Genomic DNA, 61,795 nt, shown 5'->3' with positions numbered 1-61,795 from the left:
CAGTACTTTCAATTTGCCGAGGACCTTGCTGTCATAGTGATTAGCTCGCCTTAACTTCCCGATTCTCTTTAAAGGCTTTTATAGTCCTCTGATGTAAAAGTGGGAGGGTTGGGAGGTTGACAAAGCCTGCAATATCTGTAGGCTTGTTTCCTCATCACCAGCCTACCCGCTACCACCTTCCGCTCCCTTAGAAGACTTCCTAAAATCTGTTTACTTCTGAATATCTCAGGGTAAGATAAAATTGTACCTATAAATCTAAAATGTGTGCCTGTAAATCAATAGACTTGAATTGCCTCTCAGATCTATATTTTTGATGTGGTGGACAACAGTAAGTAAGGTTAGGTAATCTGCCCAGAACCAGAAATTAAACTACAAAATTTGTTGTTTGAATGGTCTTCTACTCTGATTGGCTTAGCCACAAATGCAGTTTCATTCACCGACTACTTAGTCACGCAAATCCTGGAACCCAAACAAAAAAATGTCAGCTTTTCCATAACTCAGTCCAACAGCCCCTGATACCAAGAACTGTTGCCTCTCTTCTGGACATGCACTCAAGGAAATGAATTATGAGCAATGACTGAGTAATACATTAATTTCCTGTCTGGTGCGCGTACTCGAGTGCTGGTGTGCTTGCACATCAGCAGCTACACACCACAGAAATGATAATGGTCTTCGGAGTGGCTCAGCTGGTAAAAGGGCTCCTCACAAACACAATCTGGGTCACAGTCACTAATAGTCACAGTCTCATGTCTCAGTTTGCCATTGGATCATGACTGACTGTTAATGGAGGACCAAAAATATCAAAATTGAAAAGAAACAAATAAATAAACGAGTCCATAAATGAACGAATAAATAAATAAAAATGCAAGACAAATGTAAAAAATAAATGAATAAATCAATACCATAAAATGTGTATTTCTGAATTTATTTCCAGATTCACTTATTTCTGTATATATTTATTATTTGTGTTGTTATTTATAGTGGAAAGATGTACCAGCCCTCCTGGTTTGAGGGAGAGTGCTGTATGTTGTCAATAAGCCCAGTCGGACAGGTTGTGCTGGGAAAAGGAGATGCAGTACATGGCCAAAAACATGTGGACACCCTTTCTAATTAGTGAAAGCCACACTTAAGGCATTATTCCGGAATGCCACACCGCTGTGGCATTCTTTCTGGAAGAATTTGTCTGATGCTGAAAAAAAAGACGCTTAGGCTAGGACAAGTGTCAATTTACTTATTGCCATTGCTGTAAACAGTTATGGGCTATTTTTTTGTTATTGTGTACTATAGAGCCTATTGTGTGTAGACCTACATTAAAATTGAGAAAGAAGGCCATAGTTTGCAAAGTATTAAGTGCAGTACATTTTCAGAATATCAATGGAACCATTAGCTGTAACTGTATATGTGATTATATGTCAGTGATGTCAATTCACTGTTTTTATTTACTAGCTAACAGAAAGTTTAGCGTCTGACCAAAACTAAATTTGCATGTGTGTATGTATATATAGACTACCCCCTTGCTCAGCGATGTAGAACTACACGTGCACCAGACATGCCCACATGCCACACCAAGATTAATGACTCAGTCAGCCCAGACTGCATGATGTACGTGCACTTCAGGACAACCCCAACCACCCCAAATGCACCCGCCCCCCAAAACTCCACCTCTTTCTGACTGTTTTTAGTTTTATTTAATTATTTTGATTGGAACTTACGTTACGATTGGACAAATACGTTAAACTAAGTCTTTCGAGTAAGCCATATACAAAATATCAACCTTGAGCCTGCTTTGACATGATTATTGTGGGCTTTGTAACTATAGCCTAACATTCAGGAAAGGCAGCTAAACGTGTTGCTTTATCAATTAAGCTGCACACACATTTTATCCCACATGAGGGCGCAACGTAACAGACACCAAGGGAATCCCTGAATGTGGTACACGCCTATTGAGCGTCACTACAGTCACGTTGCTCGCCCGGCTTTTGTGCTTAAATAGGGGATGAGAGACGCGGTTTGAATAAGGAAAGTAGTAGGAGACTGAGCATTTTGAGTATACACAAGAGCGTGGTTTATTTGTTTTTTTTACTAACCACAATTAATCGTTGAGTTGTAGATTCTGATCGAGAAAGAAACCGGCATCAGAAGAACTTGTTTTTGCTTGCTGATTTTCCATAGAGCTATTCTTAAAGGCAACTTGGTGCCTATTGCAGCTATTCTTTGACAGATTTAAATTAGATCAAATTAGTTCTTCCTTCTCATTTATCACCAATAAGGAATGCCAAGAGAGCTTACCCAGAACAGGATCCAAAAAATCTGGATTCCGTCTAAGGATGATAAACCAGCGGTACCTCGAAGATGTAAGTTGCGTTTGTTAACACATCTACGATACATGTAGCCGGTTACTCTGGCCATATCGTTTTTAAATTAACCAACCCGCATATTTGAATAGATTTTGTAGCCAGTGCTGGCTAAGTGAGATCGACATGGACAAGGTCTCTATTAAGAGGGGATCTAGTTAATGTTACATTTGTATTTTCGTTTATTTCTGATACAACCATGGCATACCCTTGCCTGGGACTCGCGTCATTACCATGCGGGTAGGCCTACATCATTCAGGTGCATCTGGCAAGCCAGCTCGCTCATCTGTTTCGTGGATGAATTACAGTGCTTTTTTATGTGTTTCAGTATATAAAATATTATAATTAATTCAATTATTATATATTTTAGCATGTTTAAGTTTCAAAGGAATTGTACAAATTCCCCAACGCAGTGGATATGAACCCCGTTAGTTACATATCTAACGCGTAAACGTAATTTCCACCGACTTCCTACCAAGATGACGCACACGTTAGCTACAGTGAACCGGTGCATTCCGCTCGCTCACATCCTGGTTCACTAAGGGGCTGTGATACTGAACAACGTTTACCGGCACCTAGCTAGTCCGGTGACATGCGCCATTGGTTGACTGTTTATGTCCAGTGAGTCGGTTTTATCGTTAGGCTAATGGTCGGACTGTCTGCGATGTTCGATGTTGTGCAGCGTTGTCATTTGGCAGCGAGATTTCCGCAGATGCAGGTCGAAAGCGAATAGCAGTAACTAGCGGAACGCCATCATGCAGAACACTTGGTGCATATTAAACGCATGCTTGTCGCAATCTCCTTGACATGTTACCTGTCATTTTCTTATGGTCATACCTGAAAAATAATTAACACTTCGACGAGTTTGTTTTTTGGAATGTTTCCCCCCCGAGAATTCCAAGTCTGTGTCCTAGAACTCCATTGCATTAATTTACCAGTAGTGGCTGTTACATCAACATTAGAATGTTAAATTAAGAACATTCTAATAACAGATCTTACACCTTAGAGGGTTAAAATATTTTATCTTTTGGCAAATATTTTTCCATTGTGAAATTAAATCTTCAGCTTCATTTAATGTTCTGTGTCCTATTTGCCCTTTACAGTACATTACATTGGCATGGAGAACACATTTGTGGAGAACATCAGTGTTACCTATGAAAGGATAAACACGGTCTACATGATGTTGTATTGCATTGGCTTGCATTGCCCCATATTTAGGCGTGTGTGTGTGGGCTCATTTTATTTGTATATAATAAATGCATATAGTGGCAATGTGGTGGAGCTATACAAGCTATAGGCTACTATCTGCATTCTGTGCATCTCACATACGGTTCTAGATATGGAATAGGGGGTGTATTTTAGTATGCTGAGCGGGGGTGTTTTGTACTGGTACATGTCCATGTTTTAAATTCACACATTTTCTTTATTTACACAATTTTGCAATGTCTTTTATGCCAACACCATGTCTGCGATGGTTGCATCTTACCAAATGAACTGAAATGTAGACACACCAGTGCGTGCGTTCTGACTTTGTACATTTTGTTACTTAACTGCAGATTTTGGGCCTACATTCTCTGTAATTCTTTTCTATTGACTGAAATATAGCCTATTTATTTTCGTTCGTATGATGTTACTGTCCTCAGAATCTTTAAAAAGCTTTCTTTGACCTTAACAAAAATCTGATATTTGCGCACGGCTGCCCGTACACACAAACCTGAGAGGGAAGTGGATGGTGGGAAGGAGGTCTTGTTTGAAGTTGGCTTATTTGTGGTGTTTGGTGATTCTGTAAAAAAAAAAAAAGTGGCGTTGCAGTGTGTTTGTTGCCATACAGCGACACCCTAACGGTGTGCGGCTCTGCTCTCTCCCGCTCAGGTACGGGAGGCCCCCACCTCGCCAACTCCCCCACTGTGATCGTGATGGTCGGCCTGCCAGCGCGCGGCAAGACCTACATGTCCAGGAAACTGACCCGCTACCTCAACTGGATCGGGCTGCCCACTAAAGGTAGGCCTGCCTGGAGAATCTGATTTTCCATCTGTGTTTTCTGTGCAGCTCGTAGTTTTGCTGTGGTAATTTTAGCTGTTTGTTTGCTATTATGTTTGAGCTGATAACAGAATTTGGGGTACCTTTGGAACCCCACTGAGTTCACTCTACTTTAGTGTTTTTGTGGGCACCAATATTACATGTCTTCAGGTTGTGATAAGTGTTATTTACTATCCAGGTTGAATAAAGAGTTGACACTCGCTTGTGTTTATTAATTGATTGTTTGCCTGTTTGTATTTTAGTGTTCAACGTCGGAGAGTATCGGCGGGAGGCCGTGAAGCAGTACAGCTCTTACGACTTCTTCAAACCCGACAACCAGGACGCGGTGAAAATCAGACAGTGAGTGATCGGTTTCCCTTTATTTTGGATCTCCTCATTTGAAAGGGCTGAGGTGAAGGGGCATGCTTATCAGTGCGTCTGGTTTGTTTTACCCCCACAGGCAATGTGCCTTGGCCGCTCTGAGAGACGTCAAGGCTTACCTGACAGAAGAAGGTGGCCAGATCGCTGTGAGTAAACTCTGTTTTAAATAAAGCTTTTCTCTGTAGAAATAAATTGTATCCTTTGAAAAGGAAAGCTGTAAAAATACAGTAATTAAGGGCAGTCTGTGATCATTCTTCTTTCAGTCTTCCCAGGCTAGCTGTGCAGCAATGAAGTCTGCCATAAATGGTCATTTACTATACGTGTAGTCTATATAATTGGACTTTGATGCATTTTTTTCCTCAAGATGACCAGTTTTATTTTCTTATCCTGCAGGTCTTCGATGCTACCAACACAACAAGGAACAGAAGGGACATGATCTTGAATTTCGGCAGTGAGAATGGATTCAAGGTGAGAATGCATTGCTGTAGCTGCACTTTCTGTTAAGAATTTTATGGTGGTGATTTATTTATTTTTTTGAACATTTTCAAAAAATTATGAATGCTTATGTTTCCACTCTGTTCCTGCAGGTATTTTTCATTGAGTCGGTGTGTGAAGACCCTAGCGTCATTGCGACCAACATCATGGTGAGTCAGATATCTTAATGCTGTCTTGGAACACCTTTGCTCTGCAGCCTCCAGCACTGTAATCAAAATCTGACATCAGAAAGCCAAGTCTGGCAGCAGAAAGTCCCTGCTTCGTGTTTACAGTCGCTTTGTATTGCTGTATTTTGCATGTTCTCCTTACTTCTCTGTTAAGTTGGGTTGGATGATTTAGCCATGACAGTGCTGGTGATTTACTGAGTCTGACCGATCCCGCTCTGTTCAGGGCGTCACCTTGCTCTGTGCTCTCTCTTTTGTGACAGGAAGTGAAGGTGTCCTCTCCGGACTATCAGGACTGCAACAAGGTGGACGCCTTGGAGGACTTTCAGAAGAGGATCGAATGCTACCGGCAGTCATACGAGCCTCTGGACCCTGACCAGTACGACAGGTATCTATGCGCCTGCCGGGCAGTTGCGTGTGATTCGGCTGACCAGTTTTTTTTCGGCGTTGTAGTGTTGGATTTCTGAACTCTCTGAACGGCAAGGCATTTAATCCCCCCCCTTCGTGCCGATTTCAGGAACATGTCTTTCATCAAGGTCGTCGATGTCGGCCGACGGTTCCTGGTGAACCGCATCCAGGATCACATCCAGAGCAAGATCGTGTACTACCTGATGAACATACACGTCCAGTCGCGCACCATCTACCTCTGTCGCCATGGCGAGAGCGAACACAACCTGCAGGGCCGACTGGGCGGCGACTCGGGCCTTTCGTCCCAGGGTAGAAAGGTACGGAGACATACCTTGTTACATCTGGGTGGGGCGGCGGTGGGTTGGGCAGCCAGATGGATCCTCTGAGACCGAGATGCACAAAGGCAGATGGGTTTTTAATCTTTTCTCTGCTGGTCGCCTTGCAGTTTGCCCGAGCCCTGTCCACGTTCGTGGAGGAGCAGAACCTGAAGGACCTGCGGGTCTGCACCAGTCAGCTGCGCAGGAGCATCCAGACGGCCGAGGCGCTGGGCGTGCCCTACGAGCAGTGGAAGGCTCTCAACGAGATCGATGCTGTGAGTGCCAGCTTATTTAATATGTCTGTGGTCTGTGTGTGTGTGTATGCGTGTGTGCGTGTGCGTGGTGTGTTATATCCTCTGATCGGGCAACATCTCGCTGGCTGCAGGGTGTGTGTGAGGAGATGACCTACGACGAGGTGAAGGAGAAGTTCCCGGAAGAGTTTGCTCTGAGAGACCAGGACAAATTCTACTACCGTTACCCCACGGGAGAGGTACGCGCTAATCATCTCGCTAAGTACATTTAAATACGCTCGGGAAAGACCTGATGTTCCCTCACTGGCAGTGAACCTGCAATAAGGAATGCAGTGTGACTAATGCACTGTGCCGTTGCTGATGTTACACCCTCTCCTCCTACTGGTAGGGAGGTAGGGAGTTTCTGCATGTGGCTGATGGCTTGTTCTTCATGTTCTCTCCAGAGAGCGAGAGAAAGAGGCTGAAACTGGAATAGGAGGGAACTGACTCAGCTCGTTAGTCGGGTAGCTAGGCTGAAACGAAGGCACATAGCTCTAACCAAGCCGTGCCAGTTCAGCTCTCCACACGGCTGTGAAGCTCCCAGCGGAGCTGTGGCTGCTCTGTTTTTGAGTCCGCTTATTTTTCTTTTAACATAAGTGGCCTGTATTTTTAACGAAGCTTAATTCACCAGTCACCCCCCCCCCCCCACATCATGCCAGTGCTCTAGTGTCCTAATCTTCAAACCCTGATAAAGCTGACCGTGTTCTGGGCTTGGCAGCCATTTTTGACTTTGCCACTGTCCCCCCCCCGTAGTCGTACCAGGACCTGGTCCAGCGGGTGGAGCCGGTCATCATGGAGCTAGAGCGGCGGGAGAACGTCATGGTCATCTGTCACCAGGCTGTCATGCGCTGCCTGCTGGCCTACTTCCTGGACAAGAGCGCAGGTGAGCCGCCTTCCCGACCGCCGCTGCCCCCTCTTTTCCGATCGGCCGCCACTCCCAGTTTGCATACTTTGCATGCCTGCAGTTTCAAAGGGCACGCGATTGCTAAGCACTCAGGAGAGCCTGTAGACTTAATTTCCTGTCAGCACAGCTGGAGTGCATTGCACAGTGTTTTTTTTTTTTCCCCTCCCTGACTTGGAGCTTCAGTGGAAATGACTGGAAAGCGTATTACTGACCAGATTCTGAAGCCTAGCTGTACCGTTACCGTTTTCTCATCCGTATGTGATTTCTGACGTGATCCCTGACCTGTGTTTCAGATGAGATGCCGTACCTGAAGTGCCCCCTCCACACAGTGCTGAAGCTCACCCCCGTTGCTTATGGTGAGAATCACCCGGAACGTTCCTTACGCGCCCTTTCGCTTTGCGTGGTGACTGCGCATTGCCATGGCGATCGGCATTAATACCATTTCGTTTCTGTGCGCAGGATGTAAAGTGGAGTCGATCTCACTGAACGTGGATGCTGTGAACACGCACAGGGACAGGCCTGAGGTATGCCCACCCGCCGTTTTATCTCTTGTCAGTCTCCCGGCAGCGTTGCATGTAGGGAAGGCCTGACCCTTGACCCCTTTTCCCCTGTGATCAGCAGGTCCAGAAGAGCCCCATCACGCTCATACGGCGGAACAGCATCACCCCGCTGACCAGCCCCGAGCCCTTCAAGAAGCCCCGCTTCAACCTCCTGGGCGATCGCTCCATCCCTGAGGTCGCCCCCGCCCCCCTGTCCCGCTGCTCCACCTCGCCCCTCCCCTTGGCCCACCTGGGACAGGTGAGCTCGTGCATCCTTCAGTCACTGATTTGAGTTTCTCCAAACGCCCCGTTGCTCACAACGCCTGGTCCCCCACCCTCTTCTCCTGTCATCTGCTGGCGAGTGTTTCTCACTCCTGTGTATTTCTTGCATCATCTTTCTGTTTCTGCCATTTCATCTTTGAGTAGTTCCTTCACTTCCTCTTCTACCTTTTTTTTTTGTTCCTCATCTTCTCTTTAGCTTCAGCTTGGTAGAGTTTATCTGTAAGTACATCTCGCTCATTCTTCCCTTCACTAACCCAAATGCTTTATCTCTCTTCAGAAACCAAGAGAGTAGAAAAGGTCATGCCTGTTACCTGAGTGCAGTGGGTTTATTATTATTTTACTACAAAGAGGGCATAACAGATGCTATATTAGATAGTCAATGCATAGAATATTGCATGAGTCGAATGGTGTGCTACGTTGCATTGCAGTGTCCACTGTATCTTCCGGGCAAGACCGATCCTGATGTTTCTAATCTGAGCTAGAGCATGTGGTTAAATATAAGACTCTTATTCTCGTGCTCTGCCCTCAAACAGTACTGTACAGCACATTCTTCTCTTCCGTTCTCCTCTCCCCACCCCTCCTTATCTGTGACATCATGGCTTTACTTGGCTGCCTGCCTAATTCTTTCCTCTCCCAAAAGAAAGGAGCATTGCACAAGGTCCATGAGCAATTTCACAGCCTGTCCTGTAGCTTTACCTAAATGTACAGTACCCCCCCCCCCCCCAGAGCTCTGGAGGAATCCCTTCAGCAGTTAGACCTGAAGATCAGTAACACTCATGTTCTCTCTTTCCATTCATTTTTTTTTTTACTCGCTCTGTCTGAAGGCACAGTTTTCCATTATCTCACTGTCCCCGTGCTTTCATTTCAAAGTCGGTAGATTGGGGTGCTGCACTCTGTCGCTTTTTGCTTGTTAAATCAGACTAGTTCTGACTGATAGTCCTACCCTCTGCTCTGCCAGAATTGTGAAACTGTGCTCTCCAGAGTTCAGATTTCTCGTGTGAATGGGGAGAAATGGGTTTGACCTTATATGGAAATCCTGTCTCTTTCTATTGTATTGACACAGCTGGTCACTGGGCTTGGATGCCAGGAGGCTTGAGGTTAGGTTATTCCATGTGGGAGCGTTTCGGAATTGAGTAGTGTGATATGTGACTGAGTAAGAGTGAGATGGATATGTAATGCCCACGCTGGGTCTAAATGATCTCCCCTCTGACCAGATGTTACTTCTGCTTGGAGAGGTCTGACCCTCAAAAGCAAACACCACTGGTTTGGCCTCCATGGTAAATGTTAAATCGGAAGGGACTGGCCTAATATACATTTTTTTCATTTTTTTTTTTCATCCGTTCTGTAACGTACATTATATACATTAGAAAAATTGAATCCAGAGTAACTTTTAGGAGTTTAGATCATACACAAGTTTAGGGTTTGGGGAAAAGCACAAAAGGCTCTGCTTCGCTGGGTATGGGGACGAAGGCCGAAGTTCATGATTTGAACCGCTGCTGAATTTGCCTGCTGTGTTGAGATGCTGTGCCTTGCATTTGTGTTATTCACCCCAAATTTTGGAGTGTGCGATGGTGCAGCCAGCTAACCACTGCGTGCCTGTGCCTTTTTCCTTTCCAGAACCTGAAGCGATGTGCCTCGGATCTCCACGAGCTTTTCCAGCACTACCACTGAGGCCCATCTCCACATCACCATCACCGTCACCTGACTTTGCACACAGGATGTGATGTCACAGTCGGAACATTGATTTTTCAGTTTTATTCTGGCTGGGCTTAATCTCCGGGGATCTCAGTTTGGGATGAATTGCTGCCCTGAGCATGGTGGCAAGTTTGATTGTTTTTCTACAGTCCTGTAAATGAATGTCTCGCTGTAATCTGTAAGTGCTTACGGTGCACATGCACACCTTTGTGTTCCTGTAAATATCCTCCATCATCCAAGATTCAATTTGTAAGTAGTGTAAAGTTAAAATGAATGGGAGTGGAAAGGGAGTTTTTATTATAAAAAAAAAAAAAAAAGTGAAACTGGTTGTGTTTTTCTTTTTATTTTTAAATTTATTTATTTTTTGTAATGGAAGTTGAAGTCTCACTCTGATTAATTGAAATGTTATAGCCTTCACGATCTATGTAAACATTTGATCTTGCGTGGTCTCTCACAGAACAGCATTTTCAAAGGTGTAACAGTTATTTCTGATATTTCTTCTTCAGTTGTCCAGAGGTTCTTTCATTTCACACAGGATAGGACAGCGATTTGCCTCATTTGTTATAATTATTTTGCAGCATTTCACCATATTTTTTTAGGCAACTTATTCCTGTCCTGGTTAGAGGTGCTTTAGTGTCATCATGATGTTAGAGGAAGTGTTACTGTGGCAAACAAGTGCAATGCCGAACCAGTTGAGACTGGTTTGTCTAAATGTCTAAATCTCCCCTTCACCAAGGTTTTTGCTTCCTCTTCTGTGAGAGCTGGATGATGTGAAATCATACACAGATCTTAAAAGCTTGCAGATTCATTGATTCAGAAGCCGATAGCATGCAAGCTTCACACAGTTTTTTTTTTCTCGACTGCGAAGTTAAATTTGCATGCATTTTGTTGCACAGTATCAAGCAAACATTGGCCCTAAATGCACAAGTTATTTAGAGAATGAAGTAAAGTAGTTTTTAATTTTTATATTTATTTGAAAAGATTGTACTCCTGTTTCTTTTTTACTGGATATTTCAGTTTAGTTTTGTCATGAATGTTGTTGAGATTTATTCTCTGCCTTGTAACTGGTGAAGGATTTCTGAGCAGTTAAATAAGAACTTATTCAGTCCCCTTTGTGGTTTGGGGAATTTATTATAAATTATTTTGTGATATGCAAGTTCTCTGAAACATTTTCGGTGCACATGCATATTCGTCAACATGTTTCAAATGGCAATGAAACATTTCAACCTGTCTTCTGCACTGTGTAATTGATTATCAGAGTTAACAAGTCTTAATAGGGTGAACCACCTTAATGCTTGTAACTTGAAAAACCACAAAAAAAAGAAAAACATACATGTTTATTCAGTGTTCTCATTATTATTATTGTCGTAGGATGATGAATGTGTTTGGATTAATCTTGTAATGATATGTATGTTTGGAAGGTATGGAAATGTACTACCCACAGTGCCTGCTCCATTTCTTGCACGGTCAGCGAGTCTTTAATGAGATTTCACACTTGGAATGGGAGACAGCACTTCTCTGATCTTGGAATATCACTGATCCTTATTCTAGTAGACTGCTCTGGCAGTCTGTCACTACCTTGTCTTCACTTTTAATTACTAATTTTACAGTTAATTTAATTCTATTGTTATTTTTACTTTTCTTAAAGTGCTGTCAAAGCTTAGTATCATGGGTATAGACTACGGATCACTTTAATTTGCTGTAATGTGTACAGAACCAGTTATGTTTTTGTATAATCAGAATGTGTTGACAAAATGATACAACCCATGTATGAGTGAATGTTAACAAGAATATGCTTATATTCAAAATTGCATAAATTTAAATTCACTAAGAAATCATTTGGTCACATGATTTGAAGGACATTTTATCACCTAGTTTTTTTCAAGTAAACTGACAAGAAAAATATTTTGTTTTGTTGTATTTATTTGCTGCTAGTACTTGAATAATGGCTTGAATTATTTTGCATATATTTTTTATTTATTATTCTTTGTAGAAACTATTTGTGTAAAGATTTGTAAAAGCTTTTCATCATCAGCCAGCAGATACTGGTCAAATGTACCAAAGTAATAACTTTCTATTTGCTACACTTAAAGTAGAGGTTGCTCTTAACAAATGTTGCACCTTCATTTTGAAATATGTACCCTATTGCAAACTTTGTATTTGGCTCTCCAGGGAAAAGCTGTATTGGAGTGGATTTCACACCAAGACAACCTTATTTAATATGTGAACTATTAAGACCCTTTCTGTAGAATTGTGACATCCTGTTTCATCTTTTTTTTTTTTTTTTTTTTTTTTTTTTTTTTTTACTGTCTGTATTTTTGTGTGAATTGCACACATTTGACTAACAAAGAATGCCTTTTCAACATGTATGTCCTTTGATTTTTCTGGACCAATAAATTATCTGAAAGAGAAACATCTGGTCTTTATTTTTTTACATTTTACATTTGTGATATCACTTACTGTAAATGCTATCGGTACAGTTGTGATTGAAAATGCTTTTAATGTAGTTGTTTCGACTGGTTGAACAATATGCTCAGCTTAGCATCATCTTCCAGTGTAGCTGCACTTTACTGTGCAGTTTGCTTACAATCAAAGGTGCTTCATGGGAGACGTGGACTGCAGGGAAAGGGACTATGTGACTTCTGTCAGGTCTCGGGGGTGGTGGGGGAGGGGGGGTGTGTGTGTCACAGCCCTGTTCTGACACCTCGGGTCGTGCCTGCACAAGCCAATCAGTTTAGCCACAGCACTGGATCACGCTGGCCCACTTCCACCAGTAATTCAATTCAGCAGTAATCCTACTGACTGCATTCTAGTGCTGGAGAACACTTTTGAGAGATGTCTTTCTTTAATGGATTGCTGCGGATCGCTGCCGAACAGAAAAAAGGACCTAAAACCTAAAATTTAAAAAGCAAGCCTTATAGAAAGCCTGAATCCAAGACCCTACTGGAAAATCCATTCTTAGCTTCCTGGCGGTTAGGCAAAAACCAAGAAATAACAATATTCACAGCACAGAGCAGAGCTCTGTCGGTTTTTATTTTTGTCTTCAGGTTTCCACTGTTGCGTTTCAGTGACACGGGAAAAGGAACATGTTAGAGTCAATGCAGAACTTCAGCAATGATTACAGAGATAGGCAAAATGCAGAACTGAATATTTCCAGGGTTGCTAAAGCGAACAGCAAAGACAAGCTTCGCACACACTGAATATGCTTTGCACACCATTTTGTCATCCAAACGGTTAAGGGCCAAACTGTCAAAGGGCCAAACTGTCAAAGGCCTAGTCTCATTATCTCACCATGAGGTAAATATCCTGAAATGGGACTGTGCCTGCCCCGCTGAATTAGAGACTTAGGATTTGGTGCCTACGTGCCAGCACTGGCTGACTGCGCAGTCTGAATCACAGGACGGCGTGTCGTCAGTGACAACCACTGTAACTGTCAGTGTGCCTATGTGACTGCTGCCATGTACACCTCACCTAAGTGCTTCCCTATGGGGGTCACATGACCACAGCAGCCCAGCCCCAGCTTAGTCTCGTCATTGCTTGGGAAATGCCACAGCAGCTTAAAAAGTCCAGGGGGCTGGAAGAGAAACTGGATTCTCTGAAAGTTTTAACTCGTTTTTTCCTAAGTACTTTTGAACAAGCATTGTCCTCTGATGGTGTCTCTTTTTTAAAATGGTTTCTTGTAGAAGCTGCGAAAGGTTGCATCACGCTCCAGTGGTTTCAGTTTTATCGTAAGCAAGCAGCCTTCTTGTAAATTGACATAAACAACAGACATTCTATGGTTACTGAAAAACTTGAGAAGTTGTCATGGAGAAATACTTCCGCAGATGATAATAAATACAACACAGTAAACCAGTTTCAGATGTAATGAGTCTTCTACATCTGCATCTAGCTGGTTGATCCTGTGGTCTAATGGTTGGTCCATTGGAAATAGAACCTGAATACTGATGAAAGATTTGAAAATTAGCTCTCTATCACTCTTTCTATCCATCCTGTTAAATCCAGGCCAAAACTGAATTTTCAGTCAAAAGATTCCACATTCCTTTGTGTGACCACATGTCCTTCCCTTAATAGTTTTCTTCCTGTTGCTCATGTGACTTACTCCACAGAGGGCCCCCGGAACCCGACTCAGCCAGGAACTGGCTTTCAGCCAATCAGACGCTCACAGGATATCCTCTCCAGGGCCTGGTGTATGGCTCACCTCAAGGTACTCTCTCGAGTCCAGCCATATAAACACAAGAGGCCTTGAGATGAGATCATCGTCATGCCAACGCTGATAACCAAACGCACCCACCGAGCCCTCCACCTCATCGCCAGAGCAATCACGTGAAGCCTGATAAAGAAAACCATGTGACTGCCCAGACATCGCAGATGGTAAAAGACCTGTGTTATTTATTGCACGTATTTCTCAATGCTCCAGGAGGCCTTGTTGACCTTTCTCCCGGCTAGAATCTTTCCATGACAGGAAACAGGAAGACACAGGCATTGACAGTAATAATATCCTCACGTGAGGGTCATTAGGGAAGGCCACGCTGGCGTGACACAGTTCTGCCCCTTCAGGTTGCTTTCATCCACACCTCATTTTGTCCAGTTATGTATTGTAGTTATTGGTTTACCCCAAGTGTGTGTAAATTTTCCACAGGTGATAACCAGGGAACTTAGACAAGGACAGTGGAGAGGAATTTTACTAGTAACCTATTGTCTGTTCCCTGCAGTGCTGGGACTGTGTATCTCAATACAAACAACACAAGGAAGAAGCAGTATCGTGTTATATTTTACATTGTGGTGCAGTGCTAGTGCTAAATACACATGATTTAAGGAAAGTGTCACATTACGGAAGTAGCATATGCAGTTAACTGCAAAAGTGTTCGGACAGTGGCACAAGTTTTTCTGGCTCCGTACTCCGTACTCCATAACGAATATGATGGTATGTACACAATGGGCTGTAAGTCCTACACAGCGTGTGTGCGTGGGATCCTGTACCGGGAGGCAGTACTGGAATGGGGAGGTTCCGGTAGGGTGAGTTTGGGGGGGGTGGGGGGGGGGGAGGGTAGTAAGGCTGGGTGAGTCAGTGGCACACTTCACTGGGCTGCATTACGGGTCCTGTCCATCGGGCCTCACCACCATAGAGAGAGAGAAAGGAGGGGGATTAATCGACTATCCACCGGGGACTTTCCCCATTTCACACAAGAGTACCCCTGAATGCATGGTGCGGTGGCGAGGCAGAGGAAGATGGTGCCTCCTCTACAGTTTGGGAGTGGGTTTACTGTCACTGATGATGGAAAGGGCTTTTCCCCTCTTTGTTTCTGACTGCCCTCAGTTGAGGTCCTCTCCCCTGATGATGACCAACACTTCACTGACATCATCTTTTTTTTTTTTCCGCTACAGTTTGTTGCCGTTAATTCTCTCGGAAGCATGCCATGCATTCACTTCTGTTGTGAAATCTGGTGACCTTGTGATGTTATCCTACGGCTACCTTCACGTATACGGTTTTGCAAATGATAAATATTGTATCACTTCAACAATGAAAATTTATATATTCTGGAACAGAGCAATGCTGTACATATAATCTCAATTATTGGGTACTTGCTATTGAGTACTAGTGCTATTATTCTTGCATTTTTGCTACATTTACTAATCTCTCTGGTGGGTTAGCCATGACTTAATTTATAAATAAAGTAATTTATAGAAGAGTTTATCTATGGCTTGGTCATTCTTTTCACTGGTCTTTATTCACGCTGGTATGTATTTTTTCAAAACCAATGAATGGCTCACATATAACCCGGCTTTGAGGACCATAGAATTATTATCACAAACTGGCCTCTAAGGGAAGTTTATTCAGAAATCAGTATTACAGAATGAATGAGGTTCTGCAATCTCAGATTACATGTGTATTAATTGTAGCCAAATGTTGTTAATATTGTTTTCATTTTTTCATTTAGATCAGTCCATCAGTTTGACTTTTAACCATTGACCTTTCTTGCCATATCTTGCAAACAATGGTTACAGGTAGGAAAATTAAGACTGGATAAGAGATATGAACTGACCCAGAATGGTTTATAGATTAAGATGAATATCATTGCCTTAAAGTATGGTTTTTCTTTTCTGTGAAATAGGTCAAGGGCAGTTTACAATGCTTAAACATGAGTGTTGCGGAATGTGCAGGACTGGGAATAATAAAGCGTCTTGGATTTTCATCAGTCTATTTGTATTGATCAGTTTGTGCTGGCTCAGCCACCATAGAATAGAAGCAATGAGAATGGTAGATTTATAACATGTCTGCTAAAATGTTTCATTATAAATTGTAATACAGTGGGTCTGTAAACCTGGTCCAGTAGTGCTGAGTTTCGATGATTTGATGCTATTTTCTATAATTGATCAATTATAGCTGTTCCCTTGCGTAGTTAAATCACCTGACCCCTGTTGTAATAAAAATTCTGAGGTCCTTTTAAAGACTGCTGCTCTTAGAGCGTTGGTAGGCTGCTAAAATGCAACTTTGCACAGTTAGGTGCTGTTTGGGAATGTGGATGGCATCAGTTGAGCAATTTTACAATGCTGGAGCAGAGCAATGGCACAGTGAAGCAACAATGTGAAACTGTAATTATGAGAACATGAGAGGCATTTAAAAAAAAGATCAAAAACGTGAGGTCAAGAGCAGTGGTGGGAATAAATATGGCTCTTCTTTGAGTTGATGGAGTTAAAGAAAAAATAAAAGAATCACCGAAAGGTGAACGTGACTGTGCCAACACGTGCTTTTAGAAAGCGTGGAGGAGAAATATATTTGGATATTTTAGAGGGGAAATATTATGTATGATAATGAGGGATACTGCTGGAGATTGGCGCTATTGTGTGTGTGTGTGTGTGTGCGTGCTTCTGTATAGGTCTGGATGAAAAGCCATGAATATGAAAATGAGAATAGATAGTGTGGTTTCGATCAGCAGGCATATGACAGCTGTCAGGCTTTTAAAATGCAAACAAGGGCAACGAAGGGCTCACAGAAAAAGTGATGCAGCAAGGAGCATGCTGGGAAGATACTAGAGTGCAGCACAAACTCAGATATCATCTTTCATACTGTATGTACTGTATAAACTGCATAGTGAGAAACATCGATGTACTGTTTATAGAGCACAGTTGACAACCATTATTGATTGAGAAATATTAGCCTGGGTGCTGCTTCTTGTGTTTGTGTTCTATAGCTGGTTTCATTTGTTTAGCATACACTTATTTCAGTACATGAGACAAACAAGCCACTATTGTGAGACGTAAAACACCTTTCACAATACAATATGGCCATTGATTGAGCACAGCATTGCTAGACTCTCTCTCTCGTATAGCTCTTGCAGTCATATGTAATGAATAATAGATGAGGAAAATCAGGCTATGAGGAAAATCTCACATCCCATTTCCCTAGAGAGGTGGGAATGCTATACGCCTTCATCAAGCGAGCACCTGTTTCTGGGAGGGTATTCCATGGCTTTGTGTGGTTTGAAAGAGACAGGATCGCATTTCAGTCAGTACTCTCCTCGCCTACCAAAATCTGGGTCAGTGTTGGCTTCTGCAGACACACTCCCTTTCCCATGCTAGCAGCTCTCAATCACAGAGAGAGAGAGGGGAGAGAGAGATGAAGTTATAATCACAGACACGCAGCAGGAAATAAGTAGACGGAAAGAAAACAGAAAGGAGGAGAGAAGAGGCGAGGTGAACGTGAGTTTCCTCACGCTTCCTACTGCAGTAATATCCCTGGCGTCTGTCCCCTGACACCTGGGGGCACAGCCCTGGGTCAACAGGAAAAGAATATGACTACTGAGAATAGGACTTCCCTAAGTAACCTGGACTAGCAGCAGGGTCACCTGTGTGGCCATCATTCAGCTGAAAGTAATATATAATAATATTATTATTATTATTATTATTATTATTATTATTAATAATAATAATAATAATAATAATAATAATACCTGCTTGAAACATGATTCTAGTCTTGATTTAGTTGTGGTAATTGTCAAAACTGTCACAACCCTTGAAGGCATTTGGTGCGTACGTGCCGAAATCGTGCCTCAGCTCATTACCTTGTCACAACTGTCACAACTCTCTGAGAAATTTGGTACATACGTGCCGAAATCATGCCTCAGCTCCTCATCTGAGGTAATCGCTCTTGCAAGCACTTTTAGAGCTCAGTGGACATCAAGCGGTTGGGCAATATTCAGTAGTTCCCATTCAGGGTTTGGTTTCACAAACAGTGGGGGATGACCAACAGAACTGACAGGAAATAAAAATACCCATTTGAAAACCAACTGTAACAGTCCTAAAAAAAGAATATGGACATTTGCCTCCATTTGGCCCACACCACGCATGACAAACCAGCTAGTGTATTACTACAGTGTAAGACATTATGCTCGTTCTCAGCGAGCATAAGCCAGTGCAGTGCTATCGTCAGAGTTGAGTCACGTTCAGTCACGTTTTTCATAACTTCAGTACTGTGGGTGCCTGTATTAAGAAACTGACTAGAGTATAAATTCAGCACATTACCGCCAAAATCACGTAATCTGCCTGGCGTTTCTATTCTTATGCAATCCCCACTTCCTGGTGGCAGATTTCATTTCAGAGTTCACTCAAAGGGCAAAGTCAGGTCACATCTGATGGTTCTCATCCTCTCTGACCATTGACGTTCTCTCTCCACTTCACCTCACCTCACCTAACCTCACCATGAGCAACCTCCTGGGCAGGTTCTTCATAGGTGGGTAGGGCTGTTGCCCTCTATGACAGCATTAGTTCTTAATCCCTGTCCTAGAAGTTATGCAGCTACAGTGAACTCCAAGGCAGGGTCACTTGGGTAATCCACAGTTGGTGTCCCCGTTGCTGCCTATTGCACAAACTACCCGCCGTTTCTTTCTTTCCGCCCCCCACCCTCATACCACCAATGGAACTCTTTTCCCAAATCCCGAGAATGCTGTCATCTGGAACCCTCCGCCACTGTGGTCAGGCCTCAGTCCACACCTCCACCCTCACCACCCCAGAATACTACGGGTTTGTCAAAGAGTGGGCCAGCACTGCGAGATGCACAAACCGATCTCTGTTTGAGCAAAGTCTAGAATGAAAGCCACAATGCAGGTCATTCACTAGTGACCGGCCAAGCTCAGGCAACAAGCAAACAGCAGGAAATATTCCAGCGTCATCATCCAATGCCTGGTGTATTCCAAAATTATCTATTATCCGAATTAAGCACAGACTTATGACCTCAACATCTGTTTCCTAAACAGCGACCAATTTTGTTAATTTTTAACTCGTTAGAATAAGTTTGTTTTGTTATTGCTCAGAAAATTTAAAAATTTTATTTCCAAGAGCATACAGAGGTGAGGTGGAAGGCAAACTGCGGCTTTGCCGTCTACCAGCTCTTGATGAAAAGCTTGCATTGTGTCCCTGGTTCGGCTGGTTAGACAGAACGTCATGTCTTCCTCTCTCTCCTTCTGTCTGATTCATAGTCTCTCTCTCCCTCTCGTGCACTTTCTTGACCCCTCTCTCTCTCTCTCTCTCTCTCTCCCTCCCCCTCTCTACCTCTCTCTCTCTCCCTCTCTCCCTCACAATGCACATAGCCATAGTACTGTTGTGGGAAAGAAAAATGAACACAGATCTCAGGATACTGCCTGCGATGAGGTCATGAAGCACAGCTAAAACCACAGTGGTGAGGTACAGTTGGGACAGAGTTAAATATATCAGCAATAATTAAACACAACATCTTTTTGTGCTCCATGTCAGTCTGTGGGTTCTCCACACACTCCTAAATATGGTGGTGCTGCTGTTTAAATGAAGTTGTAGCTGTGTTCATTTACGTAGGATTAGTAAATACTCCCCTGAAAGGAAATTTCTATGGACAAAATATTTGCAACCCCTGGCGCTCATTATCTCTGCTCTCTGTAATTCCACTCCTAAATATTTTTATGTTATCATGATTGATCAGATGTTTTTGGTTCAGGTTGTCTGTACTCCTCATAAAATTCTCTAGTGAGATGAATCAGGTCAGAGATTGAATAACGCAATACATGCTCAACAAAGCTTTCAGCAAAATCCTCTCAAGAAGCATATTTCTGTCTTATTCCGAGCACAAGGGTGAGGGAATAAGTATATCGGCACAATGATCGAATTATCAGTAGCATGACTACACCTTTCATTCCGACAGGTGCATTAATTCCTTCTAACCTTCAATAGCTCAATGGATCATTGGAGCCTCTTTAGTACATGCTGTCCTGGGAAGGTACTATATGTACTTGAGGTGAAGAACAATCACAGGAGAACACACAGATTAAGAGAGTCACACCTATATGCTCCGCATGGTGGAACTGCCACCATGGCAAATGAACAGGGCCCAATTTTCGCTCTACAATTCTTTCAGTGTGACCATGTACATCATATACTGATGGAGAGTCGATATTCTTTTGGCCTAATTATAGAATTATTTAAGGTTTTACATTTTACAGGACCTTCCGTAAATGTGAACCAGAAGAAGGACCACGATGGATATAAGGTCCATGACTTCTTCATTCTTATTCTTGATAAGTATGTAAGCACAGTAATATGATACCGTCTTCAGGGATGTGTGTTTGCTGATAAACTAATAAATGTTTAATCAACTATATTAAATAAATTAATCAACTTTCTTGCGATGTTGCACTTTTGAAGAGAGGTCATGTATATTTCAAGCTCCTTCAGGGCCCCTGTGTGACCCTTGTTTCGGTGCTATTTCCCTGTGCTACAACAATGAAGAGAGAAGCGGGGCTGTGTGTTTGGCACGAGGCTGAACTCTTCCCCTATGCTACATTGTCACAGTGAGTCAGCAACATTACAGAAAAATGCAATACATACTGCAGGCTGGATTCTCGGTGGCCATTTGAGTTCAAATTCCTGCTAACAGTGTTTACTTCAGCTAGACGTACTGGTCTGCTCAGCGCCTCTCATTTCCTCCAGCTAATAATTCCTCGTTCCCAGAACATTCCTGGAAAGTTAGGATAAACGTTCCCAACTAATAAATTTGTCCAATTCTTCCATAATCCAATTGAGTTGGCTTGCAAGAATTGGTGTTTTAAATGCAGCTGACATTGCAAAGACTTGCAGTACTGCCATGACATGCCCTTACTAATTATGCTACTGAAAACTCAATCGAATGTTGGTGTCGCAAAGTCTGACATCTCATGCTGATTTGTTATGGATGAATGCTCCTCTAAATCATAATTTGCTGTAAAAATCCATCCGATGTTACAATAATATGTTACAAGTTCTGAACATTTTTTTTTATATGGTTCCTAGATTTTATTACTGTGCAAAATTCTCCAGCCAAACTGATCGATCTATTTCCCACTCTTGACAGTTTATGTGGTTAGCTTGGTTCCCTGTTCCTTGATTGCATTCTTCCCAGCCACACTGCATTCTTTCCGGTATCTGTTCTCATTCATACCACATTGCAATCCCGGATTTTCACGGCATGTACATTTTTAGGATTTCCATGTTGTTTTTGCATTGTTTTTTTACTCTCCTAAGTCACATTATGTCAGAATGAGCTATGCATGCCACTAAAAGTAGCCACATGGAAGATGATGAAGTATTTAAAGACAAAGCAAATCTAACGAGCCACACCTGCATCGTATTAATAAGTTTAAGGAAAAAGAAATTAAACAAGTGTTCAGCAATCTAATTTAAAACCTATTGATTAAACTCAGGCTTTCATTTGATTTAATTGTTTACCTGTTTTTGTGTAATTATTTGCAATACAACTCAATATAGCACAATACGAATATGGAAATTTTATTCTTCATGGCACGCATAGATTTTTCTGGCATAATGTGGCCGAAGAGGGTAAATAATCCCTCTCCGGCCCGAAAATGTGAAAAAATTAACAGCTGGGATTGCAATTGTGGTGGGAATGAAAACTAGCATTCACAGAGGGGTCCCAGGGATGAATTTAGGAAACACCGATTTAGATGGTACAGAGTGCAGAAGTGCAGTTTAAAAGGCAGCTAGTATTTCACAAGTAGTCTTCTCTCATCAACGCCAAACTATTTAAAAATGGGATTCGATTACTTCCAATGGCCCCCTTTTTTCCTCTGAGATGCTCTGTGAACCCGTCCCATGCTCCTGAGCTTAGAGTTATCCCATTAACCCAATCCCAAACATGACTAAACATATCCTTTAAATCTGGCATGACCTGAGAGGGCACATTTCCGTCCGTGCAGCCCCACACGCAGTCCAGTGCAAGCCTAACCCTCACCCTAACCCTAACCCTAAACCCTAAACCCTAACCCTAACCCTGTCTCTGTCATGCAGCTCAAGCAGGCAGTGGGTGCCTGAGCCTGTTCCCCTTTCTGCAAACCAAAACACGGCCCCTGTTCCACTTTTCTTCTCATGCACGCTACTGCTGCTGCGGGTGGAGACCTGCCTTGAACTTTTCACCCCAGAAGCTGGCAGGAAACCGACGCACGTCAAAGGGGACGGCCTGCGGGCACTCGCTGCTGCCCCTGCAGTAAGAGATATTTCCAGACTGGAGGGTTTTAGCCGTGTGGTTTTATCACCTTAAGCCTTTCAGATCCAGTCGAGTTACTCAGCATCAGAGCTTCGGTCATGCAAAGCTGCAGCTGTGCAGACTGCAAACTTCTGCAGACGGCCCTGCCCTATTGGGCCAGGTACTGCCGCGGGTTTTGGATCGTCTCTGATGCAGACCTCTTTCTGTGGGCAATTATCAGCCATCAAAGGGTTGCATGAGAACATTCCTTTCAAAAGCCTGTCATTTGAAATAAAGACTATCTTTAGATATCTAGATGTAAATGACATGATGAAATTGACCACCCCTTTCACAATTTGCAAGTAATTTGTTTTGTTCATTTACATGCCCTAATCCCTGGAAATGCACAATTGTAAGTTAGTATTTGTGTGCGTGTTCTATATGGCAGCAATTTGAGTGGCACAACAAAGAACAAAAACATGAAAGCAGTTTCCTACGTGAGATTTAGGAGATATGAGGATCCTAAGATCGAGTTCAGAGTTCAGTGCTCTAACTATCACCTCACCGGCTGCTATCAAGATTCACCATTACGGGGTGTCGTCTGGTTGTGTCGAGTGGACTGTGATGACCCTTCGTTTATTTAGCTTTAAAGTGCTTGAAATTCTCACATTTCTCAGCATTATCTGCCATTATCTGTTTATTTAGGATGTTGTCAGGGTGAAGAGAAACACATCATGTTTGGCAATCTTTAAGCAATTCTGTAGGGGTGAGGTTTTTTTATATCCAGAGATCTGCAGTCAGGGTAGTCAAGTCAGGCATCACTGCCTTCACCGGGTCACCGGACTTCACTCATTTTAATGCAAAGGAAATATTAACATGTTTGGAACAAAATGGCAGAGCTGATAAAAAAGGCACATAACCTCTTTGACTTTGGGTGTGTGCCCTGCCCAGTGTCCTCCAAACCGTACCCCTTACCGCATGCTAACAGCATTTATATGACCGAAAAAGCTTTTGCACTACAAAAAGAAATGGTTGTGACAATAATGGTTGATGAACAGTCATATACAAGCAAATCATTTTATTTTTTGCTTGGTTTTTTAAATTATTGGTGGTGCCTAACAAGCTGGTTCTGACTTCCTGTCTCTGGTTTTACCGCAGCCAACCAGTTTTCTTCTGTGACAAGTAAAGAGGGGCGACATAGCTCAGGAGGTAAGACCGGTTGTCTGGCAGTTGGAGGTTTGCCGGTTCAAATCCCGCCCTGGGCGTGTCGAAGTGTCCTTGAGCAAGACACCTAATCCCTAACTGCTCTGGCGAATGAGAGGCATCAATTGTAAAGCGCTTTGGATAAAAGCGCTATATAAATGCAGTCCATTTACCATTTACCATTTAAAGACGAAGAAAGGAGTGATGTCCAACTCAATGTACTTTCAGTTACTGCTGTAGATGTGAGAAGTGTTGCTTCCTCTTATCGAATGATTATTGTTCTTATTTATTCCCCTACAGACGTCACCCTGTTGTCTGCACACAATTTCACTCAAATGGGGAGTGTAAATTCCACATTACTTCTGATGCAATCAGATCTGTGCCTGGATTCACAGAGAGAGCGTCCTCTATGGGCGTATCTTCATCTTCACATTTCACCTCTTACAATGTCAGGTTATTCATTTCCTGAGGGCAATACTTTCAATGTTAAAACCACAACACAATGTGCCTCTTATCTGAATGGTGTTAGTGTGATGCAAGGGACAACACAATTATTTCAAAGTATTCAAACACTGAGTCAATGGCATTCGCCGAAGGTGACTCATTGACTCATGACCTTGAGGGTAAGTTATTTTACGTGGATTCATTTCTAGTCAGTTACTAACCTCTAGTGGTCAGTAAATGTAATTGCATATCTTGGATGCTTGAATTTGACATGATTGTTCAAAATGAGCCACTGTCACAGCCCTAATAAATTTTTACAAAATACATTTTTTGTCAAAGGTGTGACATGCATAAGTGCTGCATGTCATAGCCATACTTTCATAAATTTCCATTACCAAAAGACATGGAAGATATATAATTTTCCATTTAAAAAATTAAGTGAGTTTTCCATTTCATTTGTAAATTTCCAGTCTAACTTAAAAAGGCCTGAGCCATTCAGCCCATTCCAAAAGCCCATGAAATGGTTTGTGAACACTGACCATCTTACTTTAAACAGTTATATAACACGGCTCTGATCCTCCCTTCCTCCCTTCAGCGAGCCTTGATCTCAGTGCACACCTGACTAAGGTTACTAATCTGTAGCCAGAGTGAATGAGTTATGCCTCCCTAACCGAGACAGAGAGCAGTGTGATATGGAAACCTATGGCCTGAGAATCCCTGTGATCTAATATCCACAAGGCCAACGGGGCTACATTTTGAAATTATATGAATTTTAAAGGCTGTCTCTCTCTCTACAAAGACCTTCCATTGACCAGACGCTCAAGACCGCGCAGACAGGGGTAAATCAAGCTGTCAAGTCTCTGGTGCATCTCACTGAAGAGGAAATCATTTTTTCACAGAGAAATTTACCTTAAAATGCAAACCTTTTCCTAATATATCCTAATGAATTCAAGGAGATTGTGAGTCATTTAAGGTCTGATTGCTACCTTAATGCTCAATGCTTAAATCATACAAAGCTGGCTGACAGCTGTTAATATATATTTTTTTTAATCGTGAAAATAAAAATCCCTTTTAGCTCCGTTTCTCCTGGCATGTTCACTCATTTAAAAGTGGGATTCAATTTCCTGTCCAGTCACTGCCATTTTTCAGAAATGAACAACAGAGTATGTTAGGAACTGGCGACATAATCAAGGTATGACATTGTGTTATCATTAACTAAATGCAAATTGACTATTTAAAAATATGTTCAAAATTGTGGTCAACTTACAAAGTACAAATTATTATATTTATGGTCTAATACACCCACCATCTGTTCAGAAAAAAATGCCAAGAGGCTTAATATAGTTACCAAATCCATGCCTTAGAACGTCCTTAGTACTTGAATATAGATCTGCCATTGCAAAGGATCATATTTACTAACAATAAATGATGTGTCATGCATATAGTAGGTGACTGCAACATCTTACTCAAGTTAGGAATCACACAGGAATGGCAGAGCTCACCCATAGCTCACTGACCACAGCTTCCTGTATGTCTACACTGGGGCTTTCACAGTTCTGTGATTGGAAAGATTCCTCTTACTAGTCCCGTGCACAGCGGACAGACTGAATGACGAGCTGGAATAACCCCGGAGCTGAATTGGCCAAGTCGAGCGAAACACGACGGCTGTGACGTGTACTTGTACACTGCCATCTGCTGGTAAGGGATATTATTGCAACAATGATAAAATGCTTGGGCTCTCCAGTGTGCAGTAATTTGTGCTCTTGTAAATAATGTTTATCCTCACTTTCAGGTGGGGCAGAATGTTTTATGTTGATATTTACATGAAATTGGCAGGAGTCATTGCTGCCTTTTGAACTACAACATGGCCACAGTAACACTGACTTAATATCTCAACCCCTGGCCTTATTAATTCAAATGTTAAAACCTTGAGTTTCTGTAAGGCAAAAGACGACCTAAAGTCTTCCATGACATTTTATTAGATTACTGACTATCTAGAAGATGCTCTTATCCAGATCTTACCACACAAAAATAAGTGCAAAGATCAGGGATCAAAATGCTTCCCATCTAATGTGCAGCACCGTAATTATGTTCCGATCATTTCGTTGCAAAATGATCAAATAGCTAAATTGTTGATGTTGGTAGAATGCTACTGGCTGGCTGCTGCTTAGTGCAGAGAAGGAAGTACACGTCCTTGTTAGAACTTCCTGTGTATTTTCCTGGACTTTGAAGATTATGATAATACAATTCAGCTGCTTCCACCACAAATACAAATCCTAAATATAAAGTGAAAATCAATTGGTCATGGTTTGCATTTTCATTGTTTATTTGAGCTAGCATTGTGTTGAGCACGAAAACCGCGACTGTTTTGTTGCCTACTAGAGGCTTGAACTGCCTACGGGCCAGCCACCTTCCACATGACTCACCTAATTCGCCGTGGCGAGAGTCTCCTATTTCTGACCAGACTCGGACTCGGAATCGCAGGGCAATGGCGAGAAACGAATGCTTAGCCGTTAGCCATTTGAACCAAGTTACGTGGTTACCAGGGTCGTCTGCTATGCAATTCTTGAACCGGACATTGTAAAACCATGCGTGCCGTGGTGAAATGAGAATGCAATTGCTAGTCTACAGACGAAAATTGATTGATGCATTGCACCTGACTGCAACCACGGATTCTTTTTTTTCGTTTTTCAAATGAGAAAAAATCAACATTATGTGTGGTAGCTACTTTTTGCAGGGTCACCAGCATAACATAAAAAATCCATTGAGTCAATAGTATTTCTAGTTAACTAGATTCGTTTAATTTTGTATTTTCCAGCTGTTATCGCGCAATAAAATACGATACTAGCAACATTGTTTTCCGAAGTTAGCTTTACTGTTACTTTGAAGAATAGGCCTACATCGTTAAATAGCCTGTGGCAGAAGATGCATCGCTACATGGGTAGAACTTTACAACGGAGCTAGCAACTGTAACATTTTTAAGTCATATGCCAGTTACAATATGCTACCATGCTAGCTTTAACTGGTTATGGCACAATAAATTCAACCGTTGTTACGAATTCAATGCATACTTTTACAAATTGTTTTAACGACCTATTCAGATAGAAAAACCAAGGGTATATGGTTTGCATTGCTGAAATGTGTTTCCTCATGCAAGAACTCCGGGGGTAACGAAAGTGCTTTCCTAGATATTTGGTCCAATACAATATCAAGCAATGGGCCCTGGCCCATGATCTTCAATCTCCATGTCTAGATGTCCAGTAGTTCCCCGCTAAACAGGTCACAACTATATGATCAGATTGACAATGGGTCTGCTCCGGCAATCAACCTTGCTCCAACAGCACCTGAACACTTATTAACGAATTGTTTAAATCCATTATTCCAAAAGCAAAGCACTCAGACTAAAGCTTTCTCTGGCTTTTTATAGCATGCACACTGTGCTGACCAGCAGGGTGGTTGGTTGTTATGGCCATTGAAGCCATTTCTCTTTCTCTAAGGTTCTTCTCGGGCCTCTGCCTCAAAACAGCACCTAAAATGACAGGTGACCTAATGACTCAACCAAAACAAACACCAGTTTGAGACGGTTGAGAAGTATGGAAGAAAGGAAGCATTATGAACCCAACATTTAATTCATAAGTCCTCCAGGAGAGAAATATTTTCAAGGGTTTTATACTGCAGCCAGGGGATACACAGGCACATCCAGGAGAGTAAAAATATAATTACAGAAAGGAAAGATGAGTTTGCATGGTGTGTTTGCTCCCCAGTGAAATTCATTTATTAGCACCAAATATGAGGGATGCTTCAAGCTGGAGAGAAAATAATTTATTAGCACCAAATAAATGTAACATTTTTTATATTTAGTGCTAATACATGCATTGCACTGGGGAGCAAACGCAGTGTGTGGATTCATCCTTGCTTTTCAGTCTACTGTTCTGAGGCACGTTTCTGAGACTTTTCACATACCTGTTTTTCATTTTCCGTGAGAATATAACCACTGCATGTTCCCATATGTTTTCAGTGTAATTCTCAAAATTTGGAAACCGAATAAATATCTCAGCCAGATGAATGATTATCAGTAATGTTCAGAGTATCCGGTCATCTTGACGGGATTATTTAAGTTCAGCCTCGCGCTGAAGTTCTTTCAGTTGCAATTCTGACACCGGTTATTAGTTCAGTGAATCTGTGGCTTCCGGGGGATGTTGGGTCACAGTGATTAATGATTGGTTGCACCGGTATCAGTGAGCGTGAGTATTAGCCGCTCTGTTCATTTTTTTTATCTGTGACAGCGCTGAGGACGTCAGGGCTTCCTGGAACAGTCTATCCTTGGGTTAACGAAGGAGAAGTCGTTGAACATTGTTTGGTCCACGCTGTTCATCAGCGCCCGGTCTGTGTACGACAGTCTTGCCTTCTCATTTATGAACTCCTTATCAAAGTTGCTGCAGTCACTCGGAGAGTTCTGCAAATGAATGAATGAATTGGGAAATAGGTTAAAATGCACTGTAAGGCAAAAGGTGAATATGAGGCAGCACCTGTAATTGTGTATTTATTTCCACGTAACTGAGGTAACGGCTGTTCCATGGTTATGTTCTGGGAAAATAGTGGATTTTTGGTATCATTAAGATTAAGATCAACATCGTTTTGGATGTGCTGGTGCATGGTGTTTTTGGTCTAGAATCTGACTGGAATTTATCAGGCTCTGCCGAGCTTAGTCCAAGTTTAAAATATTTACTGTCAGTGGGATCTGAAATCTGTTCATTGCATCTGATGTATCCCATACCTGTGGTAGTGCCCATGTGCAGGTTAAAAACAATAGGTAATTATACACTCACCACTTTAGGTCGAAAGGGCGGCTCCACCTGTCGGTTCTCGAGCGCAGTCCAGTCAATGTCCCGGAAGAAAGAGTGGTGCCGAATGTTCCCTCTCACGCCCAGTCTCTTTTTCGGCTCCCGGACAAATAGCTGCAACCAATAACAGCGCAGCTGTGGGTGATTCGGCAAATCGCACTGCTTTCTAAAAATGCAGCGCTTCATTCCAAACTTGGTAGAACAAGAATGGTTGCGGATATGCGTATGATGTGAAACGGCGCCTAGAACGCCGTAACGTGGAAATGTCGGTAGGTGTGTAAGTGGGCCTGGGAGCATGCATGCGCTCACCTTGACCAGGATATCGCGGGCATCCCGCTGCAGCCAATGGGGATAGTAGGGACTGTCGGTGCGGATGGACTGGAATAGCCTCTTCTCATCGTGGCCGTGGAAGGGAGACTGGCCAATCAGCATCTCGTACAGCAGAACCCCGAACGACCACCAGTCCACAGAGCTCCCGTACTTCTGGCCCAGCAGGATCTATAGCAAAGTCCGTATCATTCTTCAATGATGTCACTTCCTCCTCATACTGTATCATGTCATCATCGTAAAGGCAAGAAATTCATCAAAATAAATACTGCAACTTGTGCAGTTATTTTTATTCCGCAGCTGATATTCATTAACAGACTTTCTGTTTTCTGCCATAGTACCTGTCCAAAATCCTGTAAAATTTTATCTGTAGAATTTGCTTCTAAAAGAGATATTGCTGAATTAATCAAGCCAAATGAATAATGTTGTGAATAATGAGTTTGGCCCCTGCTTGATGTTACATTGTAAAATTAAACTGTTAAGTTTAAAGTCTGATTATAGTCTATATTTTACGTTTTGTTGAGTTAAACGAATGGCAATGCTGGAACCTCGGGTGCGATGTAGTCCGGTGTCCCACAGAAGGTTGACGTCCTCATGTCTCCTAGCATGCTGTCCTTACACATCCCAAAGTCGGCAATCTTGATGTGTCCTTCAGTGTCTAGCAGGATGTTGTCCAACTTCAGGTCTCTGTGATTACAGAGGGAAAAGAGTAGAGGCAATTATGTTGTCCTGGCTAAATTCCCATAAAAAACTCTCGCTACTGGTGACCTAATCACAATATCTACCAACACTGATTGGTTGCCGCTGCTAAAGAGAATTGAGCTGACCTATATAATAAGGTAATAATTTTTTTACTAGTATCATTTCCTCTATATAATCACTGCATATTAACATTTTTGTATACAAATCCTTCTCACTTAGAGTATACGTACGTACAGCATTTACCTGTATATGATACCTTTGGAATGGAGGAACTGGAGGCCACAAATTATCTCAGCTGCATAGAACCTGCAGTTAAGGGTCAACCAGAAGGAAGTGTCAGGGATCACACACGTCATCGGTACTGAATAAACAGTGCATTCTGGGATTCAGGGCTGAAACTCCTGAGTGAACATCCCTTACGTGGATCTCCGCAGGTTAAAAGTACGGCAGTTCTGTATGTGGAACATGAGGTCGCCCCCGTTCACGTACTCCATGACAAAGAAGAGGTTCTCCTGCCAAACAGATCCGGCACAGTTAACAGGTTCATTATTGCAGTATTGCTGTACATTATAGCAGGGGAATCCCAAACCTTCTGATTACCGGGACCAAATTAATGAGCAAACACGTTTATCGTGACCTGCCCTTAACTAAAATGTGGCCTAACCTGTTCAAACGTGGAAGTGATTCTTTCATTTAGCATGCCAAATCAACTGAATGCGTGTTTATGTCACAGTTTATGTAACAAGTACAGGGTTGAATCTGACCTTCTGTGAATATCAAGGGAAAGTGTATTCTGTACAGTAAATAGCTTTTTTTCCATGTGTCACCTCACGACCCACCTGGGCTTCTCCCATGATCCACCAGTGGGGGCCAACTGAATGTTTAGGAAACACTGCATTGCAGTGCTAGAGCACCTCAGTCTGGAAGGTACTGTACAGGTTAGTAAAGGACGGGGTGGATTATTACTGTAGACATTAAGAAGGGTTGACCTACTATGATGTCTTTGTCGGTAGCCAGGTCAGTAAATTTGATGGTGGGCTATTACAGTACCTACAGTGAGTTTGAAGTGTGTAGACAGGTTAGTAAAGGTAGGTTATTGCAATACCTTGGTCTGGAAGGTGCAGTGCAGGTGAGTGAGAAATGGGTGCTCCCAGGCAACAGACAAAACCCTCCTCTCCACCATGATATAGTCGACGTCATCGTCCATCAAAACCACATCCTTCTTCAGGACTTTCAATGCAAAGAACTGCCCTGTGGACTTGAGCTCTGCCAGAAAGACCTACAATGGCAACAGAGTAGGAAAATGGGCTTTCTGCACTACATTTGCACCCAATTGAGTAACCTGCATTGTGGCTGTTCACATGCAGCTGTGTAACTGAATAATAATTTAGTGCACCACATAGATTTTCTACACTACATTGCCCTAAATAATACAATTTAACCAAATAAACAATGGTAATAACTGACAAGCGTACATTAACCAGTGCAAGGCTACAGAGCATAAGGCACTTTTCAAATTCAGTTCTGTTCAGCGATGGGTGCATCCACGTATACACTCAGAATTTAATTAATATTAATAAAGGGCAAAAGTTATTTTTATGAATTACAAAATCTTACAAAATTACAAAGCATGGCACCCATAGCTCCAAAGCTGAAATAGGAAATGGTGATTATTTATGTGGTTGGAAGCTAATCCTGACAAATACCTATAATCTTGGCATCTTTGTGTGCGGATTGATACGTGGTAGAGACAAGGGACAGGCGGTGAGTAAAATAAAATGTCTTTCAAATTCAGTAGAAAAAGAAAATGTAAAGTTCCCTTTTCTATAATCCTCCATCGAAACAGCGTGTGGCAGGAATACGTTGGGGTTCTGACACTGACCTTGCCGAAGCTGCCTCGGCCAAGCATTTTGTGGAGGACGAAGCTGTCGATGGTGAACTTCTGTGCAGTTTGGGGGACCCCTGCGGTTTGCCATTGCCTCTCTGTGGAAATGAGCATCACACGTCGGTAATCTATTACTGATTCTAGGGTAGAACCTCAGAGAATATTTCACATCAAATCACAGTTTTCTTGTTGCAAAAACTCCTGAGAAGCAGCAGCAGCGGCAAACAATTCGTGGGTTAATCAGCTGGACAAACTGAATATTGTAGTTTACTGATTGACTCAAGTATATGAGTAGAATGGTACAGTAGTTGAATCTGACATTGTGGTACATTATTCCATATCAATTAGCTTCTCTATCATTTTAAGACTTGGGCTTTTCATCAGTGTACCTACAACCTGGCCACAACTGGACCAGGTAGAATGTGCAAGATAAATTGTTACATGGCTCAGGTAAGCCAGGTTTTGAATGGTTTTTGGACATCGTTTTGGTACCTTTCCTTCCCATAGAGGGTATGGCGAAGCACTGGGTGCATCCTGACGGCTCTCTGACCAAATCGGGATGGCCGTCGCCCGTAAGATCCTCCAGGCCGGCATCATCACCGTCTTTGGAACTTCGGGCCTGGATATCGAAAGGTTCTAAAGATTTCGCTCACAACACAGTGAAACTGCGACTGAAATAGCCTCCGTAAAATAAATCGAACCATTTTTTTTTCATTTCAACGGTATACTGAAAGGTTCCGGCTTTGTAGCACTGCAGATTAGCCTAGATCAATTGAATGTGCCACTCAGTCTCACACGCAATGGCTACTGTCTAGATAACAATGCAAAGGGGAAGTAGATACCGTAGACTAACTGGGAACTAACTGGGAATTTTCATTATGAACTCAGAAAAATATGGTGTGCGGTTCCACGCTGGGGTAAAGGCCAGTTGCGCCTGACTCAGCAACACACAACTTATAAGAACCGCTTATAATTCCAAGCCCTAAGGGTTTCCCAGTGATTGTACTAATGTTAAAGGAAGGATGTTACAACACATTCAACTGGTTATACAGCAGGGAGAAATTAAAACTTACTGTGAAGATCCGTGCAGGCCCAACTCCATTGGTTAGAACCTACGATAGTGTACTAGGTGCAGAAGAATAAACTGCCAAATACAGTATTTTTGTGACTGTATACTTTGACCCACCACAAGCTCTCAATCATTACCGTGATCTTAACCTGCTGGAACATGTAGACTAAGACTTCAACCATTACGCACTGAGCCCTCTCAGCGATGACCATAAAGGCGACCTGGTAAGAACTCTAGATCTTGACCATATCCCTGACCTGCTGGGTGGTCTCTATCCTGGCCAGTGCCTCTGCCATCAGTTTTTGGTTGACCCCACATAGGTTTGCTACTTTATTCACGCACTTGTGATGAACATTCATACTGCACTCTGTGAAGAGAACATATATACAGGATTATAATTACATTAAAATCATACCAATCATATATCATTTAGGACCTTTTGATCAGTGATGTCATGGCTTGTGCTACAAGTAGCACAAAATCAAACACGTTCGTACATCCATCCTGTATTTTCTGTATCAGGTAGTATCAAATATATCTATTGTTCATGCATGTCTGATATTGTGCTGTTTGTTATGGTGCCCACAGACAGCAATAGGGAAAAAGAGTGTGTGGATATTAGTCATATGCAGTCATTCTTGGAAGGTTCTCTAGCTCTCTTGTGCAGAAATATTTTGTCACTTGTACAAATTCAACCACAAACGGAAATGTCCAAGTTTCCACATCTAGGATTTGTAGCCTATCGGTATATTTGCAGGATGTGTGTTGAGGTTTGGAGGGACATTCAGACATCCTCCATCAGATAGGCTAGCTGCATTTGTAAAATTCCGACATTAATGCAATGGTGTCTGATTATTTCTCAGTTTTCTGCAACAATGGAAGGCAGCCACTTTTCATAAGATAAAGTGACTCAACTGCAATCTCTACACTACGGTTTGGAAGTGGCTGATGGATTTTCCTCAGAAGTGTGAAAGCACTCGGATCGATGCCAGCGTGTGGGGGGTGGGTGTGGGATTATGGGGGATTTCACATGGTCACACTAGCCCCCATCCCTTGCCAACCCCCGTGCGTTTGCGATGAATGTGACACTATGCCAGAATGTCATGTGATTAATTTTGTGTGATAATGTCATGTGACACACACTCACCCTCACATTTTTGGCCCTGCCTGGCCAGCCCCCACAGCAATGTGCCACAGTGCTCACAGAAGGTGGGGCTCATGAAAGTGTACGCTTTGAACCTGTGGGGCACGTCAATCTTAAACCTTTCCTTGTGGATCTGGAGAGCAGAAGTAGACATAATATACATACTAATATAATAACATTATCATTAGTTCACTTGAATTAATTTACTAACAGATGTAGAATTACAATTCTTATTTCTAACCTAATTGGGAAAACAAATGACTAAATAAATACTGTAAATATAAATTAAAAAATAAATAAATAAGTGCGTAGAAAATACAATAATAAATAAATTAAATATCCATTTTGTCATCTGACTGAATTGCTGACCTAAACAGAATGGCGCACTAATGCCATTGGAGTGAGCGATTATCATAAATTTAATCGGTAATTCTCAGCATCATCTCTTCACCAAGGTCTCTTTGCTGTTGATGGCCGAGCCCGTGCACGCGGCAATGACTTTGTCGATGCACTTCTTGTGGATGGCGGCGTTACACTCTGCAGCCGGGGGGGGGGAGGAGGAAGAGGGGGAGGAAGAGGATCAGTCAGCCGGCGCTACAAAGACACCACTTGACCGCCAATGTCAAGAGCCGCTCTGTCACACTCACGTCTGCATTGGTAGCCTTGTTTATTCAGACCCCTGAATGGAAAAAAAAAAAAACAGGACAAAATGAAACAAGACTTATTTCAAGGGCTGTCCAGACTGGGAATTTAGGTCAGATTCTTCCGTGTGTGGGGGACTGAGAGTACAAGAACAGCACTTCACGAGTAACAAAGTACATATTTGAATAATTATGTCTACTTTTTCGGTGCTTTCTATAGGACTAGGATTAGTGCAATGGCTAAGCCAAGGAAGAATGCATTATAAAATATAAGAAAAGAAAAAATTACATATTGTAGTGCAGTAACATTGCAGTTTCCGTACAATGGTGCTATGGGCATTTTATTTTATGGACTTTCATTAATTACAAATATTTACCTTTTAGCATGGCGCTAACGCATGACCACAGTTTTGCTACAGAATTGTTGTTACAGAGGCCCTTTGTTGTGTTTTCGTGTCACGCTGGCGTATGCCTTATAGGTCTCTCCTGATAAGAGCGTATTTTGTAATAAATGTATATTGCACGAGTGAAGGTTTACCAGATGAACTCCTTGCAGACGGAGCAGAAGGTGGGCTGGGGGAAGAAGGTGGCGGAGAACTCGTGGCGGTTGACGGCGTGGATCTTGGCCTGCTTGAAGGCTCCGCGTCGCTGGTGCAGCGATTGGAGGCTGACCCTGTCCTCATCCCGCTCTCCATCGCTCTGTCCTGCGGTGTGTGCGGCCAGAAATGAAGCAGACGCAGAAACACTCCGTGGCCTCCCGATCATTCAGTTCAATAGAGCAGTAGAGAAGGCTGTGCAGTTTTGTAGCGAGATACAGAGTGAATGAGTATGTGTGTGGTTGTGTGTCTGTGGCTGTGTGTGTGTGGTTGTGTGTGAGTTTGTGTGTGTGTGTGTGTGTGTGTGAATGTGTTTGGGGGCAGAGGTGATCAGCCGGATGGACAGGAAGACCAGATAAATACTTTTTACATTTATGTTTTTATAAATTTGGCAGCCAATTTGTGGGTGAGCATGTCCAATTTCCCCTGTAATCTGGAATATCCAATGAATGGAGCTACTGGCCATAGTCGGCACTGACACAGTAAAGAAATACTATCTAGTGTTCCACAAGCTCAGAAGCCTGCAGCCACATTACTGTACATAGCTGACAGGTCAGGTCAGGAGTCCTCAGACCAGCTGTAGAAGTTGGCAGTCGAAGGCACAGAACTACATACAACACCAGGCAGTACATTACAAAATTAATTTGTGTCTTTAGTTCACATAACACCATAAAACTGTTACATGCCAGCCCATAAAGGTGGGTCTGGTGCTGGGATTTATATGTCTGCTGAGTTCTTGACTAAATTCTGCTGAGAGTATAAGATTACAGTGTAAGTGTTAATTTCATGGTAGAATATCCTGGTATCTAAATCAGTGCTAACAATCTTCAGCTGTGCTTTCTCAATAATTAACAGGCCTAATTAATTGGTTAAGAGTGTTGGAGCTGGGTTACGAGTTAAGAGTATGAATCTGCAATTCTAATTAGGGCCCTGGAGGTCAAAGTAATTGAATTAAACTGTAGAATAGTGTGACCTGCCCTTGAAGAGAGAGTTAGGTGGCTGAGTTCTGAAAAAAGTCGTCATTTATTCGATGTCGGGGTAATGAAGACAGAACAGTCCGAAAAGGAAAAAGCAAAAACAAAGACGTCAGAAACACGGATGAAAGGAGAGGGAGCTCACACATTATCTTCTTTGTGATCGAAAGGAAGTTTCCTCTAATGACCCCTGTGTAAACAAGGCCTGCATTTACTCACCATCATCGCCACTCTTCTGCAGAAAGTACTTGGCTTCCAACAGCAAACGGCCCTGCGGCTTCAGATCCACCTGATTTAAGCAAAGGGGGGGGGAAACCAAACCACGGTGTCACGGGCAACGGCATTCCTCTTTGTTTCCCTTCTTCTTAAAAAATAAAACAAGATTCCTTCCATTGTTTTTCTGCTACCTTTTTTCGTGGTGCAAGCAGTCAATCACTGGCACAGCCTGAGGTTCAGTTGCTAAAATTTGAGCGCATTTCCCATTAAACCCATTTAACAGATGAAGAAATAACACCTGTGTCACCACCCAAGGCCTTCAGCGACCGAATCACTTCTCAAATCAAAGCCGTTTGTCAGAATCCGTTTATACATGAAATTAGGCTATAACTCGCAATGTTCTGGAAGAGTTCATCACTCCAGACTTTTGACCCTCTGGAAAAGTTCACAACAGCTCAGAATGCTGCAGCCGTTTTTTTTAATTAAAACATTTCGTTGCTCCATCACCCTCAGTCCCAGCACACTTTCCCCATTCCCCTTCGGACCCCCGGCCCCCCCTCCCCCCACCCCACCCCTCCCCTCTTACCCCCTTCACTCCTCCTCTTGACCCCCGGACACCATTCATCCCCCCCTTCCGGACCCCCTTCATCCCCCCAATCCCTCACCCAGGTTTCCAGCTTGGAGCTCTCCCTCTTGAAGCGTTTGGCCAGCAGCTCCAGCGGCACGCTGGCCTCCACCTCCAGGTCGGCCGTCTCGTCCTTCACCACCACGCGCATCACGCGCCCCTTCCGGATGGGGGCGTCGAACGTGGTGCTCCACGGGGGGTACATGGTGGGCTCCCGCTGCTGGCTCTCCTGCCCGTCCTCTGCCCCACACAGAGGGGAACACATCACATTTTGGGGTGTTTAGCACCTCATGCATTCACCTTCACCATCAGTCAGAATTTTACAGTCATTTCTGCTTGTATCAGTCAGCTGCAATCATCTTTATCAGGTCTGTTCATGCCAAAGTATTCCATTCATCAAGCTTCATCTCAACCATTCCCCTCAAAGAAAAGTAAAGATTATTTATACAAATATATTTTTTTGGATGCTGTTTTCTACATACCTCTCTACACTCAATAATTATTTACTTGTAATCATTATTAGTAATTATTTGCTGACCTGTAATCCTGACCCACTGCCACTATCTTCATAAATAAAAGATAAAACAATCAAGATAACTGTTTGCTTGCACACTACATTTCAGTGCTAACTGAAGAAGCAGCTCTACTGTTTCTTAATCAAAATCAAAATGTTTTCTCAATGGCTGATCATCATTCTCCACCCCTACAACAATATGCTAATTGAATGTACATACCATCTACATGACACATGACGCATAAAAACCACAGAATGACATACGTCCAGACCAGCGTATCAAACGTCCTTATCCCACAGGGAGTTCAGTCGCTTACAATTCCCGTATGATCAATATCTTTCTGGAATAATTCCAGTTAAGCTAAGACCTGCCCAGGCTTGTACACACAACCTTCTTGTGGCTAACTGAAGCCCCTGCCAAGGAATGTAACAGCACCGCTCCTCCATACTGTAAGCACGGTGCCCCACAGTGCCCCCTGAAGGCCTACCTGTGTCCTGCATGTAAACAGCACAGTACGGATTGAGGACCTCTTCGTGATACGCCAGACCTGGGTCCAGCTCAAAGGTCAAGAACCCGATTCTCAGGAACGGCGACATGGTCCTCCTGTCGCGGTGTTCGGGGCGGGGGAACTTAGCGGCCGAGATACGACCGGAATATCGACCCTTCAGCGGAGAGAAACGGAGAGCCTGTGACCTTTTCTGCAGCGCACGGAAAAACAGCCACTTCGCTTCGGACAGACGGCTTCTTCTCCGAGAAACGAAAGGGGAGAGGGGGAGAGGGAGAGAGGGAGGGGGGGGGGGAGGGAGGGAGAGCGATACAGAGAGGGAGAAGGGGAGGGAGGGAAGGAGGGAGGGGAAGTCACAGGGAGGGACAGAGGCAGCGATATGCCAAGGAGGCTAGCGCTGTGGAGCAAAGGTGTTCACTCCCAGGCGGACGCTAACGGTTTCCCTTCTGAGGGAGAGGGGAGCAGCTGGTGAAGTCACGAGGTCAAAGGTCACAGCTCCTCTTGTGACACTGGCCTTGCTGTCCGAAGCTCTGTGGTCGCCGGAGGTGGGGCTGCCAGTCAGGACATCTTGTGAGTCACCCCAATTCCAGGGATAAAAAAACAGCAAAAGTTTCAAAACAAATAACTAGCATGACACTATAAAACATAAAACGCTCAATGTCTACTCTCACCTCACCTCCTCTGTACAGTTATGAACATTACGGATGATTTCATGTTTGAAAGAATGGCAGCAGCTGTGTTTATAGTTGGTCAGGATGGTCTGTATGTCAGTGGGAGAACAGGAGAATATTAATAGATTGGTAACTTTAAACTCTAGATCAGGAATTTATGGAGCACAGCCACTCTTCAGTGGCACACATTTACAGGGATACCAGACACCCACACACACATGCAGAAATACACACTCACACACACACACACACACACACACACACACACGCAGGAATACACACATACACACACACATGCAGAAATACACACTCACAGACACACACACTCACACACAATACCCAGTACACAATACACATGTGTACATATTCACATTGTACACACAGACAGAGAAAGACAGACTGAATTTTGCAGATAACTCTTTTTGAGTGCACTCATACCTATATGCTAATATAAAACGTACACGCTCTGAATTATATCACAGAGAGCTCATTCGATTCATTGAAATACTCACTGAAGAAAGGGTTTAAGAAGAGCGGAAGGACCTGCATTAATCCCTGATCCCGCGGCTCGTCAATAGTTTAAAAAAAGCAACAGGCTAAATAAAGACGGACAGAGGAAAGGGGACACCTGTGGTGGGGCACCTGCACCAATCAGGTCTCTGGAAATCATGGCCGCGGGGTTGCACTGATACCCCCACCGGGCCCGGTTCCTTCATCGGCCACCGGGCCACTTGTCGTGCCACAGATTAAAGGAAACAACGCGGTCGGTTATTTTGTTTGCCTGCTCTCTATCTCAGAGGGAAAGGCAGTGCAGTATAATGGTTAAGAAGCAGGTTTTGTAACCTAAATGTAACAGGTTCGATTCCCAGGCGGGACACTGCCATTGTACCCTTGAGCAAGGTACTTAACCTGCATTGCTTCAGTGCATATCCAGCTGTATAAATGGATGCAATGTAAATGCTATGTGAAATGTTGTGTAAGTCGCTCTGGATAAGAGCATCTGCTAAATACATGTAATGTAATGTAATGTAAAGGAAACCCCCAAGTCACCCACAAGTCCACCTTAGCACAATAAGGTTCAGGTTCATAACTCGGACAACAGGCTGTCAGGCCATGTATCAACTTTTGAGCAAACTGAAGTCTGAGGAAAAGAAGTTCAGTTCTTTCAGAGGGGCAGAATGACAGAATGTGTGAACCTCAGTGTCACATATGGACCTGGTATAACCAATGGGACATAAACAAATTGATAAATCAGAAAATGGCTCACTCTATTGGTGACGCAGTCCTGAGTCACCTTTTCTTTGCTTGTGAGCTCCACAGCTCCTTGTAAAAGGACTTTCATCTTTTGATCAATATCATGACTAATGTTTTCTCCAAAATCTTACAAAGAAAAGCCTTCACAAGCAGTGAGTCACTGATCCATGCTGCCATTGAAGAGGCTCAGTTGTGTAGGCATAACATTCTCACTAGGCATATCTTTATTTATATTGCATGGGCTTGTTGCTTTTTTTAAACTATTGACGTATCTCTGTCACATGATCAGGGCCCTCTCTCTCTCTCTCACACACACACACACACACAGATTCTGTATTTTCTGCATCTCACTGCCTACATATTGCCAGTACAGAACCTGAAGAATGCATTTGTCTCCCAGTTTATGTGTTTCCTTCATGGTTTCTATGACAACCCATGTCAGCTGCCTCTCTCTCAGTGTCAGTGCCGCTCGGTTACGATTTTGAGATTAGGTCCTCGTTGACATGACACTTCCTGTTTCTGTTGAATGACAACTGGTGAACCACACTTCCTGTGCCTCTGTTCAGACATTTAAAAATATGGCATGCGGATCATTTCCCTATCTTGACATGCTCGAAATGATAAACATAAATTCACCATACAAAAAACAAGCCAATACAATCACCGTTCCCTTGATCAAAATGCAGAACTTAAATTCAAATGATATTACAGCCTCACAGACATCTGATTTGTTTAGCTATTACTGTCTATTTGGCCAATGAAACAACAATACTAAATTCTGCTCTTCAGAATTCATGATGATGCATAATTGACTTGACATCAAATAAACAGCAATACTGAATTCTGGTATTTGGATTCTTATGCAGCTCTTATAGTTTGTAGTAATAACAAGGCACACCTAACACAGTTATTAGGTCATTGAGTCACAGTTACAGAGTTATAGGTAGCCAGCTAGCTAGCGAACCAATGGCAGCTTTTAGATGCCTGTATCCAGGGATCGATTCCTCTGGAAAAGGACATCTGTTAAATGCCAGTAATGTAGCGTAATGGATCCAGGTTATGATAAATAGCTTTTGGAACGTGTTCACGTTCCGATAAATAACAAATGAAACCTGTTAAGCGTGGCAATTATTTGGACGCAAAGCTACTGACGCTGCACATAGTTAACCTCAATGGAGACGCTGGTCTGGAGCAGGAACCTCACTCAAGTGAAATGTAAGCTAAGTAATGTGACACTAATGTATCAAAATATTGAAATGAATGCTATGAAAACGTTCAGTAGTAAATGTAATATGACATCAACACCAGCAGCAGCAAAATGCATGAATAAAAGGAACTATTTAAATCTTTTTGTTCTCTTCCTGTTTAATTCTCAGGGAAAACGTCTTATTACAACAGAATAGCTGTTCTGCGGAAATTCATCAAGGGCCTGTGCTATTAAAAATGGAGTTCATCACTTAAAAAAATGAATGAAAATGGGGGCACGGTGGTGCAGTGGGTAGCACTGTCGCCTCACAACAAGAAGGTTCTGTGTTTGAATCCGGCCTGGGCCTTTCTGAGCAAAGTTTGCATGTTCTCCCTGTGTCCGCATGGGTTTCCTCCAGGTACTTTCCTCCCACAGTCCAAAGACATGCAGGTAGGCTAATTGGAGACTCTAATTTGCCCCTGGGTATGAACATGTGAGTGAATGGTGTGTGGAATTTAATGGTACTGCCCTGCAGTAGTTTGGTGACCTGTCCAGGGTGTATTCCTGCACACTACAGAGGATAAGCAGGTATAGATAACTGATGAATGAAAACTAATTCTTTTTCTGTGCAGGCCATAACATTGGCCAGCAGAGAACAAGTAATGTACGGCTATATATTCTGTTGGTTCTGCATATAGCTATTTTCTGTATATTTTCTTTTTACAGCACCACAACATCAGTTCTAATTAAGCATATTTTCTTTCCTGACAGTGAATGGTCACGAACACAAGCTTTTCATTAACATCTGTTGGGATCATTTTTGGTTTTAAGTATTGCAGAGAGTGTGGCACACAATGATCCTGATGACCATGTTTTGCGCCCATTTAAAATGACAGGGCCTCTGTGGTCGTGGTGCCTGAAGGTAAATGTTTGTAATTTTAAGAAATATTAGCTGTAATGGTTGGTTGCTAGCAACTGAGTCACTGACAGACTGGCTTACTGTACGCCTATCACAATAACAACTTTTAACCACTAGAGGGCAAAAGGACATGCATTTGAACTGGTCTTGTTCAGTTATTTCTGAAGTGTATTTTATGTTTCACAAGGATTCAAAAATTTAAGTGACAAAAATTTTTTGTCTCCTTGGAGGCACAGTTTTCTCTCTTTGATCAATAAAGTTTTTCTTTATGCATCACTGTTATTACGCTCCAAATGGTCAAAGCATGTCCACTATACAGTAAACGGTTAATTGATTCTATTATGTATACATAAAAAATAAAATTCATGAAATACATAATACATAGAACGTAATTTACGTGTTGCAGTGGCATTCCCAAACAGTTGAGATTCGGCAAAAACCGATGTTTTGAAAATGGTTATACAGCAGAACTGGATGTGTTTTATTTAGTATACTTTATTGACTTATTTAGCTTTGCAAGGTTCGCCTGAATGTGAAGCTGTGATCTTGCTCCAGGCCCCACACATTCTGAGATCTGCCCTTCTGACTCCAGAGAGTCAGCTCACTGGTTATGACCTCCACGGTATTGGATTTGAAATGGAAAGCCCGAAGTCAAATTTGCACAAATTCTAAGAAGATGGCCATGAAGACCTTGCTTTGGAAGCCTTGGAGGCAGGCATGTGTTCAAACTAATTAGCTATGTGAAACTGAAGCCAGTGTGGAGTGGGGGGTGGAATGATATTGCTGTAGTTCCAGTCATATTGCACGTTAGCTATGTGTTAGCTGGGATGCTCATAAACATGCTAATCCACGGATCAATGCAGACTGAACGCAATCCAGGAAAATATTCATGTTGGAGCCAGTCATCCAGATATTCTGAATTGTAAAGGGATTGGAAATGACTGAATCAGTGCACATGTGTGTGCGCTGTATGTGTGTGTGTGTGTGTGTGCGTGTGTGTGTTTGTGTAGCGGTGTATTTGTGTGTGACATTTAAAATGATGCTATAAGTAACTGTCCTTGGGTGATGGAAATGAATTGTTCATTTCTTCCATGTACTGTAGACTATATATCTGTGGTGGCTGAAATACTTTCATACATTATATATACATAATTATAGTTTATCGTTATATTGCATGAAATAAAATTAATACATTTTTTTAATCTACTTTATATATATATTAATCTGGAGCTAGCCATTGTAAAATAAGATGGAGTGTTCTGTCATTGTAACCATAGACCATTAAATACATAATACAATCAATAGTGACAATACATGATATTATTTTTGCAAAAGAATAAAAATGTGCTATTAAATACTTTTTGAGCAATCAGGTTTTGTGATCAGTGAAAAATGCAATGCTTATTCGCTCTTTCTCCAGTCTCCTTGTCTCAGTTTCTCACACGATGTTGCAGAAAAAGTATTTTAGTGGCCTGTAATTAATTTGGATAGAAAAAAAATAGAGGAGCATTAACTTTAGTGTGCAACATGTCAAATCAAAGATGCAATTTTATTTGTCGTACATTCATTTTACATTGTTCTGTGCAAAGATCTGGATGAAAGCAGATGTATCTTTGGCAACACATCATATCAATGCCCAGAATCATGCTACACTACATTAACAATGATACCTCTCCATGTCTGAGAGCTCACTGGAAAAGCCTTTACAAGAAAATAAGTTTTTTTTTTAAAATCACATTTTAACTTCTACTGTGACAGCACTCATCTTGGTAACACACACTTCAGTTAACAGATAGTTTATCTGGGTGCCACATTTCCTGTGAGGCTGCAAGTTTGCGTTTCAGTGTCGAAATCGTGTATCTCATCCACTGAAACCGGAGAAAAAGAGAAAAAATAGCGAGAGAGAGAGATAGAGAGAGAGAGTGATAGAGAGAGAGAGAGAGAGAGAGAGAGAGAGACTGTCACTGTCAGCATTATCGGTCTGATTCTGGCACACTAAGCCAGCGCTTCTCGGGTGTATACATAATTCATTAAAGCTTTTATATAAATGACTTGAGCTTTTGGAGGGTCTTATCTTTAGAACTGGTTATTTTGGCTTATTTCAGCACCTGGCTCCCTCTATCCCACCTCCTCGCTTCTCATCTGACTTCAAAGAGATTCTTTCCCCCCCAAACCCGTCTCTCTCACCTCACACCTGGTATTATGTTGGATCCCTTCAGCGTCAAAAGCCATAGTCTCACTCCAAGACCTTTGTACCTTTCCTTCCCCTGTCATGTCTACATATCTCCAGTCTGGATTAGAGGGGGAAAAAAAAAGGTTTTGCATAATTTGAGGGATGCAAATTGATCTAAAGTTTGAATGTCTGATGAGCGTTTCTCCGAGCTTCGCGTTTACATCACGAGCACAGAGGGTATTAACATGTTTTTCGGAGAATCTGTTTTGACTGGTGGGAGACAAAACTGAAAAGCACAGGCTGTTTCTCTGCGCGGGCCAAAAGCCGTCAGGGGAGACTGAAGCAGTGTGTACGAAGCACTACGTATCAGTGCAAATAATCCTTTTTGTGTATCTCTGGTAGACGGGAGTTTATACTGCTTAAGTATGCGGGAAGGACTACAGAGTACTGCAGAATGAGAATTTTCTGCAAGCGGGAGATTATCGGGGTCCGAGCACTGGGACCTATGCCCCGAGGATCTGTGACAGAGACAGAAATCAATAAGGGAAAAAAGTGACAACTGCACAAACAGATAAAAAAGGCAATGTTTGAGAAGGTAGGTCTCCTGGCGCTTGAAAACAACAGCGCAACATCAGCCCAGAGGCTTTCCGCATACCTGCAGTTTTTGTTTTTCTTTTTTCAAACCTGCCATACTAATGACATGGCTGGAGAAGGTGCTGGCGGGAACGGAAAACTCATTATTCCAGCCTCCCGAGTAGTCTCTGACAGGACCTCTATCAGGGTGACAAGCTCAAATTAATTTCCCAATTCTCAGACAGCTCAAATTAGCTCCTGGGACTGGGGCTTATTTAGTGTACTGTATCAATATGTGTAAATGTTGTGTTTACAGGTGATGGCTTTTTTTGTACCACTTTTTCAACCACTTGAGGGGACCTTTTTCAGTCCTGTAATTTGAAGAATTCAGAACAATGCATCAGCTATGCACTGGGGTATGTTTAGCCTCTGCAGGAATTATGTGTAAAAAAAAAAAAAAACATTTCAGCTGTTCAAATGTATGTAAAAGAAAATATGGCCAAATAATTCAGTAACTACATTCATGAAGGCTGAATAATGATGTAAACTACCTAAAAGTAGTTATTAATGGTGTACCTTAAAATATATTCTCTGATTGGCTATTTTTCTTATATACATATTACCTTGATCATGTTTTAGAGGAAAATGGGAGCAAAATGCTTGAATCTGAAAAATATTACATGCTGTTCATTTATGGAAGTACCTGTAGCTACCAATTGTATATAAATGTTTCAAAATAGTCATTTGAATTTAACTAAAACATACTTATGCTACAGAATCAAAAGAAAAGGTGTTTTTTGAGGCTGATCTTTAACATTTAAGGAAAGCAGGTAGAGAATAAATAAATCTAAATCACCCAACAGACATTATACTTGATGTAAAATGTACACTTGCTGACACTGTAGTCTATTTGTTATCACCATTGTAATTAGAAGCCAAGCTGTAAAAATAATGAACTATTAAGAACATCAAGTCATGGATTTACTGGACAACACCAGTGACTGCCACATCAGCATCTGACTTTCTCAGGATTCCCAGGCTGAAGTTTAATCTTCTGCCACCAGTAGGCGCTAATGTATAAGCAATTCCCATCTGAAACGCTGAACACCCAATGTGCTCCTTGTCCTAACCTGGAGAAGAGCATCTCATCCAGAAAAGATTTTTCTGTAGGTTTTTTTCCAGAACTACCGCACAGCTTTTCCCCTTACTGTAATGCCGTCTTAGCGCAAAAAAACTTAAGTTTTATATTATCGAGTTAAATAAATGCCTCATATTTCCTGCTGTTTTTGTTCATTTTATCCCACTTGAAAATGACTGTTTTTCTAACAATGACAGCATTGTTTTGTTTTTGGAAGAGTATTATAGTCACTGAGAACACACATGCGCACACACAGCAAACATACAAAGAGAGACAGGAGAGAAAGAGTGAGAGAGAGAGATAGTGAGAGACGGTGAGAGAGAGAGAAAGAATAAAAATGCAATAAAAATGCAGAGAGCAACAGTCTTTTCCTTTCTTCAGTGTAGTGCACCATTGTGTAGGAAGAGCCCTAAATACAGCCAACCTTCTCCCAGTTTTGTTTCTCAGTATTGGTCTTAAACTCCCGTCTATCAAATGTTTGTTGAAAATAAATGATACATGGAATAAACAGGGAACCTTGCCGCTTTAAGAAACTTATCAAGGGATTTAAAGGAAAGATTCTTAACCGGAAGTTAGGGACGGGCAATTCCATTCTGCGTGTGTATGCAGGTTTTTGTTGACACCAGTTACACCGGCCAAATGATCCGATTATGTGAACCCACTTATGCTGATGTAACTGCAGATCAAACCACGATACAAATGTATCCTGTTGGGACACAGGAAAGGGTCTTCAAACGTCATTCATGAACGTACCAATAAATATGCATAAAACTGTGAAAAAAGTGAAAAAAGCATAGTTTCTTTCTATGAAAGAAAAAGAAGCACGATGATTACTGTTAGCAATAGAATACTGTCTAACAGAGAACAAGAATGTAACTTTGACTAAATTAACAGTGATTAGATCTGTAAGAGTTCTTATAATAATTTATGGAAGAGTATACTGTATAAGTAGGGACTGACATTTCTGCAAGAGAGGTAATACTGATGTTAGTCTTCTGTAAGAGAAGGTTAATGATGAAGACACAGAAATAACTGTACCAGACAGTTATTGCTCTATAAGTAGTTCATGATAAAGAACACTCAAGAGCTTCCTACCAGGGGAATTCTAGATGACACCTTCATAGATGGATTATATTACATAGTAATTACATTATATACAGCATGGAATTTTGCTGCTCTACCTGAGGCACCAATTCAAAAACATCTAAAGTGGGTTCAGTGGTTGGAGAATTTATCCTTTCTTTAGCAGTAACTCTCCTGTTACAATCTGAAGCACTGTCCCAATCTCATTTTAATCACTTTTTACTCCTTTTTCTCCAAATTTGGAATTCTCTGTTTTTACCCCGCTCAGCATTACAGTGCGCCCTGTCGGTCTGGTGGGGGGTGGGGGGGGGGGGCAGTGGGGCCGAGAAGCTTTGACTTTGCAGCCGGGTGGACGGACTCATGGTGGTGACTTCAGCAGTATGTGTGTTCTTCTGAGGAGAGGAGGGGCTAAAGAGGCTCCTCCCATTTTTGCACTTGACACTCGACCGGCGCGGCCGCCCTGTCGCCGCATCAGACGATTCTACTGCATTTAAGGCGCCTCCCCCATGGGGAAATGTTAATTTCACCCTGCACAACGGCTGGTCACAGACAGCACTGGAACAGTCTGTATTGAATGCCAGACAATGGGGCCCATCCACACACTGGAACCTAGTGTCTGAGAACATAAGAACATTCGAACACATATTGACAAGGACAGGTCATTCAGGCCATTTAGTTTGTCACTTGCCTTCTTGCCTATAAATGGATTGTATGTAGAGCATTATCTGTACAAGTTGCCCAGGATGCAAAATGCAAACGTAATATAAAAAACTCCGTTATAAGGATTAGTAAATGCTCATACAAGCATAACCTTTTTCAAAAGGAGCAGTGTGAATAAAAAATGTTTATGTGGTGTTTTCCTGAAAAATACACAGTACAATGTCCAATGTTAATTCAACTTTAACTGAGTACGTTGCAGCTCAGTAGGGGCCATATGTGCTCAGTGAGAATTGATTGAACACTGAACAGTTCACTGTGTGGGTCCAGGAAACCACAGGACAGTCCGTCATTCTTCCATGTGAGTCAGTAACTAACCGCAATTCCTTCTGTTTAATTCCTCCTCCGGGCACCGTAATTCCGATGACGGGGAATACTGGATGTTTCGTATTCGCGGGGAAATTCCCAGAAGGCTGTGTGGGTCTGGCGACCGACATGACGAGACAGGAGAGATGAAACTCTGTCACCGTGCCAACACGTATCGCTTACCGACGGGGAGAAGGGCCCCCCCCCCCCGCTGATTTAACGAGCACTGCATGCGGGAGGTATCGCCTGTCACTCACAATAATTTGTCTGACAGATTACATCAGAATAGCCTATTCCCCAAGCGTGTCCTTGACACATTTTGCATTTAGAACTTCGCCGCTAAGGCAAATATTCATACTACATATTTATGTGTGTTTGTGCATGTGGGTGTGCCTGCGTGCGTGCCAGTGTGTGTGTGCATGTGTGTGTGTGTGTTTGTGTGTGTGGGTGTGTGTGTGTGGGGGCAGGGGGGGGGGGGACAGTGCAATATATGCACACACATATGCACAGCACATCCACACATAAATATGTCATGTATATTCCAGCACATTGAGCACATAGAGTGTGCTGCAAACAGTACAGCATCACTGCTGAGAGCAGCATCACTCGTTCCCTAAAGGAAAAGGTTGATGAAGCAGGGGAACATCATCAGTCAAACATCATCTGTGCCCGTCCATTCTTTTCACCGTTCAACGATTGAGAATAAAACCCCCAGTCTGGAGTCCTTATCTCTAACGATGTTTGTTCCCGTTCACGGTGGATTGCATTATGAACATTATTACCAATAAAGGTACAGCAGGACTGGGTTGTTGCTGTCCCTCCCAGTTGATCTAATCCATTATTTTAATGGGATGTATGCCTTGCAAGGTTGAAAAATGAAGGAGTCCTGTGAGGGGATGGGGAGTTTGAATGCTTTCCTCTCGTTCTGAGACGGGAGATCTTTTGTATTTTAATGCAAGAGGAGCAGAACATTTGTGTTCTCAGTGACTCATTCGGTTCCTTGAATTTTCTGATTCAACGCAGCACACGGCCACAAATGTCACCAGTCAACGGTCAACAATGACACCCAGAAGGACACCGAAAGGGGTTACATTATATTCACACAGTTTAACTAGAGTCACCTCCACAAAGCGACAAATTATGGTTATGAATCTTAATGTGATTTTTTTTTTTTTAAACAAGGCAAAAAGAAAACATTATTTGTTGAAAATTGCTGTAGATTTACAGAAACATGCATGCATCATTAGTGCCGTCAGTAGAGATGAAACGTTATAGCAGTAAACTGCTGTTGTGTTGAAACGTCATTGTGTAATTATAGCATTGCAGTCTGTGTTAATTTAGCAAAATAACAGAACTACAAATGGGAGTTAATTTGATTTGCAATTTGTATTGAATGATTTCTTTAATCAGAATTGAAAGCATGGAAAGTTCAGTCATACGTCAAAATTTAATTTGTCCTCAGAAAATTGAAGGAATAAACATTAGCCTCACTTAATAAGCCCATCTGTGTAACTGCATCGTGCGCACACACACACACAAACACACATGCACGCACGCACACACACACACACAAGCATGTACACACTTGAAGGCGCACATACATTCATGTATAAATGGACATGCACTCCAAAGCCGCACACACAACCCACTGCACTTTGCAAAACAAAGTCAGTCTTCTTAGCCTTTCATAACAGACAAAAGTTATAAAATTATAAATTTTTCTGTATCTATCACGAGCTGCATGAAAGTCGATGCAACAGTGTGTGGTGAGAATGCAGGGGACAGAGTCGTCACTCTGAGCTCTCTTTGCCTCCTAACAACTAGAGGAAGTTGAACTTTTGACCACAGTTTCTGCATAGGCCAAAAATAACCAGATAATGGCATTCACCAAAAAAGAAAAAAGAAAAAAAGAAAAAGAAAAAAACACTTCCCCATTTCTGCAGCGCTCGTTCTCAGCAGACAGGCAGAGGGAGTTAGGGCGATTCTGCCTGGGCATTAAACAGACCTGCTGTCTTTTGTCCATCGTTGTTTGGGCTTGCCGTTTCAGCCGTCAGAATTATATATGGCAGAACCGAAGGAAAGGCACATTTTGAGTCATTGTCAAATTCGTTGCACCAAAAACCGAGCCATTCATCGCACATTTAAACGAGATGTACGAGCGAGAGACCCTGTCCCAGGTGAAAATGTATTACAATCCAGCGCTCTTTTGAATAAATTCCTTAAATTATTAAACATTTCAGAATGAGGACATTATGCCATTAGTTTTAATGAATGAATCTGGAGAGTACACTTTCCCAGACTGCCCCTCTCTGGCTGATTCCGGTTGGCCCCGGCTCCCTCTCACATAAGATGAAACGTCTGCCTCTGCACATTAGCGGGATTTTTTGTTGGCGGAAATGTGTTTTTCCTCGGTGCGCGCTGAAAGGAGAGATGGGAGTGAGCGGGATATTTCCCCACAGCAGCGAAGAGGGAATATGAGGAAAGATTGTTTATTTATTCTTTTTTTTCTGAAAGAAAAAAGGATGTGTGTAAAAAAAAAAAAAAAACGCAGCGCAGTCACTGTACACTGCAGCGGGACTCTGGGAGCACTTCCACACTCACGATTCCCGTTGTCATAGTAACCAGAGGAGCAGCAGGCCTTCGCACCAAAGATTCCAGCACACCGCGCACACACACACACACTAGTGCACTCACACATAAACACACACATGCACACACACAAAGTGCACTCACACACACACAAACGCGCACACACACACACACCACGTGCATGCAAACACACGCACACACAAACGCACGCACACACAATCCTCTCATTTCTTCATTTACGCTACTTTGCTGTCCGATTAACGTAAAATAATAACGGGGCAATATCGCAATGCAAGAAAAAGAAAGAGAGAGAAAAATAAATTTGGAAAGGTATATAAAGAGAGAGGATGTTTTAATCTCAGGATTGGAACGCAGCTCCATTACCTTATTGTAAAAATGCTCAGCCACAAAGTCCTTCCAGAAGCCACGTGTGAATCACCACCACCCTGCTCTATCCTATCCCCTTAACCTTGCATTGCATTCCTCTTCCCAGATAATCTGCTATATCAGTGAACTTCCATAAAGAAAATTACTCATTTATGCACCTTAGGAGTAGAACATGCAGAATTCGGTAGGGTATACAGTATAGGATGCACAGTATTTGGTACTTTTTCTGTATATCTTTCCAATTAGGTTTTTCAAATAATTGATCATGTGACTGTGGTGAATCTTTGATCTCCAACTCACTCACTCACTTGTAAAGTAGAGAAATCCAGGTTTTCTGCATGGATTTGTTCCCTTTGAGTGACAAACCGAAGTCTGCTGTGATTTCGGCGTTTTTCGATCGCGGCGTGGAAAAGAGCTTTTTTGTAGCGCGGTCCCCCTCGCCTCTGCCCACAGCAGCCGACAGCTGTAACAGTCGCAGGACTAATTGAATCCCAGGTTTACGGGCTCATTGATTTAAAGGCCTGACACCTGCACACTCTCCGTCCCCTCCGATGCTCAAATGAGAACCAGACCCGAAAAATAGCCGATGCCCTCAAACTCAGACACAAGCCTTGTCCTTCATCACACACACACACACGCACACACACACACACACACACGCACACATACACACGCACACACACACACATTGCACATGCACACAAGAGCATAAGCAGGTATGTACATGCTTACACAAGCTTGCGCACACTTTAACAGTGTTATCACACATCTCTACAGGTCCCTCCTGAGACTCAATATGATGTTTTTTTTTGGTGTGTGTGTGTGTGTGTAGGTGTGTGTGTGTGTGTGTGTGTGCGTGCGTGTGTGTGTGTAGGTGTGTGTGTGTGTGTGTGAGTGAGTGCGTGCGTGCGTGCGTGCGTGTGTGTGTGTGTAGGTGTAACGATGCATCCTGGCAGCAGAGGATGCCTCTGAAAGCTCTGCCGAACGCGTTCTGATGTCAGACGAAGCGAAGCCTCTGCCTTTCTGATTCGTACCTCCGCGGACGTCAGAGCAGCGGGAGCCGAACGGAGGCGCGAGGCGGACCTTTAGCCGCAGCGTCCCGCCGGAGACACAGGCAGATCGCGAATGAGCCGAGGCACAGGAGCGCAGGTGCGAACAGCGGGTGACGAACGCGCCGCACGGTTCGCTCTGCAGCGAGGGTGAGGGACGCGGGCGTCTGACTCATACAGGTTTCACGGCCTCGTCAGAGCGTGATGGGGCCTGTTTCCGGCAGCTCGGGCATCTTCCTTTTCTCTCTTCGCCCAGGGTGTCTGGTTACCCAGCTCTGCTCATCCACACCAGGTTAAATAAGAGAAATACGTCCTTTGCTAGCATTACTTTCACTCTGGCAGCCTCCAGAAACCAACCTTAATGTAGGGGGGGGGGTGGAGCTAGGTGAATCACTTTCACTGTTTTACAGTTGCCACTTGCTCAGCTGAGCCAATCAAAACAATTATCGCCAGTGAGCGCCTCGTTTTGATTGGCTTGTGGACACAGGTTGTAACAGCTCCGTTCGATCCATGATTTTGCAGGTGTTGTGATAGGCCAAAGATGGGATTATAGAATTTGCAATGGCAGGAAAAAACAAACTTTTAGGTTTGTGCACAGTACTGTTATTGTGCCATCACTTGGCTAATTTCTGAGAGCAGCAAGGGTTAACTAAGGTAATGTTTGGCTTCTGCCAACCTGGCTGCTGAGTGATTGATTGACAGTCAGAGAGACAAAGGCTATTACACTAGTTAAACCTGGCTAATGCACTTTGACTGCCTGAAGGAGGATGCAGTCAAGGGTTATCACTCAGCCTTATTCAGTACTAGAGGGACATAGAGGGATAGTCTAAGCAGTTTACACTGATTTTTGCTTTTGCTGGTATTGATGCATTTTGGTAATCCGCATAATATATAGTGATAAGTGATAAAAACAGCTAAATCTCAATTTGATCCGCTTCTGGCAAAGAAGTGCTACTCAATTCTATACTAATTCTGACAATTCACATTTGTATTCAGTAAAGTGCGTTAAAAAGAAAAACCAACGCAAATTCAGTCTGAGATGTTTGAGCCTTAATTTCTTTTCTGGGTTTCCTAATTCGTTTATCGGTTGCATCAGAGCTCATTTATTATTTAACACAGCTGGAGTTCGTCTTACATTTTTCGCAGATGTTCTGTTTATATTTGCATAGATCACATTCGTCTGACGTCTGCAATAAAAGTAAAACCGCTCTATAAACTCCATTCGATTCTCGCAGCTCCCCTGCTTATACCCTGTCTTGTATTTCTCCCTGTTCTGGAGCGCGACTGAATTCTCTCTGCGGTGGTACAAGCGGGACCCAAGCTGTTGCAGGTCTGAGTCATCAGCTCCTCGACCCTGGAGGGTGGCTCACGGCGCCAGTTTGCGCTCACGCGCTGCTGGAACTTTTCTGTTGCGTCACGGAAAAGCCATTATGCGAACGACCGTGCTTCCGTCATTCGCCTTCTGACCTGGCCATCCTTCACTAGTGCTGGGAACGGCTTCGGGCGTAAACTGGCGTGCGCGTATTCTTACGTGTAAGTGAAGTGACATCATTTCTCAGCACGGCTTCTCCCTAAATATAGTGCATGTGCAATTATGCAATTAGCTTGCTCCATGGTTAAAGACCAGTTTTCAGGTTCACTTCGGCCGTTTCTGTTTTCCCGCACCTGGATATAAAAGGGATGCACGTCTGTTGGACTGCTGAACTGTCTATTTCCAAGTATTAACATGTGCAGCCATCACCTAAATCAAAGAAAAGTACATTCTGTCACAATCACGACCGACTCGTGTTCAGGGACATGGACAGGAATTAAGATTTTCCGCTGAAGGTGAATCATTCACTCTAGGGCTGACGGTAGTTTATTGTATTAGTAATGTTATTTAGCACTGCACAGGGCTGTTGTGGAATCAGTGGGGTTAAAAGGAGGGACACCAATGCAGCAAAGCTGTAGGCTGTTGCTGGTAAGTAATGAAAGCAGGGCAAAAGCTTTTATCCTGTGTCACCTCACTATTAAATAAATGGTAAGTAAGATATTGCTGTTTGGTTTTCTTACCCAGACTTTCTCACAAAAAAACAATAGGCTACTCTCATTGCACTTGTCATGCCTATTCTTATAAAATGTATCATGTTCATTGTTGTACTCCAGAATAAACTAAAATATTTACTTTAATTTCACAGAAACCATTCCAAATAAAAAAGGATTGTGTTCATATTGTTGTAACTTCAGTTTTTGAACTGAAAACAAAAACATGCAAACCTGGCACGATTTACTTCTGGTGACATTTATTGGAAATTACACAGTTTCTGGCTAGAGAAAATGCTACCTCTGAAAATGGATAGCTAAGCAGGCTCATGCACATTTTATAGATGTGGAATTCTGAAATGTTTCCACTGGGTTTGTTTCACAGGACACGGATAAGGTGCTACATTTTTCTTTTGACTAAAATTTGCATAGCCAGTGTAGTGTGGTGTTCTCCAGAAAGGCACCCTATGCAAATACGAGAAAAGTATTCTGATAATGAGAAAAAGGCAATAAGGGAGCACACTATGCAGTTTAGTCCTCATGTTGATGGCACCACTCAATTCTGTGTGTACATGAGACAGAAAGAAAATATTTACTATTTTTTACCCCAGTTATTAAAGGATTTTAAATGCAGGTTTGAGGCATTGTGCTGGTGCGTGCATGTGTGTGTGTGTGTGTGTGTGAGTGTGTGTGCATGCGTGTGTATGTGTGTGTGTGTATGTGTGTGTGTGTGTATGTGTGTGCGTGTGTGCATGCATGCGTGTTTGTGTGCGTGCGTGCGCGTGCGTGTTTGTGTGCGTGCGTGCGTACATGCGCGTGTGTGTGTGTGTGTGCATGCGTGGGTCTGTGTTTTGATATCAGATTCCGACCAGAGTGACTCAGCCGGTCTCCTGCTCACAGTGCTGTTTGTGGGATAGGGATGTGACCTGGCGAGACTCAATTACTCTGCCAGATGTTTCCCCCCTGGCTCTCCGAGGTGTAGAACACAAAAACACAGCAACGTGACTGCCAGACACCGAGACACAGCTCTCTGACACAGACACACAACTCTTACACACCTGCAGTTCTCCGGCACATGGACACACATCTCCGACACAACCACGTGTCTCTGACACAGCGATACTTGTCTACACAGTACAATGTTCAGCGTTGATTCAACTCAAGTCCTGCTTTATACGAGTCCCATAGAGAAGAGATGCACTATATCGCAGTAAAATGCACTCAGTGAGGGTTGATTTCATAGACAGTGCTTCACAGTGACACAGCCGTACATTTCTCAGGCAGGATAAAAATCTCTCATTTGCCTTTCTGACGTAGGAGCATATCTCTCTGACACACCAATATGTCTCTGACACAGAAATGTCTCCCTTATACTGATATGCTCCTCTGTGACACTGTGACACGATCCAAGCAGCCATAAAATACATGTCAAACTCCATTGTTCACTGCAATTTCTACATGGTGAAACAAAACTATAGAGTTATTATTAAGCTATGACAAGTGTTCACATCCTTTCCTTGCACTGGGATATATATGCATACTTGTCATAGCTTAATAATTGCTATATAGTAAATCTCTGAGTGCATTTGTGTGGAGTGTGTGTTTTACACAAATTCCAAAGTAGATAAATGTTCAAGAGAGTTCTCAACTTTCTTTGATCTTTCATTGAACAAGAACATGATGGTAGCAAGTTTTAAACACAGTTTTAGATTTTCATATATATTAATACATTTGCAGTGGCTGGTCCAACTGGTTATCAATTATGTGAGCAGTATTCTCTTTAAGTACAATTAGATCTAGTTTTGGTTATTAGTGAACAAAATGTTTCACTTTAATCATTTGATTACTGTTACTCAGGAGAGATCATTGTAACGTTATGAATGAAAAACAGGAATGTTTTCTCCTTAAGGAGACCAAGAAACTTGTTTCTGACCTGGCTCCCTTTCTTCAGAATAATTATGAATAACTATCAAAAATACTTCTTAAAATACGGTAGCACTTTCTATGAATGGTGCTATATAACTCCACCATAGGCTGGATATAGGCATTCATACATGCTAACAGAATTCATAGGAAGTTATGAAACATAATGTGATGAACAATCCATTCATTCTAAGATACTGCATGTAATAAAGAAATGAAAATTAGGTAGTAAACTCATATGACAACATTCGTGATTATATTATCTCACAAGGAAAGCAGCTAATTTGCATCGAAAGCAATGTGCTTTCCATCATCAAACAAGCCACTAATGGAACATGTTTTCTCAACAGCCCCGAGTCTTTCCCTCTGGCATTCACTCTACTGTGGATACACTGCCGAGTCAGCAGTATCTCTCCCAGCAGGTTTACAGCACACACACACACACTCACACTCACACACACGCATGCACGCACACACACACACACACATGCACCCCGCACACACACACGCATATACACACACACATACACACACACACTCAAACACACAAACACAAACACGCACACGCACACGAACACACACACACACACACACACACACACTCACACCACGCACGCACACACACACACACTCACTCAAACACACAAACACAAACACGCACACAAACACACACACACACACACACAGAATACATCACAAATATACACCAGTACTCACACAGATAGACAGAACAAATAAACTATCCTGTGAGAGAGAGGGATTGAGCATAGCAATAAAAGGAGGGGTGGAAGGAGGGAGTGAAATTAGGAGGAGGGGTGGGGTTTTCCACACGGTTACAAAGCGGTTCCTTGTCAGAGGCGTCCTGGGTTTGGCGCAGACGGGGTTTTCGGGACAGGGGCTGTCAGCATCCGTCAGGCGGGCGGGGGAACCCAGAGAGCGAGGGACGGGCGCGCAGCATCACCGTTCCACTGGGAATTCAGAGAGGAGCTTCTCTGCAGGGAGGGAAACTACACAGTCATTCCACTCCACGGCAAACACTCATCAGTATGCACATATATCTCATGAATTATTTTCCCAGTTTGCTTAGTGAAAAAAAATTATTATGCAAATAGAACATGGGGTATTTTTTCTCCTTTTTTTTTTTACTATGGTTCTCTTGGGGGTAAAAAAAGATCAGGATAATGTTAAAAAAAACAAAAAAAAAAACATCTCCTGCTTAATATTTGAGACAGCTGACCATTCATCCGAATGGCAACATGTTGTGATGGTTGCCATGCCACTATCATGATATACAACACTTTCAACAGGACTGCCAGTGACGGAAAACCAATCACCACACTTTCAAAGGCATAGGAATGGGCTAACTGGTGCATGCAGGTAATTTTCTGTGATTAAGAAATCATGCAGTATGAATCTAAGCCCACACATGTACACACATGATCCAGGCTCTGCCTCACAAAAAAAGAGCGAACCCTCAGAGAAACGGACCTGGTGTTTTTCGCAGGACTGTAACGCGCTCGGCTCGTGTACTGTAAGATATTTATTGGCCCTGTGGGTTATTTTCACGTGAAGGTCAGACCATGGTCGTCGCCACGGTTTCGCTCAACGGACCCAGTCGCTTTGATTTACTGTATGCATAAACATGCTAAAGACCTCAGAACCATGCTTTACCCGGGAGTGGGGGGTGGGGGGGTGGGGTGGGGTGGGGGGGGGGGATGTTTTCAAGAGTTGCGCAGCCTTTCTCCGGAGCACCACATTGCAGGGTCCCTGCAGACGCATGAACCCACAAACCCCAGATTCCAAATCCAACCCCATGACCGCTGCTCTTCGGTGCCATCGGAAGCATTACAGAGCCGGTTGCCGCAAGGTCTCTACGCACTCAGCATCTGAAGCACTACAGAGAAACGAAATCAAATACGGATCTGAGCAAAAGTACCCTGGTCATTAATACGTGAAGCATAAAAGTGGCTTTGTGGCTTTTCCCCCTCTCCTTCTCAATTTCATGAATTAATTCTTCAATTTACATTTTAGACATTTAGCAGACGACCCATATTCAAAGCCGATTACACGTCTTATATTCTGCACACACGATCCCATTTAAACAGCTGGATATTTTAACTGAAGCTATTCAATAAGTGCCATATTCCGGAGGGGAACAACAGCAGTGCTCCTCCTGGGAATCAGACAGAATTTTTGGAAATTGCGATGGCCGCGCTCTCTCACGCCCCCTCTGGTCACTGTAACCTCAGACATTACAGGCTGAGATTTTCGCCGAAGCCTTCTCTGGGAATTAATTTGCTCCACTCTGGTGCTTTTCCAAAAAACGCTTCCCCAGAAAGCACGCAAGCTGATGTACGCCCTGTGCTTTTCCATCCCAGCAGCACTGACCACCACAGGCCAGCTTCCTATTAGCACAGATCTCCCACTCTCCATGTGCTGAATTTAATACATTCTATTATTTTTATGAAAATCATAATGTTCACATCATTTTGTAAAAATATATGTCGCATAATGTCTTTGCCCTGCATAATCTCTATTAGGTGATGAGCAAGTTCTTTGTATCTACAGTAGTATATTTGTGATCAGAATGTGAGAATGTACTCATTTCTGGTGAGGTGTGACAGAAGCTGTTGGGTTTTATGCAATATTGCTGGTCAGCAGGAGTGCTCGTTATACCGAAGTGTTTTCCCTCTCGGACAAAAACAGTGTTCTCCGACATTATGTCAAGACAAAAATCATTGAACCATGGGTAAATATTTTCTAACGACAGTCAAGCAAGCTCAGAATAAACTGATACAAAGGGAATTGTAGCCTACATTGTTTCTCTTTTTAACAGAGAACAGCCAGAAGTGTGGGGCCACTGTAGTGCCTTGTAAATGAAAGACAGAAGAGGGAAGCAGTTTCTGGAATTAAAGTTAGTCTATGAAACTATACATGCCTTATTCCAGTCACAGCATTACCCTCAAAACCAATTTAGAGCCACTTTTGAGAAGATTATTTTTAGGAAGCACGAGCCTCGTCGGTATGACGCACTATGACATCATGACGTAATGTGATTCTGCATGTCTGCCTGTTTGCTCAAACTGAAACACTAAACAAGATCTTGGTTGTTTCAAGAGTGAAGATAATACCTGGCGTCATCACTATGAGTTACACATAGAGGATAGTAAGAGATTTTATGGGTACAGATGCAGCTAAATCTCTCTAGAATAAATGCAACACGCACGTTGGTTTGCGCAGATCATCTAGCAAAAGTAAATTTATTCCATTTCTGCATCTTCCTGACTGTGAACTAGGCCTATCCACTGGACATCACCCAGCATGTCTGATTAATTTATCGCTCTGACATCAATTATTGAGGCCTGTGCTGTATATAATTCGGTTTGACCTGTCTATCAGAAAGAAAAAAAGAAAAAAAAAAAAACTGAGGCAGAGGCCATTTCAACTTGGTGGAAAAGTTTTCTGCCTGTAGTGCATGTGCTGCATTACACGAATTACAAGTGAGAGCGATGCCAGTACTACGCTGCAGCTGCATCTGCTGAGTGATTTACCGCCACCCAAAACCCACAGGACGAACCACAAAGAGTGAAAGAGTCAGTCGTTTCAGAGAAACTGGGTTGCTCTGTCACAGTTGTCACAGACTTCAGAGAAGGCACAGCACTCTGTAAAGGTTGGTGGCAATTTCACAGAAATCATGTCACCTTGTCTGGGTTGCCAGATAATTTCAGAGAAGTCACAACCATCGTCAGTAACTTCGGAGGACTTTCAAATGTACATAGTGTTTTTTATCTTCACAAAAAAAGTATTTGCCCCCTTACTGAGTTTCTCTATTATTGCATATTTGTCACATGTTTTGACAAAATGTAATAATAACAGACAACGGGAACCTAAGTAAACACAAAACACATTTCATCAATTATTATTTCATTCACGGCACTGTATTACACTTGAAGATAATTATGTTAACCATTGGAATCAAAAGACTTTTATTGGACTTATTTTCTTTCGATCACAAGTAGGGTCTGGAGAAAATCTCAATCTGCTATGCATTTTTATCCTCCACCATTACTTAACTTACAGAGCTAAACATACAGTATTTATGTGGTGTTAGGGAAAATCAATTACAAGACATGACAAATGGTAGAAAAACTGTTTCCAAGTCTTTTTCTGTAATGCTAATAACCAAGCAGAAAAGGAACCATTGTCTTACAGGGAACAACAAATGCAGCCGGCCTCATTTCCACATGGAACATTCAGGGATTGGCCAAGACTGCAAACTTATTCACAAATCTTCTGAAAAAATATTCTACCTGTTTTTGCACGCCAATAGGTTTTGTGACAGTAGAGGGACAGCACAAGGTGTTTACTTTATATTGGAAATAACAGATTTTCAATTCCCATAAAGCAGGGGGAAAAATAAAAATAATATGAGGCATAGCTTGAAAGTTCCAGTCATAAAACTACACCTTCTCTCTGTCATTGAACAGCGCAGTCTACAGGTATAATCTGCCCACAATAAAACATGACAATAACGCAATGACTGTTAAGTTTGTATGTAATTCCAGGAGTCAGCTTGTGTGCTCATTACATTGTCTGAGTGTCTGTTTTGTATTGTGCTGTCAAACTGCCTTTACTTTGGAAGTTACTTTTTCCGTTCAAGTTCCATGTATGTAGATACAGCAGTATATGAGCATGGAAAATATATGTACAGCATCAATTAATAAAACAGTGGGCAACATAATTCAGAACCTCAGACTGGAAATGATTAACACATTTCTGCTACATATATGCAATATATGAACAATAATGAACAATATATAATTTTGATAACTTCATTTTGATTAGGCTACTTCAAATGTTTTAATTTTGACAACGGGCACATGGAAAATTCCAGATTTTTCAGCAAGGATATACTGTATATAGGTCATATTTTTCATATTTATAGGTCACATTTTTCCCTCTTATTTACATACTCCATTGCCACTTCCTGAAAGAGTACACCTGACCACTTAATCATCCTGGCTACACCTGATTGACTATACGGTTCCTTGCCTTTTCAATTCACTTTAATAAAGAAGACTGTTACATCAAGATGTTTGAATGACATGCAAGACACAATCCCTTATTCCTTGCTCCAAGTGAAATGGTTTGCTCTGTCGCAGGGTAAAGTTCAGTGATGTAAACTGTGTTGCAACACAAGTGCCGACATTTTCACCTCAGAATTAATTTTGTCCTGAAATCTAAACAACTGAATGTTCTTAATATGCTGTCGCTGATCTACAGTCCACACTGATTATCTGTGGAATGTCTAACCGTGATGGAACCTAAACAGCCTCATGTAGCTTACAGTGTATCATCTGAGTTTGAAAGGAATACATTGGCAGAAGAGGTTTGTTTACCACTGATTTCTTTCAAGAAATTGCATAGTTACGGACAGAACGTGGGAAACTGTCAGAATAAACGCGCGTGAAATAGATAGAGGGACTTCACTGGAAAGACATAATTGAGCTAATTCTAAGGTTACCCTACACTGCCAGCATGGGGATTGACAATCTATTAATGGACAAGATATTTTAAAAATGTAGTGCAACACACAGAGCTGAAGCTTCTGAATTTTCCAAATCCACAACCTTCCAAAAGAAATAATGTATTTTCTGTGAGAAATACCTCATGCAAATAGTACTATGCTCCAAAGGTGATATCATAATAAATTTATTTATACACTCAAAATGATTTTCCATTTTATGTGTATCTCCCCACATTGAACTTCTCATATTTCCCAT

General features: G+C 42.5%; 2 protein-coding genes and 1 long non-coding RNA gene across 6 annotated transcripts; 2 read left to right on the top strand and 1 right to left on the bottom strand.

Moving 5' to 3' along the window:
• The first annotated feature begins 2,002 nt into the window (after positions 1-2,002).
• Positions 2,003-12,261, top strand: pfkfb3 (6-phosphofructo-2-kinase/fructose-2,6-biphosphatase 3). 3 transcript variants are annotated; one of them, XM_064342625.1, is made up of 16 exons: positions 2,003-2,354; positions 4,227-4,355; positions 4,637-4,733; positions 4,834-4,900; positions 5,148-5,222; positions 5,342-5,398; positions 5,677-5,801; positions 5,931-6,138; positions 6,267-6,413; positions 6,524-6,628; positions 7,182-7,311; positions 7,626-7,688; positions 7,792-7,856; positions 7,951-8,130; positions 8,350-8,372; positions 9,771-12,261. In XM_064342625.1, exons 1-16 carry the CDS (start codon positions 2,273-2,275, stop codon positions 9,775-9,777), a joined length of 1,560 nt encoding a protein of 519 aa, XP_064198695.1. In that variant the 5' UTR covers positions 2,003-2,272; the 3' UTR covers positions 9,778-12,261. The 3 variants fall into 3 exon arrangements, with proteins under 3 accessions (XP_064198695.1, XP_064198694.1, XP_064198693.1); XM_064342624.1 differs by lacking the exon at positions 8,350-8,372 and having other exon boundaries at positions 7,954-8,130; XM_064342623.1 differs by lacking the exon at positions 8,350-8,372.
• A 14,367-nt stretch (positions 12,262-26,628) lies between these two features.
• prkcq (protein kinase C, theta) lies at positions 26,629-38,479 on the bottom strand. Of its 2 annotated transcripts, XM_064342622.1 has the most exons (17): positions 38,005-38,479; positions 37,043-37,242; positions 36,381-36,450; positions 35,130-35,295; positions 34,598-34,629; positions 34,402-34,487; positions 33,954-34,083; positions 33,064-33,173; positions 32,230-32,356; positions 31,735-31,835; positions 30,958-31,131; positions 30,273-30,364; positions 30,096-30,158; positions 29,699-29,837; positions 29,133-29,321; positions 28,809-28,937; positions 26,629-28,435 (listed from the first exon to the last, which is right to left on the bottom strand). In XM_064342622.1, the coding sequence occupies exons 1-17, from the start codon at positions 38,111-38,113 to the stop codon at positions 28,277-28,279; spliced, it is 2,076 nt and encodes a 691-aa protein (XP_064198692.1). In that variant the 5' UTR covers positions 38,114-38,479; the 3' UTR covers positions 26,629-28,276. The 2 variants fall into 2 exon arrangements, with proteins under 2 accessions (XP_064198692.1, XP_064198691.1); XM_064342621.1 differs by having other exon boundaries at positions 28,809-29,321; positions 38,005-38,326.
• Positions 28,352-29,697, top strand: LOC135258915 (uncharacterized). The gene is made up of 2 exons (XR_010331132.1): positions 28,352-28,490; positions 28,817-29,697. It is a non-coding gene; the product is annotated as an uncharacterized LOC135258915 (long non-coding RNA).
• Positions 38,480-61,795: the final 23,316 nt, after the last annotated feature.

This window comes from Anguilla rostrata, chromosome 7 (genome assembly GCF_018555375.3).
Source record: "Anguilla rostrata isolate EN2019 chromosome 7, ASM1855537v3, whole genome shotgun sequence".
NCBI classification, from domain to species: Eukaryota; Metazoa; Chordata; class Actinopteri; order Anguilliformes; family Anguillidae; genus Anguilla; species Anguilla rostrata.
This window is presented reverse-complemented; position numbering and strand designations above follow the sequence as displayed.

Excerpts from the sequence above, each read along its gene's own strand:
- pfkfb3 (XM_064342623.1), top strand. The coding sequence starts at position 2,273 with ATGCCAAGAGAGCTTACCCAGAACAGGATCCAAAAAATCTGGATTCCG. Across the intron at positions 2,355-4,226 it reads ACCAGCGGTACCTCGAAGAT|GTACGGGAGGCCCCCACCTC; the intron begins GTAAGTTGCGTT and ends TCTCCCGCTCAG. Across the intron at positions 4,734-4,833 it reads GACGCGGTGAAAATCAGACA|GCAATGTGCCTTGGCCGCTC; the intron begins GTGAGTGATCGG and ends TTACCCCCACAG.
- prkcq (XM_064342621.1), bottom strand. The coding sequence starts at position 38,113 with ATGTCGCCGTTCCTGAGAATCGGGTTCTTGACCTTTGAGCTGGACCCA. Across the intron at positions 31,132-31,734 it reads GCCGAGGCAGCTTCGGCAAG|GTCTTTCTGGCAGAGCTCAA; the intron begins GTCAGTGTCAGA and ends TTGCCATTGTAG. Across the intron at positions 29,838-30,095 it reads TCCAAAGGTATCATATACAG|AGACCTGAAGTTGGACAACA; the intron begins GTAAATGCTGTA and ends CTGTAATCACAG.